The following is a 72,089-nucleotide window of genomic DNA, read 5'->3' as shown; positions in this document are numbered from 1 at the left end:
GGGTTTCCATACCATTTCTTGAGCATTACGGTTCGAACACTCGAACACCTATACGGATTCTCCTGCACAGTGGCAGATATGTAAATACGGGGTTTACATACCATTTCTTGCGCATTACGATTCGAACACTCGAACACCTATACGGATTCTCCTGCACAGTGGCAGATATGTAAATACGGGGTTTCCATACCATTTCTTGCACATTACGGTTCGAACACTCGAACACCTATGCGGATTCTCCAACAAAGTGGCAGATATGTAAATACGGGGTTTCGGTACCATTTCTTGCGCATTACGGTTCGAACACTCGAACACCTATTCGGATTCTCCTGCACAGTGGCAGATATGTAAATACGGGGTTTCGGTACCATTTCTTGCGCATTACGGTTCGAACACTCGAACACCTATACGGATTCTCCTGCACAGTGGCAGATATGTAAATACTGGGTTTCCGTACCATTTCTTGCGCATTACGGTTCGAACACTCGAACACCTATACGGATTCTCCTCCACAGTGGCAGATATGTAAATACGGGGTTTACACACCATTTCTTGCGCATTACGGTTCGAACAATCGAACACCTATACGGATTCTCCTGCACAGTGGCAGATATGTAAATACGGGGTTTACATACCATTTCTTGCGCATTACGGTTCGAACACTCGAACACCTATACGGATTCTCCTGCACAGTGGCAGATATGTAAATACGGGGTTTCGGTACCATTTCTTGCGCAATACGGTTCGAACACTCGAGCACCTATTCGGATTCTCCTGCACAGTGGCAGATCTGTAAATACGGGGTTTCGGTACCATTTCTTGCGCATTACGGTTCGAACACTCGAACACCTATACGGATTCTCCTGCACAGTGGCAGATATGTAAATACGGGGTTTACATACCATTTCTTGCGCATTACGGTTCGAACACACGAAGACCAATACGAATTCTCCTGCACAGTGGCAGATATGTAAATACGGGGTTTCGGTACCATTTCCTGCGCATTACGGTTCGAACACTCGAACACCTATACGGATTCTCCTGCACAGTGGCAGATATGTAAATACGGGGTTTCCATACCATTTCTTGCGCAATACGGTTCGAACACTCGAGCACCTATGCGGATTCTCCTGCACAGTGGCAGATATGTAAATACGGGGTTTCGGTACCATTTCTTGCGCATTACGGTTCGAACAATCGAACACCTATACGGATTCTCCTGCACAGTGGTAGATATTTAAATATGTGGTTTACATACCATTTCTTGCGCATTACGGTTCGAACACACGAACACCTATACGAATTCTCCTGCACAGTGGCAGATATGTAAATACGGGGTTTCGGTACCATTTCCTGCGCATTACGGTTCGAACACTCGAACACCTATACGGATTCTCCTGCACAGTGGCAGATATGTAAATACGGGGTTTCCATACCATTTCTTGCGCAATACGGTTCGAACACTCGAGCACCTATGCGGATTCTCCTGCACAGTGGCAGATATGTAAATACGGGGTTTCGGTACCATTTCTTGCGCATTACGGTTTGAACACTCGAACACCTATACGGATTCTCCTGCACAGTGGCAGATATGTAAATACGTGGTTTACATACCATTTCTTGCGCAATACGGTTCGAACACTCGAGCACCTATGCGGATTCTCCTGCACAGTGGCAGATTTGTAAATACGGGGTTTCGGTACCATTTCTTGCGCATTACGATTCGAACACTCGAACACCTATACGGATTCTCCTGCACAGTGGCAGATATGTAAATACGGGGTTTCGGTACCATTTCTTGCGCATTACGGTTCGAACACTCGAACACCTATGCGGATTCTCCTGCACAGTGGCAGATATGTAAATACGGGGTTTACATACCATTTCTTGCGCATTACGGTTCGAACAATCGAACACATATACGGATTCTCCTGCACAGTGGCAGATATGTAAATACGGGGTTTCCGTACCATTTCTTGCGCATTACGGTTCGAACACTCGAACACCTATGCGGATTCTCCTGCACAGTGGCAGATATGTAAATACGGGGTTTACACACCATTTCTTGCGCATTACGGTTCGAACAATCGAACACCTATACGGATTCTCCTGCACAGTGGCAGATATGTAAATACGGGGTTTACATACCATTTCTTGCGCATTACGGTTCGAACAATCGAACACCTATACGGATTCTCCTGCACAGTGGCAGATATGTAAATACGGGGTTTCCGTACCATTTCTTGCGCATTACGGTTCGAACACTCGAACACCTATGCGGATTCTCCTGCACAATGGCAAATATGTAAATACGGGGTTTACATACCATTTCTTGCGCATTACGGTTCGAACAATCGAACACCTATACGGATTCTCCTGCACAGTGGTAGATATGTAAATACGGGGTTTCGCTACCATTTCTTGCGCATTACGGTTCGAACACTCGAACACCTATACGGATTCTCCTGCACAGTGGCAGATATGTAAATACGGGGTTTACACACCATTTCTTGCGCATTATGGTTCGAACAATCGAACACCTATACGGATTCTCCTGCACAGTGGCAGATATGTAAATACGGGGTTTACATACCATTTCTTGCGCATTACGGTTCGAACACTCGAACACCTATACGGATTCTCCTGCACAGTGGCAGATATGTTAATACGGGGTTTACATACCATTTCTTGCGCATTACGGTTCGAACAATCGAACACCTATTCAGGATTCTCCTGCACAGTGGCAGATATGTAAATACGGGGTTTCCATACCATTTCTTGCGCATTACGGTTCGAACACTCGAACACCTATACGGATTCTCCTGCACAGTGGCAGATATGTAAATACGGGGTTTACATACCATTTCTTGCGCATTACGGTTCGAACAATCGAACACCTATACGGATTCTCCTGCACAGTGGCAGATATGTAAATACGGGGTTTCCGTACCATTTCTTGCGCATTACGGTTCGAACACTCGAACACCTATACGGATTCTCCTGCACAGTGGCAGATATGTAAATACGGGGTTTACATACAATTTCTTGCGCATTACGGTTCGAACACTCGAACACCTATTCAGGATTCTCCTGCATAGTGGCAGATATGTAAATACGGGGTTTCGGTACCATTTCTTGCGCATTACGATTCGAACACTCGAACACTTATACGGATTGTTCTGCACAGTGGCAGATATGTAAATACGGGGTTTCCATACCATGTCTTGCACATTACGGTTCGAACAATCGAACACCTATGCGGATTCTCCTACAAAGTGGCAGATATGTAAATACGGGGTTTCCATACCATTTCTTGCGCATTACGGTTCGAACACTCGAACACCTATACGGATTCTCCTGCACAGTGGCAGATATGTAAATACGGGGTTTACATACCATTTCTTGCGCATTACGATTCGAACACTCGAACACCTATACGGATTCTCCTGCACAGTGGCAGATATGTAAATACGGGGTTTCCATACCATTTCTTGCACATTACGGTTCGAACACTCGAACACCTATGCGGATTCTCCAACAAAGTGGCAGATATGTAAATACGGGGTTTCGGTACCATTTCTTGCGCATTACGGTTCGAACACTCGAACACCTATTCGGATTCTCCTGCACGGTGGCAGATATGTAAATACGGGGTTTCGGTACCATTTCTTGCGCATTACGGTTCGAACACTCGAACACCTATACGGATTCTCCTGCACAGTGGCAGATATGTAAATACTGGGTTTCCGTACCATTTCTTGCGCATTACGGTTTGAACACTCGAACACCTATACGGATTCTCCTCCACAGTGGCAGATATGTAAATACGGGGTTTACACACCATTTCTTGCGCATTACGGTTCGAACAATCCAACACCTATACGGATTCTCCTGCACAGTGGCAGATATGTAAATACGGGGTTTACATACCATTTCTTGCGCATTACGGTTCGAACACTCGAACACCTATACGGATTCTCCTGCACAGTGGCAGATATGTAAATACGGGGTTTCGGTACCATTTCTTGCGCAATACGGTTCGAACACTCGAGCACCTATTCGGATTCTCCTGCACAGTGGCAGATCTGTAAATACGGGGTTTCGGTACCATTTCTTGCGCATTACGGTTCGAACACTCGAACACCTATACGGATTCTCCTGCACAGTGGCAAATATGTAAATACGGGGTTTACATACCATTTCCTGCGCATTACGGTTCGAACACACGAAGACCAATACGAATTCTCCTGCACAGTGGCAGATATGTAAATACGGGGTTTCGGTACCATTTCCTGCGCATTACGGTTCGAACACTCGAACACCTATACGGATTCTCCTGCACAGTGGCAGATATGTAAATACGGGGTTTCCATACCATTTCTTGCGCAATACGGTTCGAACACTCGAGCACCTATGCGGATTCTCCTGCACAGTGGCAGATATGTAAATACGGGGTTTCGGTACCATTTCTTGCGCATTACGGTTCGAACACTCGAACACCTATACGGATTCTCCTGCACAGTGGCAGATATTTAAATATGTGGTTTACATACCATTTCTTGCGCATTACGGTTCGAACACACGAACACCTATACGAATTCTCCTGCACAGTGGCAGATATGTAAATACGGGGTTTCGGTACCATTTCCGGCGCATTACGGTTCGAACACTCGAACACCTATACGGATTCTCCTGCACAGTGGCAGATATGTAAATACGGGGTTTCCATACCATTTCTCGCGCAATACGGTTCGAACACTCGAGCACCTATGCGGATTCTCCTGCACAGTGGCAGATATGTAAATACGGGGTTTCGGTACCATTTCTTGCGCATTACGGTTCGAACACTCGAACACCTATACGGATTCTCCTGCACAGTGGCAGATATGTAAATACGTGGTTTACATACCATTTCTTGCGCAATACGGTTCGAACACTCGAGCACCTATGCGGATTCTCCTGCACAGTGGCAGATTTGTAAATACGGGGTTTCGGTACCATTTCTTGTGCATTACGGTTCGAACACTCGAACACCTATACGGATTCTCCTGCACAGTGGCAGATATGTAAATACGGGGTTTCGGTACCATTTCTTGCGCATTACGGTTCGAACACTCGAACACCTATGCGGATTCTCCTGCACAGTGGCAGATATGTAAATACGGGGTTTACATACCATTTCTTGCGCATTACGGTTCGAACAATCGAACACATATACGGATTCTCCTGCACAGTGGCAGATATGTAAATACGGGGTTTCCGTACCATTTCTTGCGCATTACGGTTCGAACACTCGAACACCTATGCGGATTCTCCTGCACAGTGGCAGATATGTAAATACGGGGTTTACACACCATTTCTTGCGCATTACGGTTCGAACAATCGAACACCTATACGGATTCTCCTGCACAGTGGCAGATATGTAAATACGGGGTTTACATACCATTTCTTGCGCATTACGGTTCGAACAATCGAACACCTATACGGATTCTCCTGCACAGTGGTAGATATGTAAATACGGGGTTTCCGTACCATTTCTTGCGCATTACGGTTCGAACACTCGAACACCTATGCGGATTCTCCTGCACAGTGGCAAATATGTAAATACGGGGTTTACATACCATTTCTTGCGCATTACGGTTCGAACAATCGAACACCTATACGGATTCTCCTACACAGTGGCAGATATGTAAATACGGGGTTTCGCTACCATTTCTTGCGCATTACGGTTCGAACACTCGAACACCTATACGGATTCTCCTGCACAGTGGCAGATATGTAAATACGGGGTTTACACACCATTTCTTGCGCATTACGGTTCGAACAATCGAACACCTATACGGATTCTCCTGCACAGTGGCAGATATGTAAATACGGGGTTTACATACCATTTCTTGCGCATTACGGTTCGAACACTCGAACACCTATACGGATTCTCCTGCACAGTGGCAGATATGTAAATACGGGGTTTCGGTACCATTTCTTGCGCAATACGGTTCGAACACTCGAGCACCTATTCGGATTCTCCTGCACAGTGGCAGATATGTAAATACGGGGTTTCGGTACCATTTCTTGCGCATTACGGTTCGAACACTCGAACACCTATACGGATTCTCCTGCACAGTGGCAGATTTGTAAATACGGGGTTTACATACCATTTCTTGCGCATTACGGTTCGAACACACGAAGACCAATACGAATTCTCCTGCACAGTGGCAGATATGTAAATACGGGGTTTCGGTACCATTTCCTGCGCATTACGGTTAGAACACTAGAACACCTATACGGATTCTCCTGCACAGTGGCAGATATGTAAATACGGGGTTTCCATACCATTTCTTGCGCAATACGGTTCGAACACTCGAGCACCTATGCGGATTCTCCTGCACAGTGGCAGATATGTAAATACGGGGTTTCGGTACCATTTCTTGCGCATTACGGTTCGAACACTCGAACACCTATACGGATTCTCCTGCACAGTGGCAGATATTTAAATATGTGGTTTACATACCATTTCTTGCGCATTACGGTTCGAACACACGAACACCTATACGAATTCTCCTGCACAGTGGCAGATATGTAAATACGGGGTTTCGGTACCATTTCCTGCGCATTACGGTTCGAACACTCGAACACCTATACGGATTCTCCTGCACAGTGGCAGATATGTAAATACGGGGTTTCCATACCATTTCTTGCGCAATACGGTTTGAACACTCGAGCACCTATGCGGATTCTCCTGCACAGTGGCAGATATGTAAATACGGGGTTTCGGTACCATTTCTTGCGCATTACGGTTCGAACACTCGAACACCTATACGGATTCTCCTGCACAGTGGCAGATATGTAAATACGTGGTTTACATACCATTTCTTGCGCAATACGGTTCGAACACTCGAGCACCTATGCGGATTCTCCTGCACAGTGGCAGATTTGTAAATACGGGGTTTCGGTACCATTTCTTGCGCATTACGGTTCGAACACTCGAACACCTATACGGATTCTCCTGCATAGTGACAGATATGTAAATACGGGGTTTCGGTACCATTTCTTGCGCATTACGGTTCGAACACTCGAACACCTATGCGGATTCTCCTGCACAGTGGCAGATATGTAAATACGGGGTTTACATACCATTTCTTGCGCATTACGGTTCGAACAATCGAACACATATACGGATTCTCCTGCACAGTGGCAGATATGTAAATACGGGGTTTCCGTACCATTTCTTGCGCATTACGGTTCGAACACTCGAACACCTATGCGGATTCTCCTGCACAGTGGCAGATATGTAAATACGGGGTTTACACACCATTTCTTGCGCATTACGGTTCGAACAATCGAACACCTATACGGATTCTCCTGCACAGTGGCAGATATGTAAATACGGGGTTTACATACCATTTCTTGCGCATTACGGTTCGAACAATCGAACACCTATACGGATTCTCCTGCACAGTGGCAGATATGTAAATACGGGGTTTCCGTACCATTTCTTGCGCATTACGGTTCGAACACTCGAACACCTATGCGGATTCTCCTGCACAGTGGCAAATATGTAAATACGGGGTTTACATACCATTTCTTGCGCATTACGGTTCGAACAATCGAACACCTATACGGATTCTCCTGCACAGTGGCAGATATGTAAATACGGGGTTTCGCTACCATTTCTTGCGCATTACGGTTCGAACACTCGAACACCTATACGGATTCTCCTGCACAGTGGCAGATATGTAAATACGGGGTTTACACACCATTTCTTGCGCATTACGGTTCGAACAATCGAACACCTATACGGATTCTCCTGCACAGTGGCAGATATGTAAATACGGGGTTTACATACCATTTCTTGCGCATTACGGTTCGAACACTCGAACACCTATACGGATTCTCCTGCACAGTGGCAGATATGTAAATACGGGGTTTCGGTACCATTTCTTGCGCAATACGGTTCGAACACTCGAGCACCTATTCGGATTCTCCTGCACAGTGGCAGATATGTAAATACGGGGTTTCGGTACCATTTCTTGCGCATTACGGTTCGAACACTCGAACACCTATACGGATTCTCCTGCACAGTGGCAGATTTGTAAATACGGGGTTTACATACCATTTCTTGCGCATTACGGTTCGAACACACGAAGACCAATACGAATTCTCCTGCACAGTGGCAGATATGTAAATACGGGGTTTCGGTACCATTTCCTGCGCATTACGGTTAGAACACTAGAACACCTATACGGATTCTCCTGCACAGTGGCAGATATGTAAATACGGGGTTTCCATACCATTTCTTGCGCAATACGGTTCGAACAATCGAACACCTATTCAGGATTCTCCTGCACAGTGGCAGATATGTAAATACGGGGTTTCCATACCATTTCGTGCGCATTACGGTTCGAACACTCGAACACCTATACGGATTCTCCTGCACAGTGGCAGATATGTAAATACGGGGTTTACATACCATTTCTTGCGCATTACGGTTCGAACAATCGAACACCTATACGGATTCTCCTGCCCAGTGGCAGATATGTAAATACGGGGTTTCCGTACCATTTCTTGCGCATTACGGTTCGAACACTCGAACACCTATACGGATTCTCCTGCACAGTGGCAGATATGTAAATACGGGGTTTACATACAATTTCTTGCGCATTACGGTTCGAACACTCGAACACCTATTCAGGATTCTCCTGCATAGTGGCAGATATGTAAATACGGGGTTTCGGTACCATTTCTTGCGCATTACGATTCGAACACTCGAACACTTATACGGATTGTTCTGCACAGTGGCAGATATGTAAATACGGGGTTTCCATACCATGTCTTGCACATTACGGTTCGAACAATCGAACACCTATGCGGATTCTCCTACAAAGTGGCAGATATGTAAATACGGGGTTTCCATACCATTTCTTGCGCATTACGGTTCGAACACTCGAACACCTATACGGATTCTCCTGCACAGTGGCAGATATGTAAATACGGGGTTTACATACCATTTCTTGCGCATTACGATTCGAACACTCGAACACCTATACGGATTCTCCTGCACAGTGGCAGATATGTAAATACGGGGTTTCCATACCATTTCTTGCACATTACGGTTCGAACACTCGAACACCTATGCGGATTCTCCAACAAAGTGGCAGATATGTAAATACGGGGTTTCGGTACCATTTCTTGCGCATTACGGTTCGAACACTCGAACACCTATTCGGATTCTCCTGCACGGTGGCAGATATGTAAATACGGGGTTTCGGTACCATTTCTTGCGCATTACGGTTCGAACACTCGAACACCTATACGGATTCTCCTGCACAGTGGCAGATATGTAAATACTGGGTTTCCGTACCATTTCTTGCGCATTACGGTTCGAACACTCGAACACCTATACGGATTCTCCTCCACAGTGGCAGATATGTAAATACGGGGTTTACACACCATTTCTTGCGCATTACGGTTCGAACAATCGAACACCTATACGGATTCTCCTGCACAGTGGCAGATATGTAAATACGGGGTTTACATACCATTTCTTGCGCATTACGGTTCGAACACTCGAACACCTATACGGATTCTCCTGCACAGTGGCAGATATGTAAATACGGGGTTTCGGTACCATTTCTTGCGCAATACGGTTCGAACACTCGAGCACCTATTCGGATTCTCCTGCACAGTGGCAGATCTGTAAATACGGGGTTTCGGTACCATTTCTTGCGCATTACGGTTCGAACACTCGAACACCTATACGGATTCTCCTACACAGTGGCAGATATGTAAATACGGGGTTTACATACCATTTCTTGCGCATTACGGTTCGAACACACGAAGACCAATACGAATTCTCCTGCACAGTGGCAGATATGTAAATACGGGGTTTCGGTACCATTTCCTGCGCATTACGGTTCGAACACTCGAACACCTATACGGATTCTCCTGCACAGTGGCAGATATGTAAATACGGGGTTTCCATACAATTTCTTGCGCAATACGGTTCGAACACTCGAGCACCTATGCGGATTCTCCTGCACAGTGGCAGATATGTAAATACGGGGTTTCGGTACCATTTCTTGCGCATTACGGTTCGAACACTCGAACACCTATACGGATTCTCCTGCACAGTGGCAGATATTTAAATATGTGGTTTACATACCATTTCTTGCGCATTACGGTTCGAACACAGGAACACCTATACGAATTCTCCTGCACAGTGGCAGATATGTAAATACGGGGTTTCGGTACCATTTCCTGCGCATTACGGTTCGAACACTCGAACACCTATACGGATTCTCCTGCACAGTGGCAGATATGTAAATACGGGGTTTCCATACCATTTCTTGCGCAATACGGTCCGAACACTCGAGCACCTATGCGGATTCTCCTGCACAGTGGCAGATATGTAAATACGGGGTTTCGGTACCATTTCTTGCGCATTACGGTTCGAACACTCGAACACCTATACGGATTCTCCTGCACAGTGGCAGATATGTAAATACGTGGTTTACATACCATTTCTTGCGCAATACGGTTCGAACACTCGAGCACCTATGCGGATTCTCCTGCACAGTGGCTGATTTGTAAATACGGGGTTTCGGTACCATTTCTTGCGCATTACGGTTCGAACACTCGAACACCTATACGGATTCTCCTGCACAGTGGCAGATATGTAAATACGGGGTTTCGGTACCATTTCTTGCGCATTACGGTTCGAACACTCGAACACCTATGCGGATTCTCCTGCACAGTGGCAGATATGTAAATACGGGGTTTACATACCATTTCTTGCGCATTACGGTTCGAACAATCGAACACATATACGGATTCTCCTGCACAGTGGCAGATGTGTAAATACGGGGTTTCCGTACCATTTCTTGCGCATTACGGTTCGAACACTCGAACACCTATGCGGATTCTCCTGCACAGTGGCAGATATGTAAATACGGGGTTTACACACCATTTCTTGCGCATTACGGTTCGAACAATCGAACACCTATACGGATTCTCCTGCACAGTGGCAGATATGTAAATACGGGGTTTACATACCATTTCTTGCGCATTACGGTTCGAACAATCGAACACCTATACGGATTCTCCTGCACAGTGGCAGATATGTAAATACGGGGTTTCCGTACCATTTCTTGCGCATTACGGTTCGAACACTCGAACACCTATGCGGATTCTCCTGCACAGTGGCAAATATGTAAATACGGGGTTTACATACCATTTCTTGCGCATTACGGTTCGAACAATCGAACACCTATACGGATTCTCCTGCACAGTGGCAGATATGTAAATACGGGGTTTCGCTACCATTTCTTGCGCATTACGGTTCGAACACTCGAACACCTATACGGATTCTCCTGCACAGTGGCAGATATGTAAATACGGGGTTTACACACCATTTCTTGCGCATTACGGTTCGAACAATCGAACCCCTATACGGATTCTCCTGCACAGTGGCAGATATGTAAATACGGGGTTTACATACCATTTCTTGCGCATTACGGTTCGAACACTCGAACACCTATACGGATTCTCCTGCACAGTGGCAGATATGTAAATACGGGGTTTCGGTACCATTTCTTGCGCAATACGGTTCGAACACTCGAGCACCTATTCGGATTCTCCTGCACAGTGGCAGATATGTAAATACGGGGTTTCGGTACCATTTCTTGCGCATTACGGTTCGAACACTCGAACACCTATACGGATTCTCCTGCACAGTGGCAGATTTGTAAATACGGGGTTTACATACCATTTCTTGCGCATTACGGTTCGAACACACGAAGACCAATACGAATTCTCCTGCACAGTGGCAGATATGTAAATACGGGGTTTCGGTACCATTTCCTGCGCATTACGGTTAGAACACTAGAACACCTATACGGATTCTCCTGCACAGTGGCAGATATGTAAATACGGGGTTTCCATACCATTTCTTGCGCAATACGGTTCGAACACTCGAGCACCTATGCGGATTCTCCTGCACAGTGGCAGATATGTAAATACGGGGTTTCGGTACCATTTCTTGCGCATTACGGTTCGAACACTCGAACACCTATACGGATTCTCCTGCACAGTGGCAGATATGTAAATACGGGATTTCGGTACCATTTCTTGCGCATTACGGTTCGAACACTCGAACACCTATACGGATTCTCCTGCACAGTGGCAGATATGTAAATACGGGGTTTCGGTACCATTTCTGGCGCATTACGGTTCGAACACTCGAACACCTATACGGAATATCCAGCACAGTGGCAGATATGTAAATACGGGGTTTACATACCATTTCTCGCGCATTACGGTTCGAACACTCGAACACCTATACGGATTCTCCTGCACAGTGGCAGATATGTAAATACGGGGTTTCCGTACCATTTCTTGCGCATTACGGTTCGAACACTCGAACACCTATACGGATTCTCCTGCACAGTGGCAGATATGTTAATACGGGGTTTACATACCATTTCTTGCGCATTACGGTTCGAACAATCGAACACCTATTCAGGATTCTCCTGCACAGTGGCAGATATGTAAATACGGGGTTTCCATACCATTTCTTGCGCATTACGGTTCGAACACTCGAACACCTATACGGATTCTCCTGCACAGTGGCAGATATGTAAATACGGGGTTTACATACCATTTCTTGCGCATTACGGTTCGAACAATCGAACACCTATACGGATTCTCCTGCACAGTGGCAGATATGTAAATACGGGGTTTCCGTACCATTTCTTGCGCATTACGGTTCGAACACTCGAACACCTATACGGATTCTCCTGCACAGTGGCAGATATGTAAATACGGGGTTTACATACAATTTCTTGCGCATTACGGTTCGAACACTCGAACACCTATTCAGGATTCTCCTGCATAGTGGCAGATATGTAAATACGGGGTTTCGGTACCATTTCTTGCGCATTACGATTCGAACACTCGAACACTTATACGGATTGTTCTGCACAGTGGCAGATATGTAAATACGGGGTTTCCATACCATGTCTTGCACATTACGGTTCGAACAATCGAACACCTATGCGGATTCTCCTACAAAGTGGCAGATATGTAAATACGGGGTTTCCATACCATTTCTTGCGCATTACGGTTCGAACACTCGAACACCTATACGGATTCTCCTGCACAGTGGCAGATATGTAAATACGGATTTTACATACCATTTCTTGCGCATTACGATTCGAACACTCGAACACCTATACGGATTCTCCTGCACAGTGGCAGATATGTAAATACGGGGTTTCCATACCATTTCTTGCACATTACGGTTCGAACACTCGAACACCTATGCGGATTCTCCAACAAAGTGGCAGATATGTAAATACGGGGTTTCGGTACCATTTCTTGCGCATTACGGTTCGAACACTCGAACACCTATTCGGATTCTCCTGCACAGTGGCAGATATGTAAATACGGGGTTTCGGTACCATTTCTTGCGCATTACGGTTCGAACACTCGAACACCTATACGGATTCTCCTGCACAGTGGCAGATATGTAAATACTGGGTTTCCGTACCATTTCTTGCGCATTACGGTTCGAACACTCGAACACCTATACGGATTCTCCTCCACAGTGGCAGATATGTAAATACGGGGTTTACACACCATTTCTTGCGCATTACGGTTCGAACAATCGAACACCTATACGGATTCTCCTGCACAGTGGCAGATATGTAAATACGGGGTTTACATACCATTTCTTGCGCATTACGGTTCGAACACTCGAACACCTATACGGATTCTCCTGCACAGTGGCAGATATGTAAATACGGGGTTTCGGTACCATTTCTTGCGCAATACGGTTCGAACACTCGAGCACCTATTCGGATTCTCCTGCACAGTGGCAGATATGTAAATACGGGATTTCGGTACCATTTCTTGCGCATTACGGTTCGAACACTCGAACACCTATACGGATTCTCCTGCACAGTGGCAGATATGTAAATACGGGGTTTCGGTACCATTTCTGGCGCATTACGGTTCGAACACTCGAACACCTATACGGAATATCCAGCACAGTGGCAGATATGTAAATACGGGGTTTACATACCATTTCTCGCGCATTACGGTTCGAACACTCGAACACCTATACGGATTCTCCTGCACAGTGGCAGATATGTAAATACGGGGTTTCCGTACCATTTCTTGCGCATTACGGATCGAACACTCGAACACCTATACGGATTCTCCTGCACAGTGGCAGATATGTTAATACGGGGTTTACATACCATCTCTTGCGCATTACGGTTCGAACAATCGAACACCTATTCAGGATTCTCCTGCACAGTGGCAGATATGTAAATACGGGGTTTCCATACCATTTCTTGCGCATTACGGTTCGAACACTCGAACACCTATACGGATTCTCCTGCACAGTGGCAGATATGTAAATACGGGGTTTACATACCATTTCTTGCGCATTACGGTTCGAACAATCGAACACCTATACGGATTCTCCTGCACAGTGGCAGATATGTAAATACGGGGTTTTCGTACCATTTCTTGCGCATTACGGTTCGAACACTCGAACACCTATACGGATTCTCCTGCACAGTGGCAGATATGTAAATACGGGGTTTACATACAATTTCTTGCGCATTACGGTTCGAACACTCGAACACCTATTCAGGATTCTCCTGCATAGTGGCAGATATGTAAATACGGGGTTTCGGTACCATTTCTTGCGCATTACGATTCGAACACTCGAACACTTATACGGATTGTTCTGCACAGTGGCAGATATGTAAATACGGGGTTTCCATACCATGTCTTGCACATTACGGTTCGAACAATCGAACACCTATGCGGATTCTCCTACAAAGTGGCAGATATGTAAATACGGGGTTTCCATACCATTTCTTGCGCATTACGGTTCGAACACTCGAACACCTATACGGATTCTCCTGCACAGTGGCAGATATGTAAATACGGATTTTACATACCATTTCTTGCGCATTACGATTCGAACACTCGAACACCTATACGGATTCTCCTGCACAGTGGCAGATATGTAAATACGGGGTTTCCATACCATTTCTTGCACATTACGGTTCGAACACTCGAACACCTATGCGGATTCTCCAACAAAGTGGCAGATATGTAAATACGGGGTTTCGGTACCATTTCTTGCGCATTACGGTTCGAACACTCGAACACCTATTCGGATTCTCCTGCACAGTGGCAGATATGTCAATACGGGGTTTCGGTACCATTTCTTGCGCATTACGGTTCGAACACTCGAACACCTATACGGATTCTCCTGCACAGTGGCAGATATGTAAATACTGGGTTTCCGTACCATTTCTTGCGCATTACGGTTCGAACACTCGAACACCTATACGGATTCTCCTCCACAGTGGCAGATATGTAAATACGGGGTTTACACACCATTTCTTGCGCATTACGGTTCGAACAATCGAACACCTATACGGATTCTCCTGCACAGTGGCAGATATGTAAATACGGGGTTTACATACCATTTCTTGCACATTACGGTTCGAACACTCGAACACCTATACGGATTCTCCTGCACAGTGGCAGATATGTAAATACGGGGTTTCGGTACCATTTCTTGCGCAATACGGTTCGAACACTCGAGCACCTATTCGGATTCTCCTGCACAGTGGCAGATCTGTAAATACGGGGTTTCGGTACCATTTCTTGCGCATTACGGTTCGAACACTCGAACACCTATACGGATTCTCCTGCACAGTGGCAGATATGTAAATACGGGGTTTACATACCATTTCTTGCGCATTACGGTTCGAACACACGAAGACCAATACGAATTCTCCTGCACAGTGGCAGATATGTAAATACGCGGTTTCGGTACCATTTCCTGCGCATTACGGTTCGAACACTCGAACACCTATACGGATTCTCCTGCACAGTGGCAGATATGCAAATACGGGGTTTCCATACCATTTCTTGCGCAATACGGTTCGAACACTCGAGCACCTATGCGGATTCTCCTGCACAGTGGCAGATATGTAAATACGGGGTTTCGGTACCATTTCTTGCGCATTACGGTTCGAACACTCGAACACCTATACGGATTCTCCTGCACAGTGGCAGATATTTAAATATGTGGTTTACATACCATTTCTTGCGCATTACGGTTCGAACACACGAACACCTATACGAATTCTCCTGCACAGTGGCAGATATGTAAATACGGGGTTTCGGTACCATTTCCTGCGCATTACGGTTCGAACACTCGAACACCTATACGGATTCTCCTGCACAGTGGCAGATATGTAAATACGGGGTTTCCACACCATTTCTTGCGCAATACGGTTCGAACACTCGAGCACCTATGCGGATTCTCCTGCACAGTGGCAGATATGTAAATACGGGGTTTCGGTACCATTTCTTGCGCATTACGGTTCGAACACTCGAACACCTATACGGATTCTCCTGCACAGTGGCAGATATGTAAATACGTGGTTTACATACCATTTCTTGCGCAATACGGTTCGAACACTCGAGCACCTATGCGGATTCTCCTGCACAGTGGCAGATTTGTAAATACGGGGTTTCGGTACCATTTCTTGCGCATTACGGTTCGAACACTAGAACACCTATACGGATTCTCCTGCACAGTGGCAGATATGTAAATACGGGGTTTCGGTACCATTTCTTGCGCATTACGGTTCGAACACTCGAACACCTATGCGGATTCTCCTGCACAGTGGCAGATATGTAAATACGGGGTTTACATACCATTTCTTGCGCATTACGGTTCGAACAATCGAACACATATACGGATTCTCCTGCACAGTGGCAGATATGTAAATACGGGGTTTCCGTACCATTTCTTGCGCATTACGGTTCGAACACTCGAACACCTATGCGGATTCTCCTGCACAGTGGCAGATATGTAAATACGGGGTTTACACACCATTTCTTGCGCATTACGGTTCGAACAATCGAACACCTATACGGATTCTCCTGCACAGTGGCAGATATGTAAATACGGGGTTTACATACCATTTCTTGCGCATTACGGTTCGAACAATCGAACACCTATACGGATTCTCCTGCACAGTGGCAGATATGTAAATACGGGGTTTCCGTACCATTTCTTGCGCATTACGGTTCGAACACTCGAACACCTATGCGGATTCTCCTGCACAGTGGCAAATATGTAAATACGGGGTTTACATACCATTTCTTGCGCATTACGGTTCGAACAATCGAACACCTATACGGATTCTCCTGCACAGTGGCAGATATGTAAATACGGGGTTTCGCTACCATTTCTTGCGCATTACGGTTCGAACACTCGAACACCTATACGGATTCTCCTGCACAGTGGCAGATATGTAAATACGGGGTTTACACACCATTTCTTGCGCATTACGGTTCGAACAATCGAATACCTATACGGATTCTCCTGCACAGTGGCAGATATGTAAATACGGGGTTTACATACCATTTCTTGCGCATTACGGTTCGAACACTCGAACACCTATACGGATTCTCCTGCACAGTGGCAGATATGTAAATACGGGGTTTCGGTACCATTTCTTGCGCAATACGGTTCGAACACTCGAGCACCTATTCGGATTCTCCTGCACAGTGGCAGATATGTAAATACGGGGTTTCGGTACCATTTCTTGCGCATTACGGTTCGAACACTCGAACACCTATACGGATTCTCCTGCACAGTGGCAGATTTGTAAATACGGGGTTTACATACCATTTCTTGCGCATTACGGTTCGAACACACGAAGACCAATACGAATTCTCCTGCACAGTGGCAGATATGTAAATACGGGGTTTCGGTACCATTTCCTGCGCATTACGGTTCGAACACTCGAACACCTATACGGATTCTCCTGCACAGTGGCAGATATGTAAATACGGGGTTTCCATACCATTTCTTGCGCAATACGGTTCGAACACTCGAGCACCTATGCGGATTCTCCTGCACAGTGGCAGATATGTAAATACGGGGTTTCGGTACCATTTCTTGCGCATTACGGTTCGAACACTCGAACACCTATACGGATTCTCCTGCACAGTGGCAGGTATGTAAATACGGGATTTCGGTACCATTTCTTGCGCATTACGGTTCGAACACTCGAACACCTATACGGATTCTCCTGCACAGTGGCAGATATGTAAATACGGGGTTTCGGTACCATTTCTGGCGCATTACGGTTCGAACACTCGAACACCTATACGGAATATCCAGCACAGTGGCAGATATGTAAATACGGGGTTTACATACCATTTCTCGCGCATTACGGTTCGAACACTCGAACACCTATACGGATTCTCCTGCACAGTGGCAGATATGTAAATACGGGGTTTCCGTACCATTTCTTGCGCATTACGGTTCGAACACTCGAACACCTATACGGATTCTCCTGCACAGTGGCAGATATGTTAATACGGGGTTTACATACCATTTCTTGCGCATTACGGTTCGAACAATCGAACACCTATTCAGGATTCTCCTGCACAGTGGCAGATATGTAAATACGGGGTTTCCATACCATTTCTTGCGCATTACGGTTCGAACACTCGAACACCTATACGGATTCTCCTGCACAGTGGCAGATATGTAAATACGGGGTTTACATACCATTTCTTGCGCATTACGGTTCGAACAATCGAACACCTATACGGATTCTCCTGCACAGTGGCAGATATGTAAATACGGGGTTTCCGTACCATTTCTTGCGCATTACGGTTCGAACACTCGAACACCTATACGGATTCTCCTGCACAGTGGCAGATATGTAAATACGGGGTTTACATACAATTTCTTGCGCATTACGGTTCGAACACTCGAACACCTATTCAGGATTCTCCTGCATAGTGGCAGATATGTAAATACGGGGTTTCGGTACCATTTCTTGCGCATTACGATTCGAACACTCGAACACTTATACGGATTGTTCTGCACAGTGGCAGATATGTAAATACGGGGTTTCCATACCATGTCTTGCACATTACGGTTCGAACAATCGAACACCTATGCGGATTCTCCTACAAAGTGGCAGATATGTAAATACGGGGTTTCCATACCATTTCTTGCGCATTACGGTTCGAACACTCGAACACCTATACGGATTCTCCTGCACAGTGGCAGATATGTAAATACGGATTTTACATACCATTTCTTGCGCATTACGATTCGAACACTCGAACACCTATACGGATTCTCCTGCACAGTGGCAGATATGTAAATACGGGGTTTCCATACCATTTCTTGCACATTACGGTTCGAACACTCGAACACCTATGCGGATTCTCCAACAAAGTGGCAGATATGTAAATACGGGGTTTCGGTACCATTTCTTGCGCATTACGGTTCGAACACTCGAACACCTATTCGGATTCTCCTGCACAGTGGCAGATATGTAAATACGGGGTTTCGGTACCATTTCTTGCGCATTACGGTTCGAACACTTGAACACCTATACGGATTCTCCTGCACAGTGGCAGATATGTAAATACTGGGTTTCCGTACCATTTCTTGCGCATTACGGTTCGAACACTCGAACACCTATACGGATTCTCCTCCACAGTGGCAGATATGTAAATACGGGGTTTACACACCATTTCTTGCGCATTACGGTTCGAACAATCGAACACCTATACGGATTCTCCTGCACAGTGGCAGATATGTAAATACGGGGTTTACATACCATTTCTTGCGCATTACGGTTCGAACACTCGAACACCTATACGGATTCTCCTGCACAGTGGCAGATATGTAAATACGGGGTTTCGGTACCATTTCTTGCGCAATACGGTTCGAACACTCGAGCACCTATTCGGATTCTCCTGCACAGTGGCAGATCTGTAAATACGGGGTTTCGGTACCATTTCTTGCGCATTACGGTTCGAACACTCGAACACCTATACGGATTCTCCTGCACAGTGGCAGATATGTAAATACGGGGTTTACATACCATTTCTTGCGCATTACGGTTCGAACACACGAAGACCAATACGAATTCTCCTGCACAGTGGCAGATATGTAAATACGGGGTTTCGGTACCATTTCCTGCGCATTACGGTTCGAACACGCGAACACCTATACGGATTCTCCTGCACAGTGGCAGATATGCAAATACGGGGTTTCCATACCATTTCTTGCGCAATACGGTTCGAACACTCGAGCACCTATGCGGATTCTCCTGCACAGTGGCAGATATGTAAATACGGGGTTTCGGTACCATTTCTTGCGCATTACGGTTCGAACACTCGAACACCTATACGGATTCTCCTGCACAGTGGCAGATATTTAAATATGTGGTTTACATACCATTTCTTGCGCATTACGGTTCGAACACACGAACACCTATACGAATTCTCCTGCACAGTGGCAGATATGTAAATACGGGGTTTCGGTACCATTTCCTGCGCATTACGGTTCGAACACTCGAACACCTATACGGATTCTCCTGCACAGTGGCAGATATGTAAATACGGGGTTTCCATACCATTTCTTGCGCAATACGGTTCGAACACTCGAACACCTATACGGATTCTCCTGCACAGTGGCAGATATGTAAATACGTGGTTTACATACCATTTCTTGCGCAATACGGTTCGAACACTCGAGCACCTATGCGGATTCTCCTGCACAGTGGCAGATTTGAAAATACGGGGTTTCGGTACCATTTCTTGCGCATTACGGTTCGAACACTCGAACACCTATACGGATTCTCCTGCACAGTGGCAGATATGTAAATACGGGGTTTCGGTACCATTTCTTGCGCATTACGGTTCGAACACTCGAACACCTATGCGGATTCTCCTGCACAGTGGCAGATATGTAAATACGGGGTTTACATACCATTTCTTGCGCATTACGGTTCGAACAATCGAACACATATACGGATTCTCCTGCACAGTGGCAGATATGTAAATACGGGGTTTCTGTACCATTTCTTGCGCATTACGGTTCGAACACTCGAACACCTATGCGGATTCTCCTGCACAGTGGCAGATATGTAAATACGGGGTTTACACACCATTTCTTGCGCATTACGGTTCGAACAATCGAACACCTATACGGATTCTCCTGCACAGTGGCAGATATGTAAATACGGGGTTTACATACCATTTCTTGCGCATTACGGTTCGAACAATCGAACACCTATACGGATACTCCTGCACAGTGGCAGATATGTAAATACGGGGTTTCCGTACCATTTCTTGCGCATTACGGTTCGAACACTCGAACACCTATGCGGATTCTCCTGCACAGTGGCAAATATGTAAATACGGGGTTTACATACCATTTCTTGCGCATTACGGTTCAAACAATCGAACACCTATACGGATTCTCCTGCACAGTGGCAGATATGTAAATACGGGGTTTCGCTACCATTTCTTGCGCATTACGGTTCGAACACTCGAACACCTATACGGATTCTCCTGCACAGTGGCAGATATGTAAATACGGGGTTTACACACCATTTCTTGCGCATTACGGTTCGAACAATCGAACCCCTATACGGATTCTCCTGCACAGTGGCAGATATGTAAATACGGGGTTTCGCTACCATTTCTTGCGCATTACGGTTCGAACACTCGAACACCTATACGGATTCTCCTGCACAGTGGCAGATATGTAAATACGGGGTTTACACACCATTTCTTGCGCATTACGGTTCGAACAATCGAACACCTATACGGATTCTCCTGCACAGTGGCAGATATGTAAATACGGGGTTTCGGTACCATTTCTTGCGCATTACGGTTCGAACAATCGAACACCTATACGGATTCTCCTGCACAGTGGCAGATATGTAAATACTGGGTTTCCGTACCATTTCTTGCGCATTACGGTTCGAACACTCGAACACCTATACGGATTCTCCTCCACAGTGGCAGATATGTAAATACGGGGTTTACACACCATTTCTTGCGCATTACGGTTCGAACAATCGAACACCTATACGGATTCTCCTGCACAGTGGCAGATATGTAAATACGGGGTTTACATACCATTTCTTGCGCATTACGGTTCGAACAATCGAACACCTATTCAGGATTCTCCTGCACAGTGGCAGATGTGTAAATACGGGGTTTCCATACCATTTCTTGCGCATTACGGTTCGAACACTCGAACATCTATACGGATTCTCCTGCACAGTGGCAGATATGTAAATACGGGGTTTACATACCATTTCTTGCGCATTACGGTTCGAACAATCGAACACCTATACGGATTCTCCTGCACAGTGGCAGATATGTAAATACGGGGTTTCCGTACCATTTCTTGCGCATTACGGTTCGAACACTCGAACACCTATACGGATTCTCCTGCACAGTGGCAGATATGTAAATACGGGGTTTACATACAATTTCTTGCGCATTACGGTTCGAACACTCGAACACCTATTCAGGATCTCCTGCATAGTGGCAGATATGTAAATACGGGGTTTCGGTACCATTTCTTGCGCATTGCGATTCGAACACTCGAACACTTATACGGATTGTTCTGCACAGTGGCAGATATGTAAATACGGGGTTTCCATACCATGTCTTGCACATTACGGTTCGAACAATCGAACACCTATGCGGATTCTCCTACAAAGTGGCAGATATGTAAATACGGGGTTTCCATACCATTTCTTGCGCATTACGGTTCGAACACTCGAACACCTATACGGATTCTCCTGCACAGTGGCAGATATGTAAATACGGGGTTTACATACCATTTCTTGCGCATTACGATTCGAACACCCGAACACCTATACGAATTCTCCTGCACAGTGGCAGATATGTAAATACGGGGTTTCCATACCATTTCTTGCACATTACGGTTCGAACACTCGAACACCTATGCGGATTCTCCAACAAAGTGGCAGATATGTAAATACGGGGTTTCGGTACCATTTCTTGCGCATTACGGTTCGAACACTCGAACACCTATTCGGATTCTCCTGCACGGTGGCAGATATGTAAATACGGGGTTTCGGTACCATTTCTTGCGCATTACGGTTCGAACACTCGAACACCTATACGGATTCTCCTGCACAGTGGCAGATATGTAAATACGGGGTTTACACACCATTTCTTGCGCATTACGGTTCGAACAATCGAACACCTATACGGATTCTCCTGCACAGTGGCAGATATGTAAATACGGGGTTTACATACCATTTCTTGCGCATTACGGTTCGAACACTCGAACACCTATACGGATTCTCCTGCACAGTGGCAGATATGTAAATACGGGGTTTCGGTACCATTTCTTGCGCAATACGGTTCGAACACTCGAGCACCTATTCGGATTCTCCTGCACAGTGGCAGATCTGTAAATACGGGGTTTCGGTACCATTTCTTGCGCATTACGGTTCGAACACTCGAACACCTATACGGATTCTCCTGCACAGTGGCAGATATGTAAATACGGGGTTTGCATACCATTTCTTGCGCATTACGGTTCGAACACACGAACACCAATACGAATTCTCCTGCACAGTGGCAGATATGTAAATACGGGGTTTCGGTACCATTTCCTGCGCATTACGGTTCGAACACTCGAACACCTATACGGATTCTCCTGCACAGTGGCAGATATGTAAATACGGGGTTTCCATACCATTTCTTGCGCAATACGGTTCGAACACTCGAGCACCTATGCGGATTCTCCTGCACAGTGGCAGATATGTAAATACGGGGTTTCGGTACCATTTCTTGCGCATTACGGTTCGAACACTCGAACACCTATACGGATTCTCCTGCACAGTGGCAGATATTTAAATATGTGGTTTACATACCATTTCTTGCGCATTACGGTTCGAACACACGAACACCTATACGAATTCTCCTGCACAGTGGCAGATATGTAAATACGGGGTTTCGGTACCATTTCCTGCGCATTACGGTTCGAACACTCGAACACCTATACGGATTCTCCTGCACAGTGGCAGATATGTAAATACGGGGTTTCCACACCATTTCTTGCGCAATACGGTTCGAACACTCGAGCACCTATGCGGATTCTCCTGCACAGTGGCAGATATGTAAATACGGGGTTTCGGTACCATTTCTTGCGCATTACGGTTCGAACACTCGAACACCTATACGGATTCTCCTGCACAGTGGCAGATATGTAAATACGTGGTTTACATACCATTTCTTGCGCAATACGGTTCGAACACTCGAGCACCTATGCGGATTCTCCTGCACAGTGGCAGATTTGTAAATACGGGGTTTCGGTACCATTTCTTGCGCATTACGGTTCGAACACTCGAACACCTATACGGATTCTCCTGCACAGTGGCAGATATGTAAATACGGGGTTTCGGTACCATTTCTTGCGCATTACGGTTCGAACACTCGAACACCTATGCGGATTCTCCTGCACAGTGGCAGATATGTAAATACGGGGTTTACATACCATTTCTTGCGCATTACGGTTCGAACAATCGAACACATATACGGATTCTCCTGCACAGTGGCAGATATGTAAATACGGGGTTTCCGTACCATTTCTTGCGCATTACGGTTCGAACACTCGAACACCTATGCGGATTCTCCTGCACAGTGGCAGATATGTAAATACGGGGTTTACACACCATTTCTTGCGCATTACGGTTCGAACAATCGAACACCTATACGGATTCTCCTGCACAGTGGCAGATATGTAAATACGGGGTTTACATACCATTTCTTGCGCATTACGGTTCGAACAATCGAACACCTATACGGATTCTCCTCCACAGTGGCAGATATGTAAATACGGGGTTTCCGTACCATTTCTTGCGCATTACGGTTCGAACACTCGAACACCTATGCGGATTCTCCTGCACAGTGGCAAATATATAAATACGGGGTTTACATACCATTTCTTGCGCATTACGGTTCGAACAATCGAACACCTATACGGATTCTCCTGCACAGTGGCAGATATGTAAATACGGGGTTTCGCTACCATTTCTTGCGCATTACGGTTCGAACACTCGAACACCTATACGGATTCTCCTGCACAGTGGCAGATATGTAAATACGGGGTTTCCACACCATTTCTTGCGCATTACGGTTCGAACAATCGAATACCTATACGGATTCTCCTGCACAGTGGCAGATATGTAAATACGGGGTTTACATACCATTTCTTGCGCATTACGGTTCGAACACTCGAACACCTATACGGATTCTCCTGCACAGTGGCAGATATGTAAATACGGGGTTTCGGTACCATTTCTTGCGCAATACGGTTCGAACACTCGAGCACCTATTCGGATTCTCCTGCACAGTGGCAGATATGTAAATACGGGGTTTCGGTACCATTTCTTGCGCATTACGGTTCGAACACTCGAACACCTATACGGATTCTCCTGCACAGTGGCAGATTTGTAAATACGGGGTTTACATACCATTTCTTGCGCATTACGGTTCGAACACACGAAGACCAATACGAATTCTCCTGCACAGTGGCAGATATGTAAATACGGGGTTTCGGTACCATTTCCTGCGCATTACGGTTCGAACACTCGAACACCTATACGGATTCTCCTGCACAGTGGCAGATATGTAAATACGGGGTTTCCATACCATTTCTTGCGCAATACGGTTCGAACACTCGAGCACCTATGCGGATTCTCCTGCACAGTGGCAGATATGTAAATACGGGGTTTCGGTACCATTTCTTGCGCATTACGGTTCGAACACTCGAACACCTATACGGATTCTCCTGCACAGTGGCAGATATTTAAATATGTGGTTTACATACCATTTCTTGCGCATTATGGTTCGAACACACGAACACCTATACGAATTCTCCTGCACAGTGGCAGATATGTAAATACGGGGTTTCGGTACCATTTCCTGCGCATTACGGTTCGAACACTCGAACACCTATACGGATTCTCCTGCACAGTGGCAGATATGTAAATACGGGGTTTCCACACCATTTCTTGCGCAATACGGTTCGAACACTCGAGCACCTATGCGGATTCTCCTGCACAGTGCCAGATATGTAAATACGGGGTTTCGGTACCATTTCTTGCGCATTACGGTTCGAACACTCGAACACCTATACGGATTCTCCTGCACAGTGGCAGATATGTAAACACGTGGTTTACATACCATTTCTTGCGCAATACGGTTCGAACACTCGAGCACCTATGCGGATTCTCCTGCACAGTGGCAGATTTGTAAATACGGGGTTTCGGTACCATTTCTTGCGCATTACGGTTCGAACACTCGAACACCTATACGGATTCTCCTGCACAGTGGCAGATATGTAAATACGGGGTTTCGGTACCATTTCTTGCGCATTACGGTTCGAACACTCGAACACCTATGCGGATTCTCCTGCACAGTGGCAGATATGTAAATACGGGGTTTACATACCATTTCTTGCGCATTACGGTTCGAACAATCGAACACATATACGGATTCTCCTGCACAGTGGCAGATATGTAAATACGGGGTTTCCGTACCATTTCTTGCGCATTATGGTTCGAACACACGAACACCTATACGAATTCTCCTGCACAGTGGCAGATATGTAAATACGGGGTTTCGGTACCATTTCCTGCGCATTACGGTTCGAACACTCGAACACCTATACGGATTCTCCTGCACAGTGGCAGATATGTAAATACGGGGTTTCCACACCATTTCTTGCGCAATACGGTTCGAACACTCGAGCACCTATGCGGATTCTCCTGCACAGTGCCAGATATGTAAATACGGGGTTTCGGTACCATTTCTTGCGCATTACGGTTCGAACACTCGAACACCTATACGGATTCTCCTGCACAGTGGCAGATTTGTAAATACGGGGTTTACATACCATTTCTTGCGCATTACGGTTCGAACACACGAAGACCAATACGAATTCTCCTGCACAGTGGCAGATATGTAAATACGGGGTTTCGGTACCATTTCCTGCGCATTACGGTTCGAACACTCGAACACCTATACGGATTCTCCTGCACAGTGGCAGATATGTAAATACGGGGTTTCCATACCATTTCTTGCGCAATACGGTTCGAACACTCGAGCACCTATGCGGATTCTCCTGCACAGTGGCAGATATGTAAATACGGGGTTTCGGTACCATTTCTTGCGCATTACGGTTCGAACACTCGAACACCTATACGGATTCTCCTGCACAGTGGCAGATATTTAAATATGTGGTTTACATACCATTTCTTGCGCATTATGGTTCGAACACACGAACACCTATACGAATTCTCCTGCACAGTGGCAGATATGTAAATACGGGGTTTCGGTACCATTTCCTGCGCATTACGGTTCGAACACTCGAACACCTATACGGATTCTCCTGCACAGTGGCAGATATGTAAATACGGGGTTTCCACACCATTTCTTGCGCAATACGGTTCGAACACTCGAGCACCTATGCGGATTCTCCTGCACAGTGCCAGATATGTAAATACGGGGTTTCGGTACCATTTCTTGCGCATTACGGTTCGAACACTCGAACACCTATACGGATTCTCCTGCACAGTGGCAGATATGTAAACACGTGGTTTACATACCATTTCTTGCGCAATACGGTTCGAACACTCGAGCACCTATGCGGATTCTCCTGCACAGTGGCAGATTTGTAAATACGGGGTTTCGGTACCATTTCTTGCGCATTACGGTTCGAACACTCGAACACCTATACGGATTCTCCTGCACAGTGGCAGATATGTAAATACGGGGTTTCGGTACCATTTCTTGCGCATTACGGTTCGAACACTCGAACACCTATGCGGATTCTCCTGCACAGTGGCAGATATGTAAATACGGGGTTTACATACCATTTCTTGCGCATTACGGTTCGAACAATCGAACACATATACGGATTCTCCTGCACAGTGGCAGATATGTAAATACGGGGTTTCCGTACCATTTCTTGCGCATTATGGTTCGAACACACGAACACCTATACGAATTCTCCTGCACAGTGGCAGATATGTAAATACGGGGTTTCGGTACCATTTCCTGCGCATTACGGTTCGAACACTCGAACACCTATACGGATTCTCCTGCACAGTGGCAGATATGTAAATACGGGGTTTCCACACCATTTCTTGCGCAATACGGTTCGAACACTCGAGCACCTATGCGGATTCTCCTGCACAGTGCCAGATATGTAAATACGGGGTTTCGGTACCATTTCTTGCGCATTACGGTTCGAACACTCGAACACCTATACGGATTCTCCTGCACAGTGGCAGATTTGTAAATACGGGGTTTACATACCATTTCTTGCGCATTACGGTTCGAACACACGAAGACCAATACGAATTCTCCTGCACAGTGGCAGATATGTAAATACGGGGTTTCGGTACCATTTCCTGCGCATTACGGTTCGAACACTCGAACACCTATACGGATTCTCCTGCACAGTGGCAGATATGTAAATACGGGGTTTCCATACCATTTCTTGCGCAATACGGTTCGAACACTCGAGCACCTATGCGGATTCTCCTGCACAGTGGCAGATATGTAAATACGGGGTTTCGGTACCATTTCTTGCGCATTACGGTTCGAACACTCGAACACCTATACGGATTCTCCTGCACAGTGGCAGATATTTAAATATGTGGTTTACATACCATTTCTTGCGCATTATGGTTCGAACACACGAACACCTATACGAATTCTCCTGCACAGTGGCAGATATGTAAATACGGGGTTTCGGTACCATTTCCTGCGCATTACGGTTCGAACACTCGAACACCTATACGGATTCTCCTGCACAGTGGCAGATATGTAAATACGGGGTTTCCACACCATTTCTTGCGCAATACGGTTCGAACACTCGAGCACCTATGCGGATTCTCCTGCACAGTGCCAGATATGTAAATACGGGGTTTCGGTACCATTTCTTGCGCATTACGGTTCGAACACTCGAACACCTATACGGATTCTCCTGCACAGTGGCAGATATGTAAACACGTGGTTTACATACCATTTCTTGCGCAATACGGTTCGAACACTCGAGCACCTATGCGGATTCTCCTGCACAGTGGCAGATTTGTAAATACGGGGTTTCGGTACCATTTCTTGCGCATTACGGTTCGAACACTCGAACACCTATACGGATTCTCCTGCACAGTGGCAGATATGTAAATACGGGGTTTCGGTACCATTTCTTGCGCATTACGGTTCGAACACTCGAACACCTATGCGGATTCTCCTGCACAGTGGCAGATATGTAAATACGGGGTTTACATACCATTTCTTGCGCATTACGGTTCGAACAATCGAACACATATACGGATTCTCCTGCACAGTGGCAGATATGTAAATACGGGGTTTCCGTACCATTTCTTGCGCATTACGGTTCGAACACTCGAACACCTATGCGGATTCTCCTGCACAGTGGCAGATATGTAAATACGGGGTTTACACACCATTTCTTGCGCATTACGGTTCGAACAATCGAACACCTATACGGATTCTCCTGCACAGTGGCAGATATGTAAATACGGGGTTTACATACCATTTCTTGCGCATTACGGTTCGAACAATCGAACACCTATACGGATTCTCCTGCACAGTGGCAGATATGTAAATACGGGGTTTCCGTACCATTTCTTGCGCATTACGGTTCGAACACTCGAACACCTATGCGGATTCTCCTGCACAGTGGCAAATATGTAAATACGGGGTTTACATACCATTTCTTGCGCATTACGGTTCGAACAATCGAACACCTATACGGATTCTCCTGCACAGTGGCAGATATGTAAATACGGGGTTTCGCTACCATTTCTTGCGCATTACGGTTCGAACACTCGAACACCTATACGGATTCTCCTGCACAGTGGCAGATATGTAAATACGGGGTTTCCACACCATTTCTTGCGCATTACGGTTCGAACAATCGAATACCTATACGGATTCTCCTGCACAGTGGCAGATATGTAAATACGGGGTTTACATACATTTCTTGCGCATTACGGTTCGAACACTCGAACACCTATACGGATTCTCCTGCACAGTGGCAGATATGTAAATACGGGGTTTCGGTACCATTTCTTGCGCAATACGGTTCGAACACTCGAGCACCTATTCGGATTCTCCTGCACAGTGGCAGATATGTAAATACGGGGTTTCGGTACCATTTCTTGCGCATTACGGTTCGAACACTCGAACACCTATACGGATTCTCCTGCACAGTGGCAGATTTGTAAATACGGGGTTTACATACCATTTCTTGCGCATTACGGTTCGAACACACGAAGACCAATACGAATTCTCCTGCACAGTGGCAGATATGTAAATACGGGGTTTCGGTACCATTTCCTGCGCATTACGGTTCGAACACTCGAACACCTATACGGATTCTCCTGCACAGTGGCAGATATGTAAATACGGGGTTTCCATACCATTTCTTGCGCAATACGGTTCGAACACTCGAGCACCTATGCGGATTCTCCTGCACAGTGGCAGATATGTAAATACGGGGTTTCGGTACCATTTCTTGCGCATTACGGTTCGAACACTCGAACACCTATACGGATTCTCCTGCACAGTGGCAGATATTTAAATATGTGGTTTACATACCATTTCTTGCGCATTATGGTTCGAACACACGAACACCTATACGAATTCTCCTGCACAGTGGCAGATATGTAAATACGGGGTTTCGGTACCATTTCCTGCGCATTACGGTTCGAACACTCGAACACCTATACGGATTCTCCTGCACAGTGGCAGATATGTAAATACGGGGTTTCCACACCATTTCTTGCGCAATACGGTTCGAACACTCGAGCACCTATGCGGATTCTCCTGCACAGTGCCAGATATGTAAATACGGGGTTTCGGTACCATTTCTTGCGCATTACGGTTCGAACACTCGAACACCTATACGGATTCTCCTGCACAGTGGCAGATATGTAAACACGTGGTTTACATACCATTTCTTGCGCAATACGGTTCGAACACTCGAGCACCTATGCGGATTCTCCTGCACAGTGGCAGATTTGTAAATACGGGGTTTCGGTACCATTTCTTGCGCATTACGGTTCGAACACTCGAACACCTATACGGATTCTCCTGCACAGTGGCAGATATGTAAATACGGGGTTTCGGTACCATTTCTTGCGCATTACGGTTCGAACACTCGAACACCTATGCGGATTCTCCTGCACAGTGGCAGATATGTAAATACGGGGTTTACATACCATTTCTTGCGCATTACGGTTCGAACAATCGAACACATATACGGATTCTCCTGCACAGTGGCAGATATGTAAATACGGGGTTTCCGTACCATTTCTTGCGCATTACGGTTCGAACACTCGAACACCTATGCGGATTCTCCTGCACAGTGGCAGATATGTAAATACGGGGTTTACACACCATTTCTTGCGCATTACGGTTCGAACAATCGAACACCTATACGGATTCTCCTGCACAGTGGCAGATATGTAAATACGGGGTTTACATACCATTTCTTGCGCATTACGGTTCGAACAATCGAACACCTATACGGATTCTCCTGCACAGTGGCAGATATGTAAATACGGGGTTTCCGTACCATTTCTTGCGCATTACGGTTCGAACACTCGAACACCTATGCGGATTCTCCTGCACAGTGGCAAATATGTAAATACGGGGTTTACATACCATTTCTTGCGCATTACGGTTCGAACAATCGAACACCTATACGGATTCTCCTGCACAGTGGCAGATATGTAAATACGGGGTTTCGCTACCATTTCTTGCGCATTACGGTTCGAACACTCGAACACCTATACGGATTCTCCTGCACAGTGGCAGATATGTAAATACGGGGTTTCCACACCATTTCTTGCGCATTACGGTTCGAACAATCGAATACCTATACGGATTCTCCTGCACAGTGGCAGATATGTAAATACGGGGTTTACATACATTTCTTGCGCATTACGGTTCGAACACTCGAACACCTATACGGATTCTCCTGCACAGTGGCAGATATGTAAATACGGGGTTTCGGTACCATTTCTTGCGCAATACGGTTCGAACACTCGAGCACCTATTCGGATTCTCCTGCACAGTGGCAGATATGTAAATACGGGGTTTCGGTACCATTTCTTGCGCATTACGGTTCGAACACTCGAACACCTATACGGATTCTCCTGCACAGTGGCAGATTTGTAAATACGGGGTTTACATACCATTTCTTGCGCATTACGGTTCGAACACACGAAGACCAATACGAATTCTCCTGCACAGTGGCAGATATGTAAATACGGGGTTTCGGTACCATTTCCTGCGCATTACGGTTCGAACACTCGAACACCTATACGGATTCTCCTGCACAGTGGCAGATATGTAAATACGGGGTTTCCATACCATTTCTTGCGCAATACGGTTCGAACACTCGAACACCTATGCGGATTCTCCTGCACAGTGGCAGATTTGTAAATACGGGGTTTCGGTACCATTTCTTGCGCATTACGGTTCGAACACTCGAACACCTATACGGATTCTCCTGCACAGTGGCAGATATGTAAATACGGGGTTTCGGTACCATTTCTTGCGCATTACGGTTCGAACACTCGAACACCTATGCGGATTCTCCTACACAGTGGCAGATATGTAAATACGGGGTTTACATACCATTTCTTGCGCATTACGGTTCGAACAATCGAACACATATACGGATTCTCCTGCACAGTGGCAGATATGTAAATACGGGGTTTCCGTACCATTTCTTGCGCATTACGGTTCGAACACTCGAACACCTATGCGGATTCTCCTGCACAGTGGCAGATATGTAAATACGGGGTTTACACACCATTTCTTGCGCATTACGGTTCGAACAATCGAACACCTATACGGATTCTCCTGCACAGTGGCAGATATGTAAATACGGGGTTTACATACCATTTCTTGCGCATTACGGTTCGAACAATCGAACACCTATACGGATTCTCCTGCACAGTGGCAGATATGTAAATACGGGGTTTCCGTACCATTTCTTGCGCATTACGGTTCGAACACTCGAACACCTATGCGGATTCTCCTGCACAGTGGCAGATATGTAAATACGGGGTTTCCATACCATTTCTTGCGCAATACGGTTCGAACACCCGAGCACCTATGCGGATTCTCCTGCATAGTGGCAGATATGTAAATACGGGGTTTCGGTACCATTTCTTGCGCATTACGGTTCGAACACTCGAACACCTATACGGATTCTCCTGCACAGTGGCAGATATGTAAATACGGGATTTCGGTACCATTTCTTGCGCATTACGGTTCGAACACTCGAACACCTATACGGATTCTCCTGCACAGTGGCAGATATGTAAATACGGGGTTTCGGTACCATTTCTGGCGCATTACGGTTCGAACACTCGAACACCTATACGGAATATCCAGCACAGTGGCAGATATGTAAATACGGAGTTTACATACCATTTCTCGCACATTACGGTTCGAACACTCGAACACCTATACGGATTCTCCTGCACAGTGGCAGATATGTAAATACGGGGTTTCCGTACCATTTCTTGCGCATTACGGTTCGAACACTCGAACACCTATACGGATTCTCCTGCACAGTGGCAGATATGTTAATACGGGGTTTACATACCATTTCTTGCGCATTACGGTTCGAACAATCGAACACCTATTCAGGATTCCCCTGCACAGTGGCAGATATGTAAATACGGGGTTTCCATACCATTTCTTGCGCATTACGGTTCGAACACTCGAACACCTATACGGATTCTCCTGCACAGTGGCAGATATGTAAATACGGGGTTTACATACCATTTCTTGCGCATTACGGTTCGAACAATCGAACACCTATACGGATTCTCCTGCATAGTGGCAGATATGTAAATACGGGGTTTTCGTACCATTTCTTGCGCATTACGGTTCGAACACTCGAACACCTATACGGATTCTCCTGCACAGTGGCAGATATGTAAATACGGGGTTTACATACAATTTCTTGCGCATTACGGTTCGAACACTCGAACACCTATTCAGGATTCTCCTGCATAGTGGCAGATATGTAAATACGGGGTTTCGGTACCATTTCTTGCGCATTACGATTCGAACACTCGAACACTTATACGGATTGTTCTGCACAGTGGCAGATATGTAAATACGGGGTTTCCATACCATGTCTTACACATTACGGTTCGAACAATCGAACACCTATGCGGATTCTCCTACAAAGTGGCAGATATGTAAATACGGGGTTTCCATACCATTTCTTGCGCATTACGGTTCGAACACTCGAACACCTATACGGATTCTCCTGCACAGTGGCAGATATGTAAATACGGATTTTACATACCATTTCTTGCGCATTACGATTCGAACACTCGAACACCTATACGGATTCTCCTGCACAGTGGCAGATATGTAAATACGGGGTTTCCATACCATTTCTTGCACATTACGGTTCGAACACTCGAACACCTATGCGGATTCTCCAACAAAGTGGCAGATATGTAAATACGGGGTTTCGGTACCATTTCTTGCGCATTACGGTTCGAACACTCGAACACCTATTCGGATTCTCCTGCACAGTGGCAGATATGTAAATACGGGGTTTCGGTACCATTTCTTGCGCATTACGGTTCGAACACTCGAACACCTATACGGATTCTCCTGCACAGTGGCAGATATGTAAATACTGGGTTTCCGTACCATTTCTTGCGCATTACGGTTCGAACACTCGAACACCTATACGGATTCTCCTCCACAGTGGCAGATATGTAAATACGGGGTTTACACACCATTTCTTGCGCATTACGGTTCGAACACTCGAACACCTATACGGATTCTCCTGCACAGTGGCAGATATGTAAATACGGGGTTTACATACCATTTCTTGCGCATTACGGTTCGAACACTCGAACACCTATACGGATTCTCCTGCACAGTGGCAGATATGTAAATACGGGGTTTCGGTACCATTTCTTGCGCAATACGGTTCGAACACTCGAGCACCTATTCGGATTCTCCTGCACAGTGGCAGATCTGTAAATACGGGGTTTCGGTACCATTTCTTGCGCATTACGGTTCGAACACTCGAACAGCTATACGGATTCTCCTGCACAGTGGCAGATATGTAAATACGGGGTTTACATACCATTTCTTGCGCATTACGGTTCGAACACACGAAGACCAATACGAATTCTCCTGCACAGTGGCAGATATGTAAATACGGGGTTTCGGTACCATTTCCTGCGCATTACGGTTCGAACACGCGAACACCTATACGGATTCTCCTGCACAGTGGCAGATATGCAAATACGGGGTTTCCATACCATTTCTTGCGCAATACGGTTCGAACACTCGAGCACCTATGCGGATTCTCCTGCACAGTGGCAGATATGTAAATACGGGGTTTCGGTACCATTTCTTGCGCATTACGGTTCGAACACTCGAACACCTATACGGATTCTCCTGCACAGTGGCAGATATGTAAATACGGGGTTTCGGTACCATTTCTTGCGCAATACGGTTCGAACACTCGAGCACCTATTCGGATTCTCCTGCACAGTGGCAGATCTGTAAATACGGGGTTTCGGTACCATTTCTTGCGCATTACGGTTCGAACACTCGAACACCTATACGGATTCTCCTGCACAGTGGCAGATATGTAAATACGGGGTTTACATACCATTTCTTGCGCATTACGGTTCGAACACACGAAGACCAATACGAATTCTCCTGCACAGTGGCAGATATGTAAATACGGGGTTTCGGTACCATTTCCTGCGCATTACGGTTCGAACACGCGAACACCTATACGGATTCTCCTGCACAGTGGCAGATATGCAAATACGGGGTTTCCATACCATTTCTTGCGCAATACGGTTCGAACACTCGAGCACCTATGCGGATTCTCCTGCACAGTGGCAGATATGTAAATACGGGGTTTCGGTACCATTTCTTGCGCATTACGGTTCGAACACTCGAACACCTATACGGATTCTCCTGCACAGTGGCAGATATTTAAATATGTGGTTTACATACCATTTCTTGCGCATTACGGTTCGAACACACGAACACCTATACGAATTCTCCTGCACAGTGGCAGATATGTAAATACGGGGTTTCGGTACCATTTCCTGCGCATTACGGCTCGAACACTCGAACACCTATACGGATTCTCCTGCATAGTGGCAGATATGTAAATACGGGGTTTCCATACCATTTCTTGCGCAATACGGTTCGAACACTCGAACACCTATACGGATTCTCCTGCACAGTGGCAGATATGTAAATACGTGGTTTACAAACCATTTCTTGCGCAATACGGTTCGAACACTCGAGCACCTATGCGGATTCTCCTGCACAGTGGCAGATTTGAAAATACGGGGTTTCGGTACCATTTCTTGCGCATTACGGTTCGAACACTCCAACACCTATACGGATTCTCCTGCACAGTGGCAGATATGTAAATACGGGGTTTACATACCATTTCTTGCGCATTACGGTTCGAACAATCGAACACATATACGGATTCTCCTGCACAGTGGCAGATATGTAAATACGGGGTTTCCGTACCATTTCTTGCGCATTACGGTTCGAACACTCGAACACCTATGCGGATTCTCCTGCACAGTGGCAGATATGTAAATACGGGGTTTACACACCATTTCTTGCGCATTACGGTTCGCACAATCGAACACCTATACGGATTCTCCTGCACAGTGGCAGATATGTAAATACGGGGTTTACATACCATTTCTTGCGCATTACGGTTCGAACAATCGAACACCTATACGGATACTCCTGCACAGTGGCAGATATGTAAATACGGGGTTTCCGTACCATTTCTTGCGCATTACGGTTCGAACACTCGAACACCTATGCGGATTCTCCTGCACAGTGGCAAATATGTAAATACGGGGTTTACATACCATTTCTTGCGCATTACGGTTCGAACAATCGGACACCTATACGGATTCTCCTGCACAGTGGCAGATATGTAAATACGGGGTTTCGCTACCATTTCTTGCGCATTACGGTTCGAACACTCGAACACCTATACGGATTCTCCTGCACAGTGGCAGATATGTAAATACGGGGTTTACACACCATTTCTTGCGCATTACGGTTCGAACAATCGAACACCTATACGGATTCTCCTGCACAGTGGCAGATATGTAAATACGGGGTTTACATACCATTTCTTGCGCATTACGGTTCGAACACTCGAACACCTATACGGATTCTCCTGCACAGTGGCAGATATGTAAATACGGGGTTTCGGTACCATTTCCTGCGCAATACGGTTCGAACACTCGAGCACCTATTCGGATTCTCCTGCACAGTGGCAGATATGTAAATACGGGGTTTCGGTACCATTTCTTGCGCATTACGGTTCGAACACTCGAACACCTATACGGATTCTCCTGCACAGTGGCAGATATGTAAATACGGGGTTTACATACCATTTCTTGCGCATTACGGTTCGAACACACGAAGACCAATACGAATTCTCCTGCACAGTGGCAGATATATAAATACGGGGTTTCGGTACCATTTCCTGCGCATTACGGTTAGAACACTAGAACACCTATACGGATTCTCCTGCACAGTGGCAGATATGTAAATACGGGGTTTCCATACCATTTCTTGCGCAATACGGTTCGAACACTCGAGCACCTATGCGGATTCTCCTGCACAGTGGCAGATATGTAAATACGGGGTTTCGGTACCATTTCTTGCGCATTACGGTTCGAACACTCGAACACCTATACGGATTCTCCTGCACAGTGGCAGATATGTAAATACAGGATTTCGGTACCATTTCTTGCGCATTACGGTTCGAACACTCGAACACCTATACGGATTCTCCTGCACAGTGGCAGATATGTAAATACGGGGTTTCGGTTCCATTTCTGGCGCATTACGGTTCGAACACTCGAACACCTATACGGAATATCCAGCACAGTGGCAGATATGTAAATACGGGGTTTACATACCATTTCTCGCGCATTACGGTTCGAACACTCGAACACCTATACGGATTCTCCTGCACAGTGGCAGATATGTAAATACGGGGTTTCCGTACCATTTCTTGCGCATTACAGTTCGAACACTCGAACACCTATACGGATTCTCCTGCACAGTGGCAAATATGTTAATACGGGGTTTACATACCATTTCTTGCGCATTACGGTTCGAACAATCGAACACCTATTCAGGATTCTCCTGCACAGTGGCAGATATGTAAATACGGGGTTTCCATACCATTTCTTGCGCATTACGGTTCGAACACTCGAACACCTATACGGATTCTCCTGCACAGTGGCAGATATGTAAATACGGGGTTTACATACCATTTCTTGCGCATTACGGTTCGAACAATCGAACACCTATACGGATTCTCCTGCACAGTGGCAGATATGTAAATACGGGGTTTCCGTACCATTTCTTGCGCGTTACGGTTCGAACACTCGAACACCTATACGGATTCTCCTGCACAGTGGCAGATATGTAAATACGGGGTCTACATACAATTTCTTGCGCATTACGGTTCGAACACTCGAACACCTATTCAGGATTCTCCTGCACAGTGGCAGATATGTAAATACGGGGTTTCGGTACCATTTCTTGCGCATTACGATTCGAACACTCGAACACTTATATGGATTGTTCTGCACAGTGGCAGATATGTAAATACGGGGTTTCCATACCATGTCTTGCACATTACGGTTCGAACAATCGAACACCTATGCGGATTCTCCTACAAAGTGGCAGATATGTAAATACGGGGTTTCCATACCATTTCTTGCGCATTACGGTTCGAACACTCGAACACCTATACGGATTCTCCTGCACAGTGGCAGATATGTAAATACGGGGTTTACATACCATTTCTTGCGCATTACGATTCGAACACTCGAACACCTATACGGATTCTCCTGCACAGTGGCAGATATGTAAATACGGGGTTTCCATACCATTTCTTGCACATTACGGTTCGAACACTCGAACACCTATGCGGATTCTCCAACAAAGTGGCAGATATGTAAATACGGGGTTTCGGTACCATTTCTTGCGCATTACGGTTCGAACAATCGAACACCTATTCAGGATTCTCCTGCACTGTGGCAGATATGTAAATACGGGGTTTCCATACCATTTCTTGCGCATTACGGTTCGAACACTCGAACACCTATACGGATTCTCCTGCACAGTGGCAGATATGTAAATACGGGGTTTACATACCATTTCTTGCACATTACGGTTCGAACAATCGAACACCTATACGGATTCTCCTGCACAGTGGCAGATATGTAAATACGGGGTTTCCGTACCATTTCTTGCGCGTTACGGTTCGAACACTCGAACACCTATACGGATTCTCCTGCACAGTGGCAGATATGTAAATACGGGATTTACATACAATTTCTTGCGCATTACGGTTCGAACACTCGAACACCTATTCAGGATTCTCCTGCACAGTGGCAGATATGTAAATACGGGGTTTCGGTACCATTTCTTGCGCATTACGATTCGAACACTCGAACACTTATACGGATTGTTCTGCATAGTGGCAGATATGTAAATACGGGGTTTCCATACCATGTCTTGCACATTACGGTTCGAACAATCGAACACCTATGCGGATTCTCCTACAAAGTGGCAGATATGTAAATACGGGGTTTCCATACCATTTCTTGCGCATTACGGTTCGAACACTCGAACACCTATACGGATTCTCCTGCACAGTGGCAGATATGTAAATACGGGGTTTACATACCATTTCTTGCGCATTACGATTCGAACACTCGAACACCTATACGGATTCTCCTGCACAGTGGCAGATATGTAAATACGGGGTTTCCATACCATTTCTTGCACATTACGGTTCGAACACTCGAACACCTATGCGGATTCTCCAACAAAGTGGCAGATATGTAAATACGGGGTTTCGGTACCATTTCTTGCGCATTACGGTTCGAACACTCGAACACCTATTCGGATTCTCCTGCACAGTGGCAGATATGTAAATACGGGGTTTCGGTACCATTTCTTGCGCATTACGGTTCGAACACTCGAACACCTATACGGATTCTCCTGCACAGTGGCAGATATGTAAATACTGGGTTTCCGTACCATTTCTTCCGCATTACGGTTCGAACACTCGAACACCTATACGGATTCTCCTGCACAGTGGCAGATATGTAAATACGGGGTTTACACACCATTTCTTGCGCATTACGGTTCGAACAATCGAACACCTATACGGATTCTCCTGCACAGTGGCAGATATGTAAATACGGGGTTTACATACCATTTCTTGCGCATTACGGTTCGAACACTCGAACACCTATACGGATTCTCCTGCACAGTGGCAGATATGTAAATACGGGGTTGCGGTACCATTTCTTGCGCAATACGGTTCGAACACTCGAGCACCTATTCGGATTCTCCTGCACAGTGGCAGATCTGTAAATACGGGGTTTCGGTACCATTTCTTGCGCATTACGGTTCGAACACTCGAACACCTATACGGATTCTCCTGCACAGTGGCAGATATGTAAATACGGGGTTTACATACCATTTCTTGCGCATTACGGTTCGAACACACGAAGACCAATACGAATTCTCCTGCACAGTGGCAGATATGTAAATACGGGGTTTCGGTACCATTTCCTGCGCATTACGGTTCGAACACTCGAACACCCATACGGATTCTCCTGCACAGTGGCAGATATGTAAATACGGGGTTTCCATACCATTTCTTGCGCAATACGGTTCGAACACTCGAGCACCTATGCGGATTCTCCTGCACAGTGGCAGATATGTAAATACGGGGTTTCGGTACCATTTCTTGCGCATTACGGTTCGAACACTCGAACACCTATACGGATTCTCCTGCACAGTGGCAGATATGTAAATACGGGATTTCGGTACCATTTCTTGCGCATTACGGTTCGAACACTCGAACACCTATACGGATTCTCCTGCACAGTGGCAGATATGTAAATACGGGGTTTCGGTACCATTTCTGGCGCATTACGGTTCGAACACTCGAACACCTATACGGAATATCCAGCACAGTGGCAGATATGTAAATACGGGGTTTACATACTATTTCTCGCGCATTACGGTTCGAACACTCGAACACCTATACGGATTCTCCTGCACAGTGGCAGATATGTAGATACAGGGTTTCCGTACCATTTCTTGCGCATTACGGTTCGAACACTCGAACACCTATACGGATTCTCCTGCACAGTGGCAGATATGTAAATACGGGGTTTACATACCATTTCTTGCGCATTACGGTTCGAACAATCGAACACCTATACAGATTCTCCTGCACAGTGGCAGATATGTAAATACGGGGTTTCCGTACCATTTCTTGCGCATTACGGTTCGAACACTCGAACACCTATACGGATTCTCCTGCACAGTGGCAGATATGTAAATACGGGGTTTACATACCATTTCTTGCGCATTACGGTTCGAACACTCGAACACCTATTCAGGATTCTCCTGCACAGTGGCAGATATGTAAATACGGGGTTTCGGTACCATTTCTTGCGCATTACGATTCGAACACTCGAACACTTATACGGATTGTTCTGCACAGTGGCAGATATGTAAATACGGGGTTTCCATACCATGTCTTGCACATTACGGTTCGAACAATCGAACACCTATGCGGATTCTCCTACAAAGTGGCAGATATGTAAATACGGGGTTTCCATACCATTTCTTGCGCATTACGGTTCGAACACTCGTACACCTATACGGATTCTCCTGCACAGTGGCAGATATGTAAATACGGGGTTTACATACCATTTCTTGCGCATTACGATTCGAACACTCGAACACCTATACGGATTCTCCTGCATAGTGGCAGATATGTAAATACGGGGTTTCCATACCATTTCTTGCACATTACGGTTCGAACACTCGAACACCTATGCGGATTCTCCTACAAAGTGGCAGATATGTAAATACGGGGTTTCGGTACCATTTCTTGCGCATTACGGTTCGAACACTCAAACACCTTTTCGGATTCTCCTGCACAGTGGCAGATATGTAAATACGGGGTTTCGGTACCATTTCTTGCGCATTACGGTTCGAACACTCGAACACCTATATGGATTCTCCTGCACAGTGGCAGATATGTAAATTCGGGGTTTCGGTACCATTTCTTGCGCATTACGGTTCGAACACTCGAACACCTATACGGATTCTCCTGCACAGTGGCAGATATTTAAATATGGGGTTTACATACCATTTCTTGCGCATTACGGTTCGAACACACGAACACCTATACGAATTCTCCTGCACAGTGGCAGATATGTAAATACGGGGTTTCGGTACCATTTCCTGCGCATTACGGATCGAACACTCGAACACCTATACGGATTCTCCTACACAGTGGCAGATACGTAAATACGGGGTTTCCATACCATTTCTTGCGCAATACGGTTCGAACACTCGAGCACCTTTACGGATTCTCCTGCACAGTGGCAGATATGTAAATACGGGGTTTCGGTAGCATTTCTGGCGCATTACGGTTCGAACACTCGAACACCTATACGGATTCTCCTGCACAGTGGCAGATATGTAAATACGGGGTTTCCGTACCATTTCTTGCGCATTACGGTTCGAACACTCGAACACCTATACGGATTCTCCTGCACAGTGGCAGATATGTAAACACGGGGTTTACAAACCATTTCTTGCGCAATACGGTTCGAACACTCAAGCACCTATGCGGATTCTCCTGCGCAGTGGCAGATATGTAAATACGGGGTTTCGGTACCATTTCTTGCGCATTACGGTTCGAACACTCGAACACCTATACGGATTCTCCTGCACAGTGGCAGATATGTAAATACGGGGTTTCGGTACCATTTCTTGTGCATTACGGTTCGAACACTCGAACACCTATGCGGATTCTCCTGCACAGTGGCAGATATGTAAATACGGGGTTTCCATACCATTTCTTGCGTATTACGGTTCGAACACTCGAACACCTATACGGATTCTCCTGCACAGTGGCAGATATGTAAATACGGGGTTTACATACCATTTCTTGCGCATTACGGTTCGAACAATCGAACACCTATACGGATTCTCCTGCACAGTGGCAGATATGTAAATACGGGGTTTCCGTACCATTTCTTGCGCATTACGGTTCGAACACTCGAACACCTATACGGATTCTCCTGCACAGTGGCAGATATGTAAATACGGGGTTTACATACCATTTCTTGCGCATTACGGTTCGAACAATCGAACACCTATACAGATTCTCCTGCACAGTGGCATATATGTAAATACGGGGTTTCCGTACAATTTCTTGCGCATTACGGTTCGAACACTCGAACACCTATACGGATTCTCCTGCACAGTGGCAGATATGTAAATACGGGGTTTACATACCATTTCTTGCGCATTACGGTTCGAACACTCGAACACCTATTCAGGATTCTCCTGCACAGTGGCAGATATGTAAATACGGGGTTTCGGTACCATTTCTTGCGCATTACGATTCGAACACTCGAACACTTATACGGATTGTTCTGCACAGTGGCAGATATGTAAGTACGGGGTTTCCATACCATGTCTTGCACATTACGGTTCGAACAATCGAACACCTATGCGGATTCTCCTACAAAGTGGCAGATATGTAAATACGGGGTTTCCATACCATTTCTTGCGCATTACGGTTCGAACACTCGAACACATATACGGATTCTCCTGCACAGTGGCAGATATGTAAATACGGGGTTTACATACCATTTCTTGCGCATTACGGTTCGAACAATCGAACACCTATACGGATTCTCCTGCACAGTGGCAGATATGTAAATACGGGGTTTCCGTACCATTTCTTGCGCATTACGGTTCGAACACTCGAACACATATACGGATTCTCCTGCACAGTGGCAGATATGTAAATACGGGGTTTACATACCATTTCCTGCGCATTACGGTTCGAACACTCGAACACCTATTCGGATTCTCCTGCACAGTGGCAGATATGTAAATACGGGGTTTCGGTACCATTTCTTGCGCATTACGGTTCGAACACTCGAACACCTATACGGATTCTCCTGCACAGTGGCAGATATGTAAATACGGGGTTTCCATACCATTTCTTGCACATTACGGTTCGAACACTCGAAGACCTATGCGGATTCTCCTACAAAGTGGCAGATATGTAAATACGGGGTTTCGGTACCATTTCTTGCGCATTACGGTTCGAATTCACCTATTCGGATTCTCCTGCACAGTGGCAGATATGTAAATATGGGGTTTCGGTACCATTTCTTGCGCATTACGGTTCGAACACTCGAACATCTATACGGATTCTCCTGCACAGTGGCAGATATTTAAATATGGGGTTTACATATCATTTCTTGCGCATTACGGTTCGAACACACGAACACCTATACGAATTCTCCTGCACAGTGGCCGATATGTAAATACGGGGTTTCGGTACCATTTCCTGCGCATTACGGTTCGAACACTCGAACACCTATACGGATTCTCCTGCACAGTGGCAGATATGTAAATACGGGGTTTACAAACCATTTCTTGCGCAATACGGTTCGAACACTCGAACACCAATGCGGATTCTCCTGCACAGTGGCAGATATGTAAATACGGGGTTTCGGTACAATTTCTTGCGCATTACGGTTCGAACACTCGAACACCTATACGGATTCTCCTGCACAGTGGCAGGTATGTAAATACGTGGTTTACATATCATTTCTTGCGCAATACGGTTCGAACACTCGAGCACCTATGCGGATTCTCCTGCACAGTGGCAGATTTGTAAATACGGGGTTTCGGTACCATTTCTTGCGCATTACGGTTCGAACACTCGAACACCTATACGGATTCTCCTGCACAGTGGCAGATATGTAAATACGGGGTTTACATACCATTTCTTGCGCATTACGGTTCGAACAATCGAACACCTATACGGATTCTCCTGCACAGTGGCAGATATGTAAATACGGGGTTTCCATACCATTTCTTGCGCATTACGGTTCGAACACTCGAACACCCATACGGATTCTCCTGCACAGTGGCAGATATGTAAATACGGGGTTTACATACCATTTCTTGCGCATTACGGTTCGAACAATCGAACACCTATACGGATTCTCCTGCACAGTGGCAGATATGTAAATACGGGGTTTCCGTACCATTTCTTGCGCGTTACGGTTCGAACACTCGAACACCTATACGGATTCTCCTGCACAGTGGCAGATATGTAAATACGGGGTTTACATACAATTTCTTGCGCATTACGGTTCGAACACTCGAACACCTATTCAGGATTCTCCTGCACAGTGGCAGATATGTAAATACGGGGTTTCGGTACCATTTCTTGCGCATTACGATTCGAACACTCGAACACTTATACGGATTGTTCTGCACAGTGGCAGATATGTAAATACGGGGTTTCCATACCATGTCTTGCACATTACGGTTCGAACAATCGAACACCTATGCGGATTCTCCAACAAAGTGGCAGATATGTAAATACGGGGTTTCCATACCATTTCTTGCGCATTACGGTTCGAACACTCGAACACCTATACGGATTCTCCTGCACAGTGGCAGATATGTAAATACGGGGTTTACATACCATTTCTTGCGCATTACGATTCGAACACTCGAACACCTATACGGATTCTCCTGCACAGTGGCAGATATGTAAATACGGGGTTACCATACCATTTCTTGCACATTACGGTTCGAACACTCGAACACCTATGCGGATTCTCCAACAAAGTGGCAGATATGTAAATACGGGGTTTCGGTACCATTTCTTGCGCATTACGGTTCGAACACTCGAACACCTATTCGGATTCTCCTGCACAGTGGTAGATATGTAAATACGGGGTTTCGGTACCATTTCTTGCGCATTACGGTTCGAACACTCGAACACCTATACGGATTCTCCTGCACAGTGGTAGATATGTAAATACTGGATTTCCGTACCATTTCTTGCGCATTACGGTTCGAACACTCGAACACCTATACGGATTCTCCTGCACAGTGGCAGATATGTAAATACGGGGTTTACACACCATTTCTTGCGCATTACGGTTCGAACAATCGAACACCTATACGGATTCTCCTGCACAGTGGCAGATATGTAAATACGGGGTTTACATACCATTTCTTGCGCATTACGGTTCGAACACTCGAACACCTATACGGATTCTCCTGCACAGTGGCAGATATGTAAATACGGGGTTTCGGTACCATTTCTTGCGCAATACGGTTCGAACACTCGAGCACCTATTCGGATTCTCCTGCACAGTGGCAGATCTGTAAATACGGGGTTTCGGAACCATTTCTTGCGCATTACGGTTCGAACACTCAAACACCTATACGGATTCTCCTGCACAGTGGCAGATATGTAAATACGGGGTTTACATACCATTTCTTGCGCATTACGGTTCGAACACACGAAGACCAATACGAATTCTCCTGCACAGTGGCAGATATGTAAATACGGGGTTTCGGTACCATTTCCTGCGCATTACGGTTCGAACACTCGAACACCTATACAGATTCTCCTGCACAGTGGCAGATATGTAAATACGGGGTTTCCATACCATTTCTTGCGCAATACGGTTCGAACACTCGAGCACCTATGCGGATTCTCCTGCACAGTGGCAGATATGTAAATACGGGGTTTCGGTACCATTTCTTGCGCATTACGGTTCGAACACTCGAACACCTATACGGATTCTCCTGCACAGTGGCAGATATGTAAATACGGGATTTCGGTACCATTTCTTGCGCATTACGGTTCGAACACTCGAACACCTATACGGATTCTCCTGCACAGTGGCAGATATGTAAATACGGGGTTTCGGTACCATTTCTGGCGCATTACGGTTCGAACACTCGAACACCTATACGGAATATCCAGCACAGTGGCAGATATGTAAATACGGGGTTTACATACCATTTCTCGCGCATTACGGTTCGAACACTCGAACACCTATACGGATTCTCCTGCACAGTGGCAGATATGTAAATACAGGGTTTCCGTACCATTTCTTGCGCATTACGGTTCGAACACTCGAACACCTATACGGATTCTCCAGCACAGTGGCAGATATGTAAATACGGGGTTTACATACCATTTCTTGCGCATTACGGTTCGAACAATCGAACACCTATACAGATTCTCCTGCAGAGTGGCAGATATGTAAATACGGGTTTCCGTACCATTTCTTGCGCATTACGGTTCGAACACTCGAACACCTATACGGATTCTCCTGCACAGTGGCAGATATGTAAATACGGGGTTTACATACCATTTCTTGCGCATTACGGTTCGAACACTCGAACACCTATTCAGGATTCTCCTGCACAGTGGCAGATATGTAAATACGGGGTTTCGGTACCATTTCTTGCGCATTACGATTCGAACACTCGAACACTTATACGGATTGTTCTGCACAGTGGCAGATATGTAAATACGGGGTTTCCATACCATGTCTTGCACATTACGGTTCGAACAATCGAACACCTATGCGGATTCTCCTACAAAGTGGCAGATATGTAAATACGGGGTTTCCATACCATTTCTTGCGCATTACGGTTCGAACACTCGAACACCTATACGGATTCTCCTGCACAGTGGCAGATATGTAAATACGGGGTTTACATACCATTTCTTGCGCATTACGATTCGAACACTCGAACACCTATACGGATTCTCCTGCACAGTGGCAGATATGTAAATACGGGGTTTCCATACCATTTCTTGCACATTACGGTTCGAACACTCGAACACCTATGCGGATTCTCCTACAAAGTGGCAGATATGTAAATACGGGGTTTCGGTACCATTTCTTGCGCATTACGGTTCGAACACTCGAACACCTTTTCGGATTCTCCTGCACAGTGGCAGATATGTAAATACGGGGTTTCGGTACCATTTCTTGCGCATTACGGTTCGAACACTCGAACACGTATACGGATTCTCCTGCACAGTGGCAGATATGTAAATACGGGGTTTCGGTACCATTTCTTGCGCATTACGGTTCGAACACTCGAACACCTATACGGATTCTCCTGCACAGTGGCAGATATTTAAATATGGGGTTTACATACCATTTCTTGCGCATTACGGTTCGAACACACGAACACCTATACGAATTCTCCTGCACAGTGGCAGATATGTAAATACGGGGTTTCGGTACCATTTCCTGCGCATTACGGATCGAACACTCGAACACCTATACGGATTCTCCTACACAGTGGCAGATACGTAAATACGGGGTTTCCATACCATTTCTTGCGCAATACGGTTCGAACACTCGAGCACCTTTGCGGATTCTCCTGCACAGTGGCAGATATGTAAATACGGGGTTTCGGTAGCATTTCTGGCGCATTACGGTTCGAACACTCGAACACCTATACGGATTCTCCTGCACAGTGGCAGATATGTAAATACGGGGTTTCCGTACCATTTCTTGCGCATTACGGTTCGAACACTCGAACACCTATACGGATTCTCCTGCACAGTGGCAGATATGTAAATACGGGGTTTACATACCATTTCTTGCGCATTACGGTTCGAACACACGAAGACCAATACGAATTGTCCTGCACAGTGGCAGATATGTAAATACGGGGTTTCGGTACCATTTCCTGCGCATTACGGTTCGAACACTCGAACACCTATACAGATTCTCCTGCACAGTGGCAGATATGTAAATACGGGGTTTCCATACCATTTCTTGCGCAATACGGTTCGAACACTCGAGCACCTATGCGGATTCTCCTGCACAGTGGCAGATATGTAAATACGGGGTTTCGGTACCATTTCTTGCGCATTACGGTTCGAACACTCGAACACCTATACGGATTCTCCTGCACAGTGGCAGATATGTAAATACGGGGTTTCGGTACCATTTCTTGTGCATTACGGTTCGAACACTCGAACACCTATGCGGATTCTCCTGCACAGTGGCAGATATGTAAATACGGGGTTTCCATACCATTTCTTGCGCATTACGGTTCGAACTCGAACACCTATACGGATTCTCCTGCACAGTGGCAGATATGTAAATACGGGGTTTACATACCATTTCTTGCGCATTACGGTTCGAACAATCGAACACCTATACGGATTCTCCTGCACAGTGGCAGATATGTAAATACGGGGTTTCCGTACCATTTCTTGCGCATTACGGTTCGAACACTCGAACACCTATACGGATTCTCCTGCACAGTGGCAGATATGTAAATACGGGGTTTACATACCATTTCTTGCGCATTACGGTTCGAACAATCGAACACCTATACAGATTCTCCTGCACAGTGGCAGATATGTAAATACGGGGTTTCCGTACCATTTCTTGCGCATTACGGTTCAAACACTCGAACACCTATACGGATTCTCCTGCACAGTGGCAGATATGTAAATACGGGGTTTACATACCATTTCTTGCGCATTACGGTTCGAACACTCGAACACCTATTCAGGATTCTCCTGCACAGTGGCAGATATGTAAATACGGGGTTTCGGTACCATTTCTTGCGCATTACGATTCGAACACTCGAACACTTATACGGATTGTTCTGCACAGTGGCAGATATGTAAATACGGGGTTTCCATACCATGTCTTGCACATTACGGTTCGAACAATCGAACACCTATGCGGATTCTCCTACAAAGTGGCAGACATGTAAATACGGGGTTTCCATACCATTTCTTGCGCATTACGGTTCGAACACTCGAACACATATACGGATTCTCCTGCACAGTGGCAGATATGTAAATACGGGGTTTACATACCATTTCCTGCGCATTACGGTTCGAACACTCGAACACCTATTCGGATTCTCCTGCACAGTGGTAGATATGTAAATACGGGGTTTCGGTACCATTTCTTGCGCATTACGGGTCGAACACTCGAACACTTATACGGATTCTCCTGCACAGTGGCAGATATGTAAATACGGGGTTTCCATACCATTTCTTGCACATTACGGTTCGAACACTCGAAGACCTATGCGGATTCTCCTACAAAGTGGCAGATATGTAAATACGGGGTTTCGGTACCATTTCTTGCGCATTACGGTTCGAATTCACCTATTCGGATTCTCCTGCACAGTGGCAGATATGTAAATACGGGGTTTCGGTACCATTTCTTGCGCATTACGGTTCGAACACTCGAACACCTATACGGATTCTCCTGCACAGTGGCAGATATTTAAATATGGGGTTTACATACCATTTCTTGCGCATTACGGTTCGAACACACGAACACCTATACGAATTCTCCTGCACAGTGGCAGATATGTAAATACGGGGTTTCGGTACCATTTCCTGCGCATTACGGATCGAACACTCGAACACCTATACGGATTCTCCTTCACAGTGGCAGATACGTAAATACGGGGTTTCCATACCATTTCTTGCGCAATACGGTTCGAACACTCGAGCACCTTTGCGGATTCTCCTGCACAGTGGCAGATATGTAAATACGGGGTTTCGGTAGCATTTCTGGCGCATTACGGTTCGAACACTCGAACACCTATACGGATTCTCCTGCACAGTGGCAGATATGTAAATACGGGGTTTCCGTACCATTTCTTGCGCATTACGGTTCGAACACTCGAACACCTATACGGATTCTCCTGCACAGTGGCAGATATGTAAATACGGGGTTTACATACCATTTCTTGCGCATTACGGTTCGAACACACGAAGACCAATACGAATTCTCCTGCACAGTGGCAGATATGTAAATACGGGGTTTCGGTACCATTTCCTGCGCATTACGGTTCGAACACTCGAACACCTATACAGATTCTCCTGCACAGTGGCAGATATGTAAATACGGGGTTTCCATACCATTTCTTGCGCAATACGGTTCGAACACTCGAGCACCTATGCGGATTCTCCTGCACAGTGGCAGATATGTAAATACGGGGTTTCGGTACCATTTCTTGCGCATTACGGTTCGAACACTCGAACACCTATACGGATTCTCCTGCACAGTGGCAGATATGTAAATACGGGGTTTCGGTACCATTTCTTGTGCATTACGGTTCGAACACTCGAACACCTATGCGGATTCTCCTGCACAGTGGCAGATATGTAAATACGGGGTTTCCATACCATTTCTTGCGCATTACGGTTCGAACACTCGAACACCTATACGGATTCTCCTGCACAGTGGCAGATATGTAAATACGGGGTTTACATACCATTTCTTGCGCATTACGGTTCGAACAATCGAACACCTATACGGATTCTCCTGCACAGTGGCAGATATGTAAATACGGGGTTTCGGTACCATTTCTGGCGCATTACGGTTCGAACACTCGAACACCTATACGGAATATCCAGCACAGTGGCAGATATGTAAATACGGGGTTTACATACCATTTCTCGCGCATTACGGTTCGAACACTCGAACACCTATACGGATTCTCCTGCACAGTGGCAGATATGTAAATACAGGGTTTCCGTACCATTTCTTGCGCATTACGGTTCGAACACTCGAACACCTATACGGATTCTCCAGCACAGTGGCAGATATGTAAATACGGGGTTTACATACCATTTCTTGCGCATTACGGTTCGAACAATCGAACACCTATACAGATTCTCCTGCAGAGTGGCAGATATGTAAATACGGGTTTCCGTACCATTTCTTGCGCATTACGGTTCGAACACTCGAACACCTATACGGATTCTCCTGCACAGTGGCAGATATGTAAATACGGGGTTTACATACCATTTCTTGCGCATTACGGTTCGAACACTCGAACACCTATTCAGGATTCTCCTGCACAGTGGCAGATATGTAAATACGGGGTTTCGGTACCATTTCTTGCGCATTACGATTCGAACACTCGAACACTTATACGGATTGTTCTGCACAGTGGCAGATATGTAAATACGGGGTTTCCATACCATGTCTTGCACATTACGGTTCGAACAATCGAACACCTATGCGGATTCTCCTACAAAGTGGCAGATATGTAAATACGGGGTTTCCATACCATTTCTTGCGCATTACGGTTCGAACACTCGAACACCTATACGGATTCTCCTGCACAGTGGCAGATATGTAAATACGGGGTTTACATACCATTTCTTGCGCATTACGATTCGAACACTCGAACACCTATACGGATTCTCCTGCACAGTGGCAGATATGTAAATACGGGGTTTCCATACCATTTCTTGCACATTACGGTTCGAACACTCGAACACCTATGCGGATTCTCCTACAAAGTGGCAGATATGTAAATACGGGGTTTCGGTACCATTTCTTGCGCATTACGGTTCGAACACTCGAACACCTTTTCGGATTCTCCTGCACAGTGGCAGATATGTAAATACGGGGTTTCGGTACCATTTCTTGCGCATTACGGTTCGAACACTCGAACACGTATACGGATTCTCCTGCACAGTGGCAGATATGTAAATACGGGGTTTCGGTACCATTTCTTGCGCATTACGGTTCGAACACTCGAACACCTATACGGATTCTCCTGCACAGTGGCAGATATTTAAATATGGGGTTTACATACCATTTCTTGCGCATTACGGTTCGAACACACGAACACCTATACGAATTCTCCTGCACAGTGGCAGATATGTAAATACGGGGTTTCGGTACCATTTCCTGCGCATTACGGATCGAACACTCGAACACCTATACGGATTCTCCTACACAGTGGCAGATACGTAAATACGGGGTTTCCATACCATTTCTTGCGCAATACGGTTCGAACACTCGAGCACCTTTGCGGATTCTCCTGCACAGTGGCAGATATGTAAATACGGGGTTTCGGTAGCATTTCTGGCGCATTACGGTTCGAACACTCGAACACCTATACGGATTCTCCTGCACAGTGGCAGATATGTAAATACGGGGTTTCCGTACCATTTCTTGCGCATTACGGTTCGAACACTCGAACACCTATACGGATTCTCCTGCACAGTGGCAGATATGTAAATACGGGGTTTACATACCATTTCTTGCGCATTACGGTTCGAACACACGAAGACCAATACGAATTGTCCTGCACAGTGGCAGATATGTAAATACGGGGTTTCGGTACCATTTCCTGCGCATTACGGTTCGAACACTCGAACACCTATACAGATTCTCCTGCACAGTGGCAGATATGTAAATACGGGGTTTCCATACCATTTCTTGCGCAATACGGTTCGAACACTCGAGCACCTATGCGGATTCTCCTGCACAGTGGCAGATATGTAAATACGGGGTTTCGGTACCATTTCTTGCGCATTACGGTTCGAACACTCGAACACCTATACGGATTCTCCTGCACAGTGGCAGATATGTAAATACGGGGTTTCGGTACCATTTCTTGTGCATTACGGTTCGAACACTCGAACACCTATGCGGATTCTCCTGCACAGTGGCAGATATGTAAATACGGGGTTTCCATACCATTTCTTGCGCATTACGGTTCGAACTCGAACACCTATACGGATTCTCCTGCACAGTGGCAGATATGTAAATACGGGGTTTACATACCATTTCTTGCGCATTACGGTTCGAACAATCGAACACCTATACGGATTCTCCTGCACAGTGGCAGATATGTAAATACGGGGTTTCCGTACCATTTCTTGCGCATTACGGTTCGAACACTCGAACACCTATACGGATTCTCCTGCACAGTGGCAGATATGTAAATACGGGGTTTACATACCATTTCTTGCGCATTACGGTTCGAACAATCGAACACCTATACAGATTCTCCTGCACAGTGGCAGATATGTAAATACGGGGTTTCCGTACCATTTCTTGCGCATTACGGTTCAAACACTCGAACACCTATACGGATTCTCCTGCACAGTGGCAGATATGTAAATACGGGGTTTACATACCATTTCTTGCGCATTACGGTTCGAACACTCGAACACCTATTCAGGATTCTCCTGCACAGTGGCAGATATGTAAATACGGGGTTTCGGTACCATTTCTTGCGCATTACGATTCGAACACTCGAACACTTATACGGATTGTTCTGCACAGTGGCAGATATGTAAATACGGGGTTTCCATACCATGTCTTGCACATTACGGTTCGAACAATCGAACACCTATGCGGATTCTCCTACAAAGTGGCAGACATGTAAATACGGGGTTTCCATACCATTTCTTGCGCATTACGGTTCGAACACTCGAACACATATACGGATTCTCCTGCACAGTGGCAGATATGTAAATACGGGGTTTACATACCATTTCCTGCGCATTACGGTTCGAACACTCGAACACCTATTCGGATTCTCCTGCACAGTGGTAGATATGTAAATACGGGGTTTCGGTACCATTTCTTGCGCATTACGGGTCGAACACTCGAACACTTATACGGATTCTCCTGCACAGTGGCAGATATGTAAATACGGGGTTTCCATACCATTTCTTGCACATTACGGTTCGAACACTCGAAGACCTATGCGGATTCTCCTACAAAGTGGCAGATATGTAAATACGGGGTTTCGGTACCATTTCTTGCGCATTACGGTTCGAATTCACCTATTCGGATTCTCCTGCACAGTGGCAGATATGTAAATACGGGGTTTCGGTACCATTTCTTGCGCATTACGGTTCGAACACTCGAACACCTATACGGATTCTCCTGCACAGTGGCAGATATTTAAATATGGGGTTTACATACCATTTCTTGCGCATTACGGTTCGAACACACGAACACCTATACGAATTCTCCTGCACAGTGGCAGATATGTAAATACGGGGTTTCGGTACCATTTCCTGCGCATTACGGATCGAACACTCGAACACCTATACGGATTCTCCTTCACAGTGGCAGATACGTAAATACGGGGTTTCCATACCATTTCTTGCGCAATACGGTTCGAACACTCGAGCACCTTTGCGGATTCTCCTGCACAGTGGCAGATATGTAAATACGGGGTTTCGGTAGCATTTCTGGCGCATTACGGTTCGAACACTCGAACACCTATACGGATTCTCCTGCACAGTGGCAGATATGTAAATACGGGGTTTCCGTACCATTTCTTGCGCATTACGGTTCGAACACTCGAACACCTATACGGATTCTCCTGCACAGTGGCAGATATGTAAATACGGGGTTTACATACCATTTCTTGCGCATTACGGTTCGAACACACGAAGACCAATACGAATTCTCCTGCACAGTGGCAGATATGTAAATACGGGGTTTCGGTACCATTTCCTGCGCATTACGGTTCGAACACTCGAACACCTATACAGATTCTCCTGCACAGTGGCAGATATGTAAATACGGGGTTTCCATACCATTTCTTGCGCAATACGGTTCGAACACTCGAGCACCTATGCGGATTCTCCTGCACAGTGGCAGATATGTAAATACGGGGTTTCGGTACCATTTCTTGCGCATTACGGTTCGAACACTCGAACACCTATACGGATTCTCCTGCACAGTGGCAGATATGTAAATACGGGGTTTCGGTACCATTTCTTGTGCATTACGGTTCGAACACTCGAACACCTATGCGGATTCTCCTGCACAGTGGCAGATATGTAAATACGGGGTTTCCATACCATTTCTTGCGCATTACGGTTCGAACACTCGAACACCTATACGGATTCTCCTGCACAGTGGCAGATATGTAAATACGGGGTTTACATACCATTTCTTGCGCATTACGGTTCGAACAATCGAACACCTATACGGATTCTCCTGCACAGTGGCAGATATGTAAATACGGGGTTTCCGTACCATTTCTTGCGCATTACGGTTCGAACACTCGAACACCTATACGGATTCTCCTGCACAGTGGCAGATATGTAAATACGGGGTTTACATACCATTTCTTGCGCATTACGGTTCGAACAATCGAACACCTATACAGATTCTCCTGCACAGTGGCAGATATGTAAATACGGGGTTTCCGTACCATTTCTTGCGCATTACGGTTCAAACACTCGAACACCTATACGGATTCTCCTGCACAGTGGCAGATATGTAAATACGGGGTTTACATACCATTTCTTGCGCATTACGGTTCGAACACTCGAACACCTATTCAAGATTCTCCTGCACAGTGGCAGATATGTAAATACGGGGTTTCGGTACCATTTCTTGCGCATTACGATTCGAACACTCGAACACTTATACGGATTGTTCTGCACAGTGGCAGATATGTAAATACGGGGTTTCCATACCATGTCTTGCACATTACGGTTCGAACAATCGAACACCTATGCGGATTCTCCTACAAAGTGGCAGACATGTAAATACGGGGTTTCCATACCATTTCTTGCGCATTACGGTTCGAACACTCGAACACATATACGGATTCTCCTGCACAGTGGCAGATATGTAAATACGGGGTTTACATACCATTTCCTGCGCATTACGGTTCGAACACTCGAACACCTATTCGGATTCTCCTGCACAGTGGTAGATATGTAAATACGGGGTTTCGGTACCATTTCTTGCGCATTACGGGTCGAACACTCGAACACTTATACGGATTCTCCTGCACAGTGGCAGATATGTAAATACGGGGTTTCCATACCATTTCTTGCACATTACGGTTCGAACACTCGAAGACCTATGCGGATTCTCCTACAAAGTGGCAGATATGTAAATACGGGGTTTCGGTACCATTTCTTGCGCATTACGGTTCGAATTCACCTATTCGGATTCTCCTGCACAGTGGCAGATATGTAAATACGGGGTTTCGGTACCATTTCTTGCGCATTACGGTTCGAACACTCGAACATCTATACGGATTCTCCTGCACAGTGGCAGATATTTAAATATGGGGTTTACATACCATTTCTTGCGCATTACGGTTCGAACACACGAACACCTATACGAATTCTCCTGCACAGTGGCCGATATGTAAATACGGGGTTTCGGTACCATTTCCTGCGCATTACGGTTCGAACACTCGAACACCTATACGGATTCTCCTGCACAGTGGCAGATATGTAAATACGGGGTTTACAAACCATTTCTTGCGCAATACGGTTCGAACACTCGAACACCTATGCGGATTCTCCTGCACAGTGGCAGATATGTAAATACGGGGTTTCGGTACAATTTCTTGCGCATTACGGTTCGAACACTCGAACACCTATACGGATTCTCCTGCACAGTGGCAGGTATGTAAATACGTGGTTTACATATCATTTCTTGCGCAATACGGTTCGAACACTCGAGCACCTATGCGGATTCTCCTGCACAGTGGCAGATTTGTAAATACGGGGTTTCGGTACCATTTCTTGCGCATTACGGTTCGAACACTCGAACACCTATACGGATTCTCCTGCACAGTGGCAGATATGTAAATACGGGTTTTCGGTACCATTTCTTGCGCATTACGGTTCGAACACTCGAACACCTATGCGGATTCTCCTGCACAGTGGCAGATATGTAAATACGGGGTTTACATACCATTTCTTGTGCATTACGGTTCGAACAATCGAACACCTATACGGATTCTCCTGCACAGTGGCAGATATGTAAATACGGGGTTTCCGTACCATTTCTTGCGCATTACGGTTCGAACACTCGAACACCTATACGGATTCTCCTGCACAGTGGCAGATATGTAAGTACGGGGTTTACACACCATTTCTTGCGCATTACGGTTCGAACAATCGAACACCTATTCAGGATTCTCCTGCACAGTGGCAGATATGTAAATACGGGGTTTCCATACCATTTCTTGCGCATTACGGTTCGAACACTCGAACACCTATACGGATTCTCCTGCACAGTGGCAGATATGTAAATACGGGGTTTACATACCATTTCTTCCGCATTACGGTTCGAACAATCGAACACCTATACGGATTCTCCTGCACAGTGGCAGATATGTAAATACGGGGTTTCCGTACCATTTCTTGCGCATTACGGTTCGAACACTCGAACACCTATACGGATTCTCCTGCACAGTGGCAGATATGTAAATACGGGGTTTACATACAATTTCTTGCGCATTACGGTTCGAACACTCGAACACCTATTCAGGATTCTCCTACACAGTGGCAGATATGTAAATACGGGGTTTCGGTACCATTTCTTGCGCATTACGATTCGAACACTCGAACACTTATACGGATTGTTCTGCACAGTGGCAGATATGTAAATACGGGGTTTCCATACCATGTCTTGCACATTACGGTTCGAACAATCGAACACCTATGCGGATTCTCCTACAAAGTGGCAGATATGTAAGTACGGGGTTTCCATACCATTTCTTGCGCATTACGGTTCGAACACTCGAACACCTATACGGATTCTCCTGCATAGTGGCAGATATGTAAATACGGGGTTTACATACCATTTCTTGCGCATTACGATTCGAACACTCGAACACCTATACGGATTCTCCTGCACAGTGGCAGATATGTAAATACGGGGTTTCCATACCATTTCTTGCACATTACGGTTCGAACACTCGAACACCTATGCGGATTCTCCAACAAAGTGGCAGATATGTAAATACGGGGTTTCGGTACCATTTCTTGCGCATTACGGTTCGAACACTCGAACACCTATTCGGATTCTCCTGCACAGTGGCAGATATGTAAATACGGGGTTTCGGTACCATTTCTTGCGCATTACGGTTCGAACACTCGAACACCTATACGGATTCTCCTGCACAGTGGCAGATATGTAAATACGGGGTTTCGGTACCATTTCTTGCGCAATACGGTTCGAACACTCGAGCACCTATTCGGATTCTCCTGCACAGTGGCAGATCTGTAAATACGGGGTTTCGGTACCATTTCTTGCGCATTACGGTTCGAACACTCGAACACCTATACGGATTCTCCTGCACAGTGGCAGATATGTAAATACGGGGTTTACATACCATTTCTTGCGCATTACGGTTCGAACACACGAAGACCAATACGAATTCTCCTGCACAGTGGCAGATATGTAAATACGGGGTTTCGGTACCATTTCCTGCGCATTACGGTTCGAACACTCGAACACCTATACGGATTCTCCTGCACAGTGGCAGATATGTAAATACGGGGTTTCCATACCATTTCTTGCGCAATACGGTTCGAACACTCGAGCACCTATGCGGATTCTCCTGCACAGTGGCAGATATGTAAATACGGGGTTTCGATACCATTTCTTGCGCATTACGGTTCGAACACTCGAACACCTATACGGATTCTCCTAAACAGTGGCAGATATGTAAATACGGGATTTCGGTACCATTTCTTGCGCATTACGGTTCGAACACTCGAACACCTATACGGATTCTCCTGCACAGTGGCAGATATGTAAATACGGGGTTTACATACCATTTCTTGCGCATTACGGTTCGAACAATCGAACACCTATTCAGGATTCTCCTGCACAGTGGCAGATATGTAAATACGGGGTTTCCATACCATTTCTTGCGCATTACGGTTCGAACACTCGAACACCTATACGGATTCTCCTGCACAGTGGCAGATATGTAAATACGGGGTTAACATACCATTTCTTGCGCATTACGGTTCGAACAATCGAACACCTATACGGATTCTCCTGCACAGTGGCAGATATGTAAATACGGGGTTTCCGTACCATTTCTTGCGCATTACGGTTCGAACACTCGAACACCTATACGGATTCTCCGGCACAGTGGCAGATATGTAAATACGGGGTTTACAGACCATTTCTTGCGCATTACGGTTCGAACACTCGAACACCTATTCAGGATTCTCCTGCACAGTGGCAGATATGTAAATACGGGGTTTCGGTACCATTTCTTGCGCATTACGATTCGAACACTCGAACACTTATACGGATTGTTCTGCACAGTGGCAGATATGTAAATACGGGGTTTCCATACCATGTCTTGCACATTACGGTTCGAACAATCGAACACCTATGCGGATTCTCCTACAAAGTGGCAGATATGTAAATACGGGGTTTCCATACCATTTCTTGCGCATTACGGTTCGAACACTCGAACACCTATACGGATTCTCCTGCACAGTGGCAGATATGTAAATACGGGGTTTACATACCATTTCTTGCGCATTACGATTCGAACACTCGAACACCTATACGGATTCTCCTGCACAGTGGCAGATATGTAAATACGGGGTTTCCATACCATTTCTTGCACATTACGGTTCGAACACTCGAACACCTATGCGGATTCTCCTACAAAGTGGCAGATATGTAAATACGGGGTTTCGGTACCATTTCTTACGCATTACGGTTCGAACACTCGAACACCTTTTCGGATTCCCCTGCACAGTGGCAGATATGTAAATACGGGGTTTCGGTAGCATTTCTGGCGCATTACGGTTCGAACACTCGAACACCTATACGGATTCTCCTGCACAGTGGCAGATATGTAAATACGGAGTTTCCGTACCATTTCTTGCGCATTACGGTTCGAACACTCGAACACCTATACGGATTCTCCTGCACAGTGGCAGATATGTAAACACGGGGTTTACAAACCATTTCTTGCGCAATACGGTTCGAGCACTCCAGCACCTATGCGGATTCTCCTGCGCAGTGGCAGATATGTAAATACGGGGTTTCGGTACCATTTCTTGCGCATTACGGTTCGAACACTCGAACACCTATACGGATTCTCCTACACAGTGGCAGATATGTAAATACGGGGTTTCGGTACCATTTCTTGTGCATTACGGTTCGAACACTCGAACACCTATGCGGATTCTCCTGCACAGTGGCAGATATGTAAATACGGGGTTTCCATACCATTTCTTGCGCATTACGGTTCGAACACTCGAACACCTATACGGATTCTCCTGCACAGTGGCAGATATGTAAATACGGGGTTTACATACCATTTCTTGCGCATTACGGTTCGAACAATCGAACACCTATACGGATTCTCCAGCACAGTGGCAGATATGTAAATACGGGGTTTCCGTACCATTTCTTGCGCATTACGGTTCGAACACTCGAACACATATACGGATTCTCCTGCACAGTGGCAGATATGTAAATACGGGGTTTACATACCATTTCTTGCGCATTACGGTTCGAACACTCGAACACCTATTCGGATTCTCCTGCACAGTGGCAGATATGTAAATACGGGGTTTCCGTACCATTTCTTGCGCATTACGGTTCGAACACTCGAACACCTATACGATTCTCCTGCACAGTGGCAGATATGTAAGTACGGGGTTTACACACCATTTCCTGCGCATTACGGTTCGAACAATCGAACACCTATACGGATTCTCCTGCACAGTGGCAGATATGTAAATACGGGGTTTACATACCATTTCTTGCGCATTACGGTTCGAACAATCGAACACCTATACGGATTCTCCTGCACAGTGGCAGATATGTAAATACGGGGTTTCCGTACCATTTCTTGCGCATTACGGTTCGAACACTCGAACACCTATACGGATTCTCCTACACAGTGGCAGATATGTAAATACGGGGTTTACATACCATTTCTTGCGCATTACGGTTCGAACACTCGAACACCTATTCGGATTCTCCTACACAGTGGTAGATATGTAAATACGGGGTTTCGGTACCATTTCTTGCGCATTACGATTCGAACACTCGAACACCTATACGGATTCTCCTGCACAGTGGCAGATATGTAAATACGGGGTTTCCATACCATTTCTTGCGCATTACGGTTCGAACACTCGAACACCTATGCGGATTCTCCTACAAAGTGGCAGATATGTAAATACGGGGTTTCGATACCATTTCTTGCGCATTACGGTTCGAATTCACCTATTCGGATTCTCCTGCACAGTGGCAGATATGTAAATACGGGGTTTCGGTACCATTTCTTGCGCATTACGGTTCGAACACTCGAACACCTATGCGAATTCTCCTGCACAGTGGCCGATATGTAAATACGGGGTTTCGGTACCATTTCCTGCGCATTACGGTTCGAACACTCGAACACCTATACGGATTCTCCTGCACAGTGGCAGATATGTAAATACGGGGTTTACAAACCATTTCTTGCGCAATACGGTTCGAACACTCGAACACCTATGCGGATTCTCCTACACAGTGGCATATATGTAAATACGGGGTTTCGGTACAATTTCTTGCGCATTACGGTTCGAACACTCGAACACCTATACGGATTCTCCTGCACAGTGGCAGGTATGTAAATACGTGGTTTACATATCATTTCTTGCGCAATACGGTTCGAACACTCGAGCACCTATGCGGATTCTCCTGCACAGTGGTAGATTTGTAAATACGGGGTTTCGGTACCATTTCTTGCGCATTACGGTTCGAACAGTCGAACACCTATACCGATTCTCCTACACAGTGGCAGATATGTAAATACGGGGTTTCGGTACCATTTCTTGCGCATTACGGTTCGAACACTCGAACACCTATACGGATTCTCCTGCACAGTGGCAGATATGTAAATACGGGGTTTATATACCATTTCTTGCGCATTACGGTTCGAACAATCGAACACCTATACGGATTCTCCAGCACAGTGGCAGATATGTAAATACGGGGTTTCCGTACCATTTCTTGCGCATTACGGTTCGAACACTCGAACACATATACGGATTCTCCTGCACAGTGGCAGATATGTAAATACGGGGTTTACATACCATTTCTTGCGCATTACGGTTCGAACACTCGAACACCTATTCGGATTCTCCTGCACAGTGGCAGATATGTAAATACGGGGTTTCCGTACCATTTCTTGCGCATTACGGTTCAAACACTCGAACACCTATACGATTCTCCTACACAGTGGCAGATATGTAAGTACGGGGTTTACACACCATTTCCTGCGCATTACGGTTCGAACAATCGAACACCTATACGGATTCTCCTGCACAGTGGCAGATATGTAAATACGGGGTTTACATACCATTTCTTGCGCATTACGGTTCGAACAATCGAACACCTATACGGATTCCCCTGCACAGTGGCAGATATGTAAATACGGGGTTTCCGTACCATTTCTTGCGCATTACGGTTCGAACACTCGAACACCTATACGGATTCTCCTGCACAGTGGCAGATATGTAAATACGGGGTTTACATACCATTTCTTGCGCATTACGGTTCGAACAATCGAACACCTATTCAGGATTCTCCTGCACAGTGGCAGATATGTAAATACGGGGTTTCCATACCATTTCTTGCGCATTACGGTTCGAACACTCGAACACCTATACGGATTCTCCTGCACAGTGGCAGATATGTAAATACGGGGTTTACATACCATTTCTTGCGCATTACGGTTCGAACAATCGAACACCTATACGGATTCTCCTGCACAGTGGCAGATATGTAAATACGGGGTTTCCGTACCATTTCTTGCGCATTACGGTTCGAACACTCGAACACCTATACGGATTCTCCGGCACAGTGGCAGATATGTAAATACGGGGTTTACAGACCATTTCTTGCGCATTACGGTTCGAACACTCGAACACCTATTCAGGATTCTCCTGCACAGTGGCAGATATGTAAATACGGGGTTTCGGTACCATTTCTTGCGCATTACGATTCGAACACTCGAACACTTATACGGATTGTTCTGCACAGTGGCAGATATGTAAATACGGGGTTTCCATACCATGTCTTGCACATTACGGTTCGAACAATCGAACACCTATGCGGATTCTCCTACAAAGTGGCAGATATGTAAATACGGGGTTTCCATACCATTTCTTGCGCATTACGGTTCGAACACTCGAACACCTATACGGATTCTCCTGCACAGTGGCAGATATGTAAATACGGGGTTTACATACCATTTCTTGCGCATTACGATTCGAACACTCGAACACCTATACGGATTCTCCTGCACAGTGGCAGATATGTAAATACGGGGTTTCCATACCATTTCTTGCACATTACGGTTCGAACACTCGAACACCTATGCGGATTCTCCTACAAAGTGGCAGATATGTAAATACGGGGTTTCGGTACCATTTCTTACGCATTACGGTTCGAACACTCGAACACCTTTTCGGATTCCCCTGCACAGTGGCAGATATGTAAATACGGGGTTTCGGTAGCATTTCTGGCGCATTACGGTTCGAACACTCGAACACCTATACGGATTCTCCTGCACAGTGGCAGATATGTAAATACGGAGTTTCCGTACCATTTCTTGCGCATTACGGTTCGAACACTCGAACACCTATACGGATTCTCCTGCACAGTGGCAGATATGTAAACACGGGGTTTACAAACCATTTCTTGCGCAATACGGTTCGAGCACTCCAGCACCTATGAGGATTCTCCTGCGCAGTGGCAGATATGTAAATACGGGGTTTCGGTACCATTTCTTGCGCATTACGGTTCGAACACTCGAACACCTATACGGATTCTCCTACACAGTGGCAGATATGTAAATACGGGGTTTCGGTACCATTTCTTGTGCATTACGGTTCGAACACTCGAACACCTATGCGGATTCTCCTGCACAGTGGCAGATATGTAAATACGGGGTTTCCATACCATTTCTTGCGCATTACGGTTCGAACACTCGAACACCTATACGGATTCTCCTGCACAGTGGCAGATATGTAAATACGGGGTTTACATACCATTTCTTGCGCATTACGGTTCGAACAATCGAACACCTATACGGATTCTCCAGCACAGTGGCAGATATGTAAATACGGGGTTTCCGTACCATTTCTTGCGCATTACGGTTCGAACACTCGAACACATATACGGATTCTCCTGCACAGTGGCAGATATGTAAATACGGGGTTTACATACCATTTCTTGCGCATTACGGTTCGAACACTCGAACACCTATTCGGATTCTCCTGCACAGTGGCAGATATGTAAATACGGGGTTTCCGTACCATTTCTTGCGCATTACGGTTCGAACACTCGAACACCTATACGATTCTCCTGCACAGTGGCAGATATGTAAGTACGGGGTTTACACACCATTTCCTGCGCATTACGGTTCGAACAATCGAACACCTATACGGATTCTCCTGCACAGTGGCAGATATGTAAATACGGGGTTTACATACCATTTCTTGCGCATTACGGTTCGAACAATCGAACACCTATACGGATTCTCCTGCACAGTGGCAGATATGTAAATACGGGGTTTCCGTACCATTTCTTGCGCATTACGGTTCGAACACTCGAACACCTATACGGATTCTCCTACACAGTGGCAGATATGTAAATACGGGGTTTACATACCATTTCTTGCGCATTACGGTTCGAACACTCGAACACCTATTTGGATTCTCCTACACAGTGGTAGATATGTAAATACGGGGTTTCGGTACCATTTCTTGCGCATTACGATTCGAACACTCGAACACCTATACGGATTCTCCTGCACAGTGGCAGATATGTAAATACGGGGTTTCCATACCATTTCTTGCGCATTACGGTTCGAACACTCGAACACCTATGCGGATTCTCCTACAAAGTGGCAGATATGTAAATACGGGGTTTCGATACCATTTCTTGCGCATTACGGTTCGAATTCACCTATTCGGATTCTCCTGCACAGTGGCAGATATGTAAATACGGGGTTTCGGTACCATTTCTTGCGCATTACGGTTCGAACACTCGAACACCTATGCGAATTCTCCTGCACAGTGGCCGATATGTAAATACGGGGTTTCGGTACCATTTCCTGCGCATTACGGTTCGAACACTCGAACACCTATACGGATTCTCCTGCACAGTGGCAGATATGTAAATACGGGGTTTACAAACCATTTCTTGCGCAATACGGTTCGAACACTCGAACACCTATGCGGATTCTCCTACACAGTGGCATATATGTAAATACGGGGTTTCGGTACAATTTCTTGCGCATTACGGTTCGAACACTCGAACACCTATACGGATTCTCCTGCACAGTGGCAGGTATGTAAATACGTGGTTTACATATCATTTCTTGCGCAATACGGTTCGAACACTCGAGCACCTATGCGGATTCTCCTGCACAGTGGTAGATTTGTAAATACGGGGTTTCGGTACCATTTCTTGCGCATTACGGTTCGAACACTCGAACACCTATACCGATTCTCCTACACAGTGGCAGATATGTAAATACGGGGTTTCGGTACCATTTCTTGCGCATTACGGTTCGAACACTCGAACACCTATACGGATTCTCCTGCACAGTGGCAGATATGTAAATACGGGGTTTATATACCATTTCTTGCGCATTACGGTTCGAACAATCGAACACCTATACGGATTCTCCAGCACAGTGGCAGATATGTAAATACGGGGTTTCCGTACCATTTCTTGCGCATTACGGTTCGAACACTCGAACACATATACGGATTCTCCTGCACAGTGGCAGATATGTAAATACGGGGTTTACATACCATTTCTTGCGCATTACGGTTCGAACACTCGAACACCTATTCGGATTCTCCTGCACAGTGGCAGATATGTAAATACGGGGTTTCCGTACCATTTCTTGCGCATTACGGTTCGAACACTCGAACACCTATACGATTCTCCTACACAGTGGCAGATATGTAAGTACGGGGTTTACACACCATTTCCTGCGCATTACGGTTCGAACAATCGAACACCTATACGGATTCTCCTGCACAGTGGCAGATATGTAAATACGGGGTTTACATACCATTTCTTGCGCATTACGGTTCGAACAATCGAACACCTATACGGATTCTCCTGCACAGTGGCAGATATGTAAATACGGGGTTTCCGTACCATTTCTTGCGCATTACGGTTCGAACACTCGAACACCTATACGGATTCTCCTACACAGTGGCAAATATGTAAATACGGGGTTTACATACCATTTCTTGCGCATTACGGTTCGAACACTCGAACACCTATTCGGATTCTCCTGCACAGTGGCAGATATGTAAATACGGGGTTTCGGTACCATTTCTTGCGCATTACGATTCGAACACTCGAACACCTATACGGATTCTCCTGCACAGTGGCAGATATGTAAATACGGGGTTTCCATACCATTTCTTGCACATTACGGTTCGAACACTCGAACACCTATGCGGATTCTCCTACAAAGTGGCAGATATGTAAATACGGGGTTTCGGTACCATTTCTTGCGCATTACGGTTCGAATTCACCTATTCGGATTCTCCTGCACAGTGGCAGATATGTAAATACGGGGTTTCGGTACCATTTCTTGCGCATTACGGTTCGAACACTCGAACACCTATGCGAATTCTCCTGCACAGTGGCCGATATGTAAATACGGGGTTTCGGTACCATTTCCTGCGCATTACGGTTCGAACACTCGAACACCTATACGGATTCTCCTGCACAGTGGCAGATATGTAAATACGGGGTTTACAAACCATTTCTTGCGCAATACGGTTCGAACACTCGAACACCTATGCGGATTCTCCTGCACAGTGGCATATATGTAAATACGGGGTTTCGGTACAATTTCTTGCGCATTACGGTTCGAACACTCGAACACCTATACGGATTCTCCTGCACAGTGGCAGGTATGTAAATACGTGGTTTACATATCATTTCTTGCGCAATACGGTTCGAACACTCGAGCACCTATGCGGATTCTCCTGCACAGTGGCAGATTTGTAAATACGGGGTTTCGGTACCATTTCTTGCGCATTACGGTTCGAACACTCGAACACCTATACGGATTCTCCTGCACAGTGGCAGATATGTAAATACGGGGTTTACATACCATTTCTTGCGCATTACGGTTCGAACACACGAAGACGAATACGAATTCTCCTGCATAGTGGCAGATATGTAAATACGGGGTTTCGGTACCATTTCCTGCGCATTACGGTTCGAACACTCGAACACCTATACGGATTCTCCTGCACAGTGGCAGATATGTAAATACGGGGTTTCCATACCATTTCTTGCGCAATACGGTTCGAACACTCGAGCACCTATGCGGATTCTCCTGCACAGTGGCAGATATGTAAATACGGGGTTTCGGTACCATTTCTTGCGCATTACGGTTCGAACACTCGAACACCTATACGGATTCTCCTAAACAGTGGCAGATATGTAAATACGGGATTTCGGTACCATTTCTTGCGCATTACGGTTCGAACACTCGAACACCTATACGGATTCTCCTGCACAGTGGCAGATATGTAAATACGGGGTTTACATACCATTTCTTGCGCATTACGGTTCGAACAATCGAACACCTATTCAGGATTCTCCTGCACAGTGGCAGATATGTAAATACGGGGTTTCCATACCATTTCTTGCGCATTACGGTTCGAACACTCGAACACCTATACGGATTCTCCTGCACAGTGGCAGATATGTAAATACGGGGTTTCGGTACCATTTCTTGCGCATTACGGTTCGAACACTCGAACACCTTTTCGGATTCTCCTGCACAGTGGCAGATATGTAAATACGGGGTTTCGGTAGTATTTCTGGCGCATTACGGTTCGAACACTCGAACACCTATACGGATTCTCCTGCACAGTGGCAGATATGTAAATACGGAGTTTCCGTACCATTTCTTGCGCATTACGGTTCGAACACCCGAACACCTATACGGATTCTCCTGCACAGTGGCAGATATGTAAACACGGGGTTTACAAACCATTTCTTGCGCAATACGGTTCGAGCACTCGAGCACCTATGCGGATTCTCCTGCGCAGTGGCAGATATGTAAATACGGGGTTTCGGTACCATTTCTTGCGCATTACGGTTCGAACACTCGAACACCTATACGGATTCTCCTACACAGTGGCAGATATGTAAATACGGGGTTTCGGTACCATTTCTTGTGCATTACGGTTCGAACACTCGAACACCTATGCGGATTCTCCTGCACAGTGGCAGATATGTAAATACGGGGTTTCCATACCATTTCTTGCGCATTACGGTTCGAACACTCGAACACCTATACGGATTCTCCTGCACAGTGGCAGATATGTAAATACGGGGTTTACATACCATTTCTTGCGCATTACGGTTCGAACAATCGAACACCTATACGGATTCTCCAGCACAGTGGCAGATATGTAAATACGGGGTTTCCGTACCATTTCTTGCGCATTACGGTTCGAACACTCGAACACCTATACGGATTCTCCTGCACAGTGGCAGATATGTAAATACGGGGTTTACATACCATTTCTTGCGCATTACGGTTCGAACACTCGAACACCTATTCGGATTCTCCTGCACAGTGGCAGATATGTAAATACGGGGTTTCCGTACCATTTCTTGCGCATTACGGTTCGAACACTCGAACACCTATACGATTCTCCTGCACAGTGGCAGATATGTAAGTACGGGGTTTACACACCATTTCCTGCGCATTACGGTTCGAACAATCGAACACCTATACGGATTCTCCTGCACAGTGGCAGATATGTAAATACGGGGTTTACATACCATTTCTTGCGCATTACGGTTCGAACAATCGAACACCTATACGGATTCTCCTGCACAGTGGCAGATATGTAAATACGGGGTTTCCGTACCATTTCTTGCGCATTACGGTTCGAACACTCGAACACCTATACGGATTCTCCTACACAGTGGCAGATATGTAAATACGGGGTTTACATACCATTTCTTGCGCATTACGGTTCGAACACTCGAACACCTATTCGGATTCTCCTGCACAGTGGCAGATATGTAAATACGGGGTTTCGGTACCATTTCTTGCGCATTACGATTCGAACACTCGAACACCTATACGGATTCTCCTGCACAGTGGCAGATATGTAAATACGGGGTTTCCATACCATTTCTTGCACATTACGGTTCGAACACTCGAACACCTATGCGGATTCCCCTACAAAGTGGCAGATATGTAAATACGGGGTTTCGGTACCATTGCTTGCGCATTACGGTTCGAATTCACCTATTCGGATTCTCCTGCACAGTGGCAGATATGTAAATACGGGGTTTCGGTACCATTTCTTGCGCATTACGGTTCGAACACTCGAACACCTATGCGAATTCTCCTGCACAGTGGCCGATATGTAAATACGGGGTTTCGGTACCATTTCCTGCGCATTACGGTTCGAACACTCGAACACCTATACGGATTCTCCTGCACAGTGGCAGATATGTAAATACGGGGTTTACAAAACATTTCTTGCGCAATACGGTTCGAACACTCGAACACCTATGCGGATTCTCCTGCACAGTGGCATATATGTAAATACGGGGTTTCGGTACAATTTTTGCGCATTACGGTTCGAACACTCGAACACCTATACGGATTCTCCTGCACAGTGGCAGGTATGTAAATACGTGGTTTACATATCATTTCTTGCGCAATACGGTTCGAACACTCGAGCACCTATGCGGATTCTCCTGCACAGTGGCAGATTTGTAAATACGGGGTTTCGGTACCATTTCTTGCGCATTACGGTTCGAACACTCGAACACCTATACGGATTCTCCTGCACAGTGGCAGATATGTAAATACGGGGTTTCGGTACCATTTCTTGCGCATTACGGTTCGAACACTCGAACACCTATACGGATTCTCCTGCACAGTGGCAGATATGTAAATACGGGGTTTACATACCACTTCTTGCGCATTACGGTTCGAACAATCGAACACCTATACGGATTCTCCAGCACAGTGGCAGATATGTAAATACGGGGTTTCCGTACCATTTCTTGCGCATTACGGTTCGAACACTCGAACACATATACGGATTCTCCTGCACAGTGGCAGATATGTAAATACGGGGTTTACATACCATTTCTTGCGCATTACGGTTCGAACACTCGAACACCTATTCGGATTCTCCTGCACAGTGGCAGATATGTAAATACGGGGTTTCCGTACCATTTCTTGCGCATTACGGTTCGAACACTCGAACACCTATACGATTCTCCTGCACAGTGGCAGATATGTAAGTACGGGGTTTACACACCATTTCCTGCGCATTACGGTTCGAACAATCGAACACCTATACGGATTCTCCTGCACAGTGGCAGATATGTAAATACGGGGTTTACATACCATTTCTTGCGCATTACGGTTCGAACAATCGAACACCTATACGGATTCTCCTGCACAGTGGCAGATATGTAAATACGGGGTTTCCGTACCATTTCTTGCGCATTACGGTTCGAACACTCGAACACCTATACGGATTCTCCTACACAGTGGCAGATATGTAAATACGGGGTTTACATACCATTTCTTGCGCATTACGGTTCGAACACTCGAACACCTATTCGGATTCTCCTGCACAGTGGCAGATATGTAAATACTGGGTTTCGGTACCATTTCTTGCGCATTACGATTCGAACACTCGAACACCTATACGGATTCTCCTGCACAGTGGCAGATATGTAAATACGGGGTTTCCATACCATTTCTTGCACATTACGGTTCGAACACTCGAACACCTATGCGGATTCTCCTACAAAGTGGCAGATATGTAAATACGGGGTTTCGGTACCATTTCTTGCGCATTACGGTTCGAATTCACCTATTCGGATTCTCCTGCACAGTGGCAGATATGTAAATACGGGGTTTCGGTACCATTTCTTGCGCATTACGGTTCGAACACTCGAACACCTATGCGAATTCTCCTGCACAGTGGCCGATATGTAAATACGGGGTTTCGGTACCATTTCCTGCGCATTACGGTTCGAACACTCGAACACCTATACGGATTCTCCTGCACAGTGGCAGATATGTAAATACGGGGTTTACAAACCATTTCTTGCGCAATACGGTTCGAACACTCGAACACCTATGCGGATTCTCCTGCACAGTGGCATATATGTAAATACGGGGTTTCGGTACAATTTCTTGCGCATTACGGTTCGAACACTCGAACACCTATACGGATTCTCCTGCACAGTGGCAGGTATGTAAATACGTGGCTTACATATCATTTCTTGCGCAATACGGTTCGAACACTCGAGCACCTATGCGGATTCTCCTGCACAGTGGCAGATTTGTAAATACGGGGTTTCGGTACCATTTCTTGCGCATTACGGTTCGAACACTCGAACACCTATACGGATTCTCCTGCACAGTGGCAGATATGTAAATACGGGGTTTCGGTACCATTTCTTGCGCATTACGGTTCGAACACTCGAACACCTATGCGGATTCTCCTACACAGTGGCAGATATGTAAATACGGGGTTTACATACCATTTCTTGCGCATTACGGTTCGA

This window comes from Camellia sinensis, chromosome 15 (genome assembly GCF_055761805.1).
Source record: "Camellia sinensis isolate YWXY chromosome 15, ASM5576180v1, whole genome shotgun sequence".
Lineage (NCBI taxonomy): Eukaryota > Viridiplantae > Streptophyta > Magnoliopsida > Ericales > Theaceae > Camellia > Camellia sinensis.
Note: the sequence above shows the minus strand (reverse complement) of the source record.